General features: G+C 45.4%; 1 protein-coding gene and 1 non-coding gene across 2 annotated transcripts; both read right to left on the minus strand.

Moving 5' to 3' along the window:
* Nucleotides 1-1145: 1145 nt before the first annotated feature.
* On the minus strand, nt 1146-1283 carry LOC114813471. The gene has a single exon (XR_003761189.1). It is a non-coding gene; the product is annotated as a small nucleolar RNA SNORA7 (small nucleolar RNA).
* Nucleotides 1284-8560: 7277 nt separating this feature from the next.
* On the minus strand, nt 8561-57876 carry CD28 (CD28 molecule). The gene is made up of 4 exons (XM_029068984.2): nt 57741-57876; nt 32339-32695; nt 24256-24377; nt 8561-10571 (listed from the first exon to the last, which is right to left on the minus strand). Exons 1-4 carry the CDS (start codon nt 57793-57795, stop codon nt 10443-10445), a joined length of 663 nt encoding a protein of 220 aa, XP_028924817.1. The 5' UTR covers nt 57796-57876; the 3' UTR covers nt 8561-10442.
* Nucleotides 57877-72089: the final 14213 nt, after the last annotated feature.

Consider the following 72089-nt stretch of genomic DNA (forward strand, 5'->3'; position numbering starts at 1 on the left):
AATGACTGTGGTAGGTGGAGGAACAGGATTGGACTTCGATGAACATTCCTGTTTCTGGGTCCGTTGGAATCTGATCCAAAACTATTTGTAGGTTAAGACAGAAATCACATCAGCGAAAAGAGTTGTTCAGCATCAGAAAGAGGTTGGCACTGACAGAAGCCACTATTTCCGAAGGTTCAATTTAAAGAAAAGTTAAAAGTAACTGATTTTGCGTAACTGTTAATGGGGGAATTTGTGACTGAAAGTGAATTTAGTTTGATCATTTGAAATCCTCTCTGGCCAGATTATGTCAAACTGTTTGTCGCCTTTACCCATGATAAAGTGGATTTGGGATTGTGTTGATGAAAAAGTATTAATCAGTCAATGGCATTTATTGAGCATCTGTTGTGTACACTGCAGTGTACTGAGCAGCATGGCCTAGTGGAAAGAACATGGGCCTGGGAGTCAGAGGACTTGGGTTCTAATCCCAGCTCTGCTATTTGTCTGCTGTGCAACCTTGGGAAAGTCACTTAAATCCTCTGAGCCTCCATTTCCTCATTCGTAAAATGGACATTAAATCCAACCTAAACTTCAAACCCCATGTGGGACAGGGACTGTGTCCAACCTGATTATCTTGCATCTACCTCAGAGCTAAGTACAGTGATTGACAGATAGTAAGGACTTCATGAACACTCTAATAATAATATATTATTAATAAAAATAGTGAGTTCTGGGGAGTTTGAAATGAAAGTGAAAAACACAGTTTCCATCCTAAAGGAGCTTATTATCTAATAGGGGATAGTAACCTTAGGCTGGGCAATATAATGATCATGTTAATATCATTTGGGCATTATGGTCTGGATTTGCATTGGAGAGCTACCTATGAGGAGAATTTGTTTGACAATTAAAGATTCCTAACTGGGGCTAAACTCATCTTGGGTCTCGTCTTATGCCGTCGAGTCATCTCCGACCCATAGTGACACCATAGACACTTCTCTCCCAGAAGGCCCCACTCTCCACCCGCAATCATTCCGGTGGTGTGTCCATAGAGTTTTCTTGGTAAAAATACAGAAGTGGTTTACCATGGCCTCGTTCCGTGCAGTAAACCCGAGTCTCCGCCCTCGACTCTCTCCCGTGCCGCCGCTGTCCAGCACAGGTGAGTTTTGACTTGTAGCAGATTGCCTGCCACTCGATACCCACTGCCCAAGCTAGGAATGGAATGGGTGGGCCTCTGCTTGACTTTCCCTCCCATAGTCGAGACTGGTAGAGTACTGGAAACTCTCCAGTTGCGATCCTGAGAAGGACCATCTTGGGTAGGAAAGCCTAATCGTATGCATTTGCTTGGAGAAAGTTGAGGTAGGGGTCATTCACCCTCTATGCAAGAGTGGAGCACCCTGGGATGGCTGCTCTGTTATCCACAAAACCCCTCCACCATTCCTCTGACTCCTCCAAGAAAAACCATAAGATTGGTGTTTGCAGTAGATGAGCCTTGCTGCTGTGTGTTGAAGAGACTGGAACGAGGAGAGGTTATAGTCTGGGAGAAAAGCAAGGAATCCGTTCATACCAGTGGCCTCAACTATTGTTGCATTTTTTGTAAATTTGAAATCTTCTGCTAGATGTTCTTTCATGTTCTATACCCTGGTCCTTGCATTTTTGATCTTTTAGGATGTTTGTGAGCTTATGCTTGGATTATGTTCTCCATCAGATTGTAACATTTTGAGGACACCAACCACGGCTTATTCTTCCTTTGGTCTCCCTCCATGAATAATGCCCAGCCACCGCTGAATACCCAGGACACCTTATACATCAATAAACGGTGGTATGAGGACCGAAGGAGGTCTCCTCTGTGTTCTCTGAGACGATGCAAAGGCCACCAAGACTAGTGGACTGACCAAAATATCAACAAAATAAAGTACTGGTAGCTATGGGAATCATGCATAAATGAGGCATTTCATGAACATCAACTTCCTTTTTGCATGGTAAACAAAATTCTCTGAAACATACATCCTGATTGATTCTCCTAAGGATGACTTCTGCAGCTTTATTTTCTGGTCTTCGGTGTAATAGAAAGAAAAGGAAAAGACCGGTGTTCTCAAAGTACATAAGAGATCCCATGTGTGTTTCATCAGACCTTTCTGAATGAAGATAGACTTTCTGAAGCTCCGCGTCAGGGGCTTGGGGAATGTAGGGGAAGGAGGCATAAATGTGAGAAGGGAAGGAGAGGCTCATATCCTTCTTGCTATCATTAAAATGTGGCCCTCTTCTCCCATGAATCTTGCATTGTTGGGGACTGGGAGGGGGAGGAGGAGAAGGGGCACCTAAAATATGGGAGGGAGATGAATGCGCCCGAGTAGGAGAGCAAACAGGCTTTCTCCTGTGTGCATGTGCAAGACCTCTGTATTGTGTTCTCACTTCCCAGCTGGGTTTCAGAAAAAAACCCAGTCTCACAAACAAACCAGAAAAACAAAAAAAAAGAAGGTCCCAGGAGTAGCACAGAAGTCAACCCACTTAGAACAGGTCCTAGTGCAGTTCTTTACCCTGAGTGCTAACTCAGTATATTCTGTTGACCGACAAACTGATTGACTAATTCTCTGACTGAGCGACGGGCAGATCAAGTCTTCAAAGGACAATCTAACGTTTGAAGAAAAGAAAATTTCTGAACCCACAGGTTATTTTCATGACATAAACGTTCTCTATCTGAGTTTCAATCAAAACAAATGGGCATTCACCAATAGCCCTAATTTTGCTACATCACCTAAAAGTCACTTAGTCCCATCAGACAGGGCTTTCTCGGTCAATCGATTCCGTGCTCTGGCACTGCTCGGCTTAGAGATTAGTATGATTGACAGCTGCTGCCCAGGAGTGCAGCGGTGAGAAGGAAGCTCAAAACTTCCCTTACCCCCACCTACGAGCTCGACTGGACTTTGGAAAGTGAGGTGTGGCTTCCTAGACTAACAGAGGACTAGCTTGGTTAGTGATGGCCCGCCAGCAAGATGGACCTGAGAAACACATGCCGCTTCATGCCTTACGCATTCAGGCAGATGGATGTGATGGTGTCACGAGGACTCCATTTGGCTGGAGGCTGCTCCATTAGAGCCGATGTGCGGTATCTTGAGTCGGTTCATTCTGCTCTTGGGTTCGTGTGACCTCGGACGTCGTAACTGAGCTACGGAACTCGGAGGCAGTGGTCACAGCAAAGGGAGGTTGCGTGTTGGAAATCTAAATAATGGACACTGAAGTGTCTGTTTTCCCGATGGGAGGTAGGCTAGCTAAAAACCGAACCGCCCCTTATAAAACTGGAAGAATGGCACCTGGCACCCCTAGTGGAAAGTCAAGATTGGGGTTGGAAAAATCCAAACACCATGTTGGGAAAAGCAGAGTTGCTAACTGGGTAGAGCACAGGCCTGGGACCTAGAAGGACCTGGGTTCTAGTCCTGGCTCCTCCACTTGTCTGCTTGTGACCTTGGGCAAATCACTTAACTTCTCTGTGCTCAGTTACCTCATTTGTAAAAAATGGGGATTAAGACTGTGACCCCCACGTGGAACAGGGCCTATATCCAACCTGATTAGTAATTCACTCCCGTACCACTTTCTTCACCAATTGTTCCAGACACTTAACTCCCTTATTAGACTTTCTCTCCCCCCACAATCTCTTTCCTCTAATGACCTGCCTAACCACCTCATCAATAAAATTGAAACCACCACATATGGTCTCCCTAAAATCTTCCCTGCTCCTCGCTAATTTCTACCCCCACCCCCTTCAACTTTCCCAATGGTCCCTGCTGTAACTCATGATGAAATCTCTCACCTCCTCTCTAAATCCAGCCCCTCCAAATGTGCTTCTGAGCCCAACCCTTCATACCATTTCAAACATTCCCTCCTTCCCTTCTTAGAGAAGCAGCATGGTGTAGTGGATAGAGTTCAGGCCTGGGAATCACAAGTTCAGGGCTTCTAATCCCAGCTCCACCACTTGTCTGCTGTGTGACCTTGGGCAAATCACTTAACTTTTCTGGGCCTCAGTTACCTCATCTGTAAAAAATGGGGATTAAGACTGTGAGCCCCATGTGGGACATGGACTGTTTCCAACCAGATTAACTCATATCTACACCAGCTCTTAGAACAGTGCTTGACACATAGTAAGCGCTTAACAAGTACTGAGATTATTATTATTTCATTTATTCATTCAATCGTATTTATTGAGCACTTACTATGTGCAGAGCACTGTACTAAGCGCTTGGAATGTACAATTCGGCAACAGATGGAGACAATCCCTGCCCAACAACGGGCTCAATCAACTGCCACCTTCACTTGTTCATTTTCTAATGGCTTCCTCCCCACTGCTTTCAAACACACCTATGTATCACCTATCCTAAAAAAAAACCCTCCCTTGATCCCATGGCTCCCTCCAGTTATCGCCCCGTCTCCCACCTATCATTTCTCTCCAAATTTCTTGAGAGTGGTGTTCACATGCGTTGTCTCCACTTCCTATCCTCCAATTCTCTCCCAGATCCCCTCTAATCTGATTTCCACCCCCTTCACTTCACAGAAACAGCCCTAAAGTAATCAGTGACCTTCTTGCCAAATCAGACAGCCTCCACTCCATCCTAATCCTCCTCTCAGCCACCTCTGACACTGTAGAACATGCGCTTCTCCTTGAAATGTTTTCCAACCTTGGATTCACTGACACTGTCTTTTCTGGGTTCTTCTCCTATCTCTCTGACCGCTCCTTCTCAGTCTTTTTTGCTAGGTCCTCCTCTGCCTCCCACCCTCTGGCAGTGGGGGTCCCAAGGCTCAGTTCTCAGTCCCCTTCTGTCCTCCCTCTACACCCATTCCCTTGGAGAACTCATTTGCTCCCTTGGCTTCAATTACCATCTCTATGCAGTTGATTGCCAAATCTACATCTCCAGCCCTGATCTCTCTCCTTCCCTGCAATCTCACATTTCCTCCTGCCTTCAAGATACTTTGATGTCCCACCGACACCTCAAACATGTTCCAAACGCAACTCCTTATTTTCCCACTCTAACCCTGTCATCCAGGCTGTCTTTCACCATAGGTAGACAACACCACTATCATCTCCACCTCATAAATCTTTGACTACCGCACCTGCCCCCTCGCTGACCTCCCAGCCTTCCGTCTCTTCCCACTCCAATCCACACCTCACTCTGCTGCACAAATCGCTTATCAACAAAACGTTCAGTTCATGTCTCCTCACTCCTCAAGAACCTCCAATAGCTGTCCATCCACCTCTACGTCAAATAGAAAGTCCTTGGCTTTAAAGCACTCAATCAGCTCCCCCGGCCTTACCTCGCCTCCCCAGTCTCCTACTGCAGCCCAACCGGCACACTCTGCTCCTCTAAGGCCAGCTTACTCACTCTGGCCCGATTTCGTCCACCTCGCCGCTGACTCCTTTCCCACATCCTCCCGGTAGCCTGAAACTCCCTCCCCCTCCATATACCACAGACCATTCATTCAATAGTATTTATTGAGCGCTTACTATGTGCAGAGCACTGTACTAAGCGCTTGGAATGTACAAGTCGGCAACAGACTGAGAAGGACCACTAATCTCTCCACCTTCTAAGGTCACAACTCCCCCAAGAGGCCTTCCCCAGTTTAGCCCTCTTTTCCCCAGCTCACTCTCCCTTCTGTGTCATCTGTGTATTCAATTTTTCACCTCTGGACACTTGATATTCTCCCCTCCCCCGGCACTTATGTACACGTGTCCAACCTGATTAACTTGAATCTACCACAGCACTAAGAACAATGCTTGGAACATAGAGCTTAAGTACTATAATAATAATCTTTAAATTATATATTGTAAATTACTTATTTAGTCATATTAATGTCTGTCTCCCCCACCTCCGCCAGCTCATTATGGGTAGGAAACATATCTGCTCATTTTATTATACTGTACCCTCCTAACTGCTTAGTATAGTGCTATGTGTGCATAGTAAGTGCTCAATAAATATGATCGATTATCTTGGATCTACTCCAGCACTTAGAACTGTGCCTGGCACATAGTAAGCACTTAACAGATATCATTTAAAAAAAACAATACATCAGTAAGGCAGGCATCCAATATCCTGGTCCCCTGGAAGGGCTGTGGGAAGGTAAGTACCTGGAGGCCAATGAGTATTTTTTTAATAATAATAATAATGTTGGTATTTGTTAAGCGCTTACTACGTGCCGAGCACTGTTCTAAGCGCTGGGGTAGACATAGGGGAATCAGGTTGTCCCACGTGGGGCTCACAGTCTTAATCCCCATTTTACAGATGAGGGAACTGAGGCACAGAGAAGTTAAGTGACTTGCCCACAGTCACACAGCCGACAAGTGGCAGAGCTGGGATTCGAACTCATGAGCCCTGACTCCAAAGCCCGTGCTCTTTCCACTGAGCCACGCTGCTTCTCTTTTTCTGCTGTCCAACATTCTCTTAGTAGCAGAGAAGCAGTATGACTTAGTGGAAAGAGCACAGGCTTGGGAGTCGAAGGAAGTGAGTTCTAATCCTGGCTCAGCCACTTGTCAGCTGTGTGACTTTGGGTAAACCCCTTAACTTCTCTGTGCCTCAGTTACCTCAACTGTAAAATGGGGATTAAGACTATGAGCCCCACGTTAGGACAACCTGATTACCTTGCATCTCTCCCAGTGTTGAGAACAGTACTTGGCACATAGTAAGCGCTTAACAAATACCACCATTACTATTATTTATTATTATTAAATGCTTTTTTTAAAAAAATGGCATACGTTCAAGCGCTTACTATGTGCCAGGAACTGTTCTAAGCTCTGGGGTAGATACAAGCTGATCAGGTTGGACATAGTCCCCATCCCACATAGGGCTCACAGTCTTCATCCTCATTTTACAGATGAGGCAACTGAGACCTAGAGAAGTTAAGTGATTGTCTAAGGTAACGCAGCAGACAAGTGGAGAAGCTGGGATTAAAACCCAGGTCCTCTGACTCCCAGGCCTGTGCTCTTTCTTCTAAGCCATGTTGCTTGTCTTTAGGCAACAAATGTGAGCTATTTCTAATGCATAGTCCATCAGAAATCTAATTTTCCTCAAGAAAAAAAGTTGGGGGAAACTTTCTCACTCCCAAAAGGGAGGCCCGAGGGAGCGAGGCCTGCCCAGGGAATGTGGCAGTTTCCTCAGCCTCCCATCCTGTCAGTCCTGGAGCCTGTGGCCTAGAAGTGGGAGATTCCTGCCCAGAGGTCACAACAGGTACCTAGTTACATCAGGTACCTGGTTCCTGTTGTGAGCTGTACTCATATCACCTGCCCAGAGGAGGGGTTTGGCAGGTCAGGCAGCTTCCCGAAGTTTCAGTCTTTCAGTAGGGATGCCAGGGATGAGGGTTGGTGGGTGGCCATTCCCCCATTAGAGCGGCCCAGTCCGTGGAAATTTGCAGGCCAAAATGATGCAGTAGATAGAAACCTATCATCAGGATCAGTTGGCACCTATTGAAGAGTTCCATGAGGAAATTACAGACTTCCTGGCAAAACAGCCGAGCCTATTGTTACAGATGGTCACCGCCCTGAGGCCCGGGAGTGTTAATTTATGAAGAGGCCAGTGTAATTTGCTTCTATAAGGAGGGTTTTACCTGAGATCTTGGGAAATAGAGAAGCAGCATGGCCCAGTGGAAAGAGGATAGCCCCGAAGGCAGAGGAACCTGGGCTCTAATTCCAGCTCTGCCATTCATCTACTGTGTGACCTTGGGCAAGCCACTTCACTTCTCTGAGCCTCAGTTATCTCATCTGTAAAATGGGGATTAAGAATGCGAGTCCCCTATGGGGCAGGGACTGTCTCCAACCTAGTTTGTATCTACTACAGTGCTTAGTACAGTGGCTGACACATAATAAGCCCTTAAAAAATGCCATTTTAAAAAATCAAAAAATAAAATCCCTTGCCCAGATTTCACTTGCCTACTCACTGGTGTTTGGCAATCGGCTGGATTCCTGTGAGAAACAGCCTTATGAACTAAACAGGTCAGGGGAATGTATTTGGCATTCTCTTTGAGAAGTTATAAATAAAAACTGCCAGGCTATGAGGAAATATAATCAATTTGCAATCAAACGATCAGCTATCGGTGCTTTTTCCATCAGGGGAGCACTTATTCGCTCATTTCAATGCTTTGAAGTGTTTCCCAAACACCCTTTATGCAGGCTAATATTGACTTCCTCCTAAAACTGTTCTAATGTGTTCCTGGTTACAGTGAGTAAGGAAATCTCAAGTGTGATTCATCTTTAATGAACCTTTTCCAGTCAAGCTAAAGTGGAAAGAGCTGATCTTTGGCAATGAACAAATTTATTTTTCTATCGCTGCCCTTTCTAAAAATCCTCACCCAGCTCTCAGTGACAAAAAGCATCTGGTGGACTGAGAAGAAAAATCCAAGCTGCCAAAGGACTGGCAGTTGGACGTGTTTGCCAACAAAAATTCAGTTTTCCTTCCAAGTTCAAGTGCCTAGGCTGTATGTATTTTGGGTCAACTGAATCAATGAGATGGAGTCATATTAAAAATTAAATTAAAAGAGATTATTTCCTTTCTGTCATCCTAAATGTGCTCCCCTCCCACCAAATATCATTCCACATTAATGATTTCCCTGTATTAAAAAATAAAAAAATACCCTGCATTTTATTAGTACAGTAATACACTCCAGGAAAGGGGACATGGTGAAATGCCAGAACTTCTTAGATACTGAAAATGTCTGTAAACATCTTTCCTTTCGTGGATGATTCTGGCTCTTTCTCGCCTCACTTTGGGGCTGTGCTGCATTACCCTATTTAGCGTCCGGGTTGTTTTCCAGTTCATTCTCGGTATGCATAATTTCCCCAGATCGTGCTAGATGATTAGCAGTTCATACAGTCAGCGGGGAGTGGATCTGTCTGACTGTAAAAAGAGATGAGGCCGTAGAATCACCCATCTGGAGACAGAGCAACCTTCAGGGCCACTCTTGAGTGATTCCACGCTGGGGGAATCGTAAGTGTCTAGTCAGCTAATCGAAGAGGACGGAAGTCTGAATTCTTCATCCTTCAAACAGACTGGTGGGCCTCTGAAATAGGTTGTGTCCCCGGCTCTTGATGAATCTCTTGAGGTTCCGTCAAGTCGTCTTTCTGCTCCAGCATTTTTCCGGTTGGGTACCAGTGCAGGACTCCAAACAAGACTCACCATTTCCTAAATCATTCCCTGATGTCCTCCTTCTCCTCCTCCTCCTCCTCCTCCTCCAGAATGACCTCTTCCTTCTCGCTTTTCACATTTTCCCAGTTTAAGCGTTTCTCCTCGATGGTTTTCCCAAATCCCTCACCAGTCAGATCCCCTTACTGATTCTACTACATTCTGCAAAATTGAAGTAAAAGAAAAATAACCCTGTGGTTCGATTCAGAACAGCTAGACGACTCTCACTCCTATACCTCTAACGTAAAAGGTCCTCAGGGTCTGGAACAGGTCTTTTCAGGGAAATGGAAAATTCTGAAATGCAGTGTGAGCTTTTCAATGGATACCCCTCTCTCTGGATTGCACAAAACAAATCAATCACCTGGAACTAGGGCCTGGGAGTCACATTTCCTGGGTCTAGTCTCAGCTCTGCCACCAGCCTGCCGTATGACCTTGGCAGGTCACTTCATCTCTGTGTACCTCAGCTTCCTCACTTGTAAAAATTGGGGAATAATACTGCCTGATGCTGAGAGGATAAACCGAGACAGTTGATAGGAAAGCGCTTTGGAAAAATAAAAGCACTCGACAAATTCAAGGTATTAATAGTAGTATTTTTCTATTTATAATGTCCTTCTAAACTAATGAGAAAAAGGTGTGCCCCTCAAGGGCAAAGTCCATTTCTTCTACTTCGATTATATGCGATCCAAGTTTCTAGTATAGTGCTCTGCACACAGTAGGTGCTCAATAAATACTGATGGTGATGAAGAAGGTGATCGAATGGAAACCTTCATCAGAGTAAGGACTTCACTAAAAAAAATTCAAAAATTACAGTCTTCTTTGTCCTGAAGAAAACACTTGAAAGCCTAGCCTTTTTCCTTAAATACACTTATAAAAGTCAACGGCTACGACATACTGCTTGACTTAGAGAGGAGGTTTGAAGAAAAGTGGGGAAGGTTGTGTGGGAGGTGAAAGTGGAAAACCTGGGCCGAACCAGCAGTTGCCTGGGTGAATTGAGGGCTACTGGTGAAATCAGTAGGGAGTCTAGATTCTTTTTTTCTATTCCCCCACTGAAGTCCAATCATGTCTTTAACTTGAGAACAGTACTTGCTGTCATCAAAAAAATAAAAAAAAGAAAAAACCCAACGTTTTCATGCCAAAATGTCCTGTGAGTTTGGGTCTATCAACACGAGGAAAGAGCTATTGGGCTCTGCAGGAGATCAGGCGGAATCAGCTAATGTGAATTGAAAGTTGTCCTTCTCGTTTGGGTGAGCAGTGCTAGGTTGTAGGAGGGATGTTGGCTGCTTTGTATCTGTTTAGGGGTCTGTGTCAGGAGCGATAGGCCGCGAAGTCTCGGGACGGAGCATAGGGCTGGTACTGCTTTTTGGTCGGTCCAGGCCGGCGGGGAGTCATGTTCATATAGTCGCTCTGAAGGATCCTATTCTTCTTGGTCCTCAGCTAGAGAAAAAGAGCAGAGTGCAAACATTCACTCGAGACTTTTTTTTCCTCACCTGCTGAAATAACAAGTAAACAAAGGCTTTAGGAGAATTATTAAGAGCCTGCGAGGAGCCTGCATATTGATCATCACACCTAGAGTGGATCTTACTTCCCTAGTTAATTATTCAGATCACATTTTCTCATCACTCAGTCAATCAATGGTATTTATTGAGTGCTCACTGTGTGCAGACCACTGTACTAAGCACTCGGGAGAGCACAGTACCACATATGTGTTGTAAGCTGAAAGCTCATTGTGGGCAGGGATCGTGTCCATCAACTCTGTTGTATAGTACTCTCCCAATACATATAGTAAGCACTCAATAAATACCGTTTGAAATAAATAAAAATAAATGATGGTATTTGTTAAGTGCTTACTATGTGCAAAGCACTGTTCTAAGCACTGGGGGATACAAGGTGATCAGGTTGTCCCACGTGGGGCTCACAGTTTTAATCCCCATTTTACAGATGCGGGAACTGAGGCACAGAGAAGTTAAGTGACTTGCCCATAGTCACACAGCTAAGTGGCAGAGCCAGGATTCGAACCCATGACTTCTGACTCCCAAGCCCGGGTTCTTTCCACGGAGCCACGCTGCTTCTCTATTGTAAATGTGTTGCTTGTTTCCTACACCCAACCACTCATATTACCTCAGGCCCATTCCTTTCTAGTCTTAAACCTTCTACTGACATTTTAGTAGTTCCCTTTCCAGAATGGTTAAGGTTAATGCTAGATTGTACTCAGGGAACGGTTTGGGGAGGGGAGGTTAAATATACAATTTTGATGACAATTATTGGGTTTTAGCCTTTAAATTGTGATCTTTTCGAGGACATTGACAAAATATCTTGCACTTGGATCTTTGACCTCCGGACATTTGATAGTCACCCTATTCCCAACCCCACAGCACCTATATACAGAAATATTATATTATTATTTAAATTCTTTATTATAAATTATTCATTCATATTAAGGTCTTGCTCCCTCTCTAGACCGTAAGCTCGTTACGGGCACGGACTGTGTCTGCTAATTTCTCTTCTATTGTACTCTCCCAAGTGCTTAGAAAAGTGCTCTGCACATAGTAAGTGCTCAGTAAATACCATTGATTGATTGATTTTTTATTTCTAGATTATATTCCCAAAATCAGCGAACAAAAAGTGTTGAGTGCTTATTATTAAGTGCCGTTGAGTTATTTCAGATTCACGGCGACTCCATGGATATACTTTCTGCAGAACGTCTTGTCCTCTGCCATAATCCACATAGCTGTCTAACAGTTCCTTGTTAGGGTCTCTATTCATCTACCTGCTGGTCTGCCTCATCCTCATTTTCCCTGGACTTTTCCTAGCATTAGTATTGAGTGCTTACTCTGTGCAAAACACTGCACTAAGAGTTTAGGAGAGTTCAGTAGAGTTAGTAGACATGATCTCTAGCCTCAAAGTGGCTTACATTCTAACAGGAGAAATAGATACTAAAATAAATTACAAGCAGGGAAAAGCAACCGAGTTTAAAGAAGGAGTGTGGGCTAGTGGAAAGAGCGCAAGTCTGGAAGCCAGAGGACTTGGGTTCTAATCTCAGATGGACCTCTTGACCTGGAGCTCTAATCCCAGCTCCAGCTGTGTGGCCTTAGGCAAGTCCACTTAACTCATCCATGCCTCAGTTACCTCATCTTTAAACTGGGGACTAAATACTCCTCCTTCCTATTCAGACTGTGAGTCCCATGTTCATTCATTCATTCAATAGTATTTATTGAGCACTTACTACGTGCAGAGCACTGTACTAAGCACTTGAAATACACGATTCGGCAACAGAGACGATCCCTGCCCAATAACAGGCTCACAGTCTAAATGGGGGAAACAGATAGCAAAGCAAAACAGAACAAAACAAAACAAGATAGCATCATCAAGATAAATAGGATCATGGAAATATAGACCTCATTAACAAAATAGATAGGATAATTAATAATATACGCAAATAGGCACAGTGCTAAGGGGAGGGGAAGAGCAGAGGGTGGGAGGGAGAGGAGGGGAGGAGGAGCAGAGGGAAAGGGAGGGCTCAGTCTGGGAAGTCCTCCTGGAGGAGGTGAGCTCTCAGTAGGGTTTTGAAGAGGGGAAGAGAGTTAGTTTGGCAGATGAGAGGAGGGAGAGCATTCCGGGACAGAGGTAGGACGTGGGCCAGGGGCCGACGGCGGGGTAGCCGTGAACGGGGGACAGTGAGGAGGTGAGCGGCAGAGGAGCGGAGTGTACGGGGTGGACAGTAGAAAGAGAGAAGGGAGGTGAGGTAGGAGGGGGCAAGGTGATGGAGAGTTTTGAAGCCAAGAGTGAGGAGTTTTTGTTTCGTGCGAAGGTAGATCGGCAACCACTGGAGGTTTCTGAGGAGTGGAGTGACATGCCCAGAGAGTTTCTGTAGGAAGATGGTCTGGGCAGCGGAATGAAGAATAGACTGGAGTGGGGACAAGGACTCTGTCCAACCTAATTATCTTGCATTTACACCAGCTCTCATTACTTCAGTGCCTGGCACATGGTAAGCACTTCACAAGTACCATAACAAAAAAGTGCTACCAGCTGAGGAGGGATCAGAGAGTGAGTACCCGAATCCTTAGGAGATGAAGTGCCGAAGTGAGGGGGGAAATAGGGTGGGGAGGTGAGGTATTAATCAGGGAAGGCTTCCTAGAGGAGAAGGCCCAGGACTGTGTCTGATCTGCATATACTGTATCTAACCCAGTGCTCAGTAGAGTTCTTGGCACATAGTAAGTGCTTGACAAATCCCACAATCATTAAAATGGCTTTGCAAATGGGAGAGCAGTGCTCTGCCAGTTTCGAAAGGAGAAGGGGTTCCAGGCAGGAAGGTGAGCATGAGAAAGAAGTAGGCGGAGAGAGAGATGAGAATGAGGCGTAGTATGTTGTTTGGCTGTAAGAGGAACGAAGCCTATGAGCTGGGTTGTATGTGAGAAAGGAATGAGAATAAGTTGGGAAGAGAGTTGACTGTCTTGAAGCCAGTTGTCAGCAGGTTCTACTCGATGTGGAGAAGGATGGACAATCACTGGAAGCTTTGGGGGAGTGGGAAAACGTGGGCAAATTGATGTTCTAGAAAAAGGATCTTTAAATCGGTGTAAAGTGAGGACTGCACAGGGGAGAAACTGGAGACACGGAGTCTGATGGAAAGAGTCTGATGCAGTAGTTGAATTGGGATACAGTAAGTGCTTTGACCAACATCGTGGCAGTTTGGATGGAAATGAAAGAGCAGATTTTGGAGATGCTATGAAGAAAGAACCAGTAGGATTGGTGACTGTTGGAATAAGAGGGATGAGAGAGAAAGAGATGAAGGTAATGCCAGAGCTGAGGTTTGAGAGACAGGGAGGATGGTGGTGGTGTAAAAGTTAAGAGGAGAGGATTTAGGAGAGATGAGGAGTTTATTTAGGAAGTAAAAGTGGTTTAGGGTGACGTTCTAAAACTCCACATCGTAGTTACGCGCTGCCACGAACAGAAAATGGATTTTGGTGAGATTTGGGTTTAGGCTATATGGGTGGATCTGTGGGGATTGTCAGTCAGTCAATCGTTTTTATTAAGCACTAATGTGTGCAGAGCACTGTACTAAGCACTTGGGAGAGTATAACACTATAACAGACACAACCCGTGCCCACATTGAGTTTACAGTCTAGAGGTGGATATATAATATAAATAAAGACATTACAGATAAGTGCATAAGTGCTGTGGAGCTGGGAGGGAGGAATGAATAAAGGGGGCAAGTCAGGGTGACACAAAAGGGACTGGGAGAAGAGAAAAGGAAGGCTTAGTCAGGGAAGAACTCTATGTCTAACATATACGCAACAATAGAATGATATTTGTTTATAAAGCAGCATTTTTCCAAAGTGTTAAGAATTGTTTTAAAATATAAACCACTAGAAACGCATTAAAAGATGGAAATGAGTTTTATGTAGTTTTGACTATGCTGTTGACCTTGGGCACGTCACTTAACTTCTCTGTGTCTCAGTAAACTCATCTGTAAATTGGAGTTAAGAGCGTGAGCCCCATGTGGGACAGAGGGTCACTCAGTCATTCAGTAGTATTTATTGAGCTCTTACTATGTGCAAAGCATTGTACTAAGCACTTGGGAGAATACAATATAACAATAAACAGACACATTCTCTGCCTACAAGGAACTGTGTCTAACCTGATGAACTTGTATCTACCCAGTGCTTAGAACAGTGCTTGGCACACCCTAAGTGCTTATATGGGAAGCAGCATGGCTTAGTGGATAAAGCATGGGCGTGGGAGTCAGAAAGTCATGAATTCTAATCCCAGCTCTGCCACTGGTCTGTTTTGTGGCCTCGGGAAAGTCATTTTGCTTCTCTGTGCCTCACTTACCTCATCCGTAAAATGGGGATTGAGACTGTGAGCCCCATCTGGGGCAGGGACTGTGTCCTACCCAATTTTCTTCTATCCATCCCAGCAGTTAGGTACAGTGCCTGGCACATAGTAAGCACTTAACAGAAACCACAATTCTTATTACTATTAATAACCGGTATCATAATTATAATTATAATTATAATTATAATAATGGCGTTTGTTAAGCGTTACTATGTGCAAAGCACTGATCTAAGCACTGGAGAGGGTATGAGGTGATCAGGTGGCCCCAGATGGGGCTCACAGTCTTCATCCCCATTTTACAGATAATAATAATAATGTTGGTATTTATTAAGTGCTTACTATGTGCAGAGCACTGTTCTAAGCGCTGGGGGAGATACAGGGTAATCAGGTCATCCCACGTGAGGCTCACAGTTAATCCCCATTTTACAGATAAGGTAACTGAGGCACAGAGAAGTGAAGTGACGCCCACAGTCACACAGCTGACAAGTGGCAGAGCCGGGAGTCAAACCCATGACCTCTGACTCCGAAGCCCAGGCTATTTCCACTGAGCCACGCGGCTGCCAAGCGGCTGAGCCGGGATTTGAACCCACGACCTCTGACTCCCAAGCCCGTGCTCTTATTATCCCACATAGACGGTGGATGCAGTTTTACCTCAAAGTCGGTGAAACTACTCTACTGTGGATTCCCTCCCAAGCCCGGTCCGCTCCCAGACTTCTCCATCACCGTGGATGGCACGACCATCCTTCCCGTCCCGCAGGCCCGCAATCTCGGTGTCATCCTTGACCCGTCCCTCTCGTTCACCCCACACATCCTATCCGTTACCAAGACCTGCCGGTTTCACCTCTACAATATCGCCAAGATCCGCCCTTTCCTCTCCACCCAAACGGCTACCTTACTATTACGGGCTCTCGTTATATCCCGGCTAGACTACTGTGTCAGCCTTCTCTCTGACCTCCCTTCCTCCTCTCTCGCCCCGCTCCAGTCTATTCTTCACTCCGCTGCCCGGCTCATCTTCCTGCAGAAACAATCTGGGCGTGTCACTCCCCTTCTTAAACAACTCCAGTGGTTGCCTGTCGACCTCCGCTCCAAACAAAAACTCCTCACTCTAGGCTTCGAGGCTCTCCATCACCTTGCCCCTTCCTACCTCTCCTCCCTTCTCTCTTTCTACCGCCCACCCCGCACGCTCCGCTCCTCCGCCGCCCACCTCCTCGCCGTCCCTCGGTCTCGCCTATCCCGCCGTCGACCCCCGGGTCACGTCCTCCCGCGGTCCCGGAACGCCCTCCCTCCTCGCCTCCGCCAAACTGATTCTCTTTCCCTCTTCAAAACCTTACTTAAAAATCACCTCCTCCAAGAGGCGTTCCCAGACTGAGCTCCTCTTCCCCCTCTACTCCCTCTGCCATCCCCCCTTTACCTCTCCGCAGCTAAAGCCTCATTTTCCCCTTTTCCCTCTGCTCCTCCACCTCTCCCTTCCCATCCCCACAGCACCGTACTCGTCCGCTCAACTGTATATATTTTCGTTACCCTATTTATTTTGTTAATGAATTGTACATCGCCTCGATTCTATTTAGTCGCCATTGTTTTTACGAGATGTTCTTCCCCTCGACGCTGTTTAGTGCCATTGTTCTTGTCTGTCCGTCTCCCCCGATTAGACTGTAAGCCCGTCAAACGGCAGGGACTGTCTCTATCTGTTGCCGACTTGTTCATCCCAAGCGCTTAGTACAGTGCTCTGCACATAGTAAGCGCTCAATAAATACTATTGAATGAATGAATGAATGAATTCCTAAATGTAGGTCACGGGCCCGAAGAGGAGCACTCTAAGACTGCTCTAAAGCAGTTGCAGCAGTAGCTAAACCCGTAGGTGTACAGGGTGCGGAAGGGAGCCCGGCTCTTTTCAGCCTCAACGTCTCCCAAGAATAGGGTCTCGTTGCCGGGAGAGCCGTCTCTATGAAGCGTGACTCGACGAAGGATGCAAACAGACAGACACAAGTGTGTGTTCATGCCGGTTTCAGAAACGTTGGAAATGAGCTCATCAGTGTCCAGATGCTGTTTTGGTTCCCAGCTGCTTTCTTCTGGCCACTGCCCAGTGGCCGGTCACTGATATCAAGGGCTGTATTATGTACATGGCAGGAACGTGAAAATGCGCCGAGCCCCCGCGAACACTTGGGTACGGCAGGGTCTGGGAGCCCCGAGTCCTGTGCTTGTGAAAGTGGAGCCCTGTGGCATAAAAGAGCCTTGCTCTGACTCATTTTGTTTTCCCCGAGTCACACCCTCCCACCTACCACCTCAGGATTTATGTCTGCTGTCATAAATATCCATTTACATACCCTACTATTTAAGCACTTATTCACTGACCTCTCCAACTTTCCATTCTCTTTTCCTTCCTAATTTGTTCCTATCTTCCCCATTGGATTGTAACCTCCTGGAGGCCAAGAATGAGCACAGTAAGGGCTCCATAAAAGCCACTGATTAAGCTTCAAACAAAAGACCAAGAATGTCCATTTCTAGGGATCACCTGGTTAGACCCTCCTCTACTAGAGTGGGATTATAATAATCAGTGTGGCATTTGTTAAATGCTTTCTACGTGCCAAGCACTGCTCTAAGTCCTGGAATTGCTCCTAGAATCCTCCCCCACACCTTGGAGAGTCTCATTCACTCCCCAGAGTTCCTACAGGGGTGCACCATAATAATAATAATAATAATAATGGCATTTGTTAAGCACTTACTATGTGCCAAGCACTGTTCTAAGTGCTGGGGTAGGTACAAGGTAATCAGTTTGTCCCGCATGGGGCTCACAGGGGAAACGGCGTGGCTCAGTAGAAAGAGCCTGGGCTTCGGAGTCAGAGGTCATGGGTTCTAATTCCAGCTCCGCCGCTTATCAGCTGTGTGACTGTGGGCAAGTCACTTCACTTCTCTGTGCCTCAGTTACCTCATCTGTAAAATGGGGATTAACTGTGAGCCTCAAGTGGGACGACCTGATTACTCTGTATCACCCCCAGCGCTTAGGACAGTGCTCTGCACATAGTAAGCGCTTAACAAATACCAACATTATTAATCCCCATTTTACAGATGAGGTAACTGAGGCACAGAGAAGTGAAGTGACTTGCCTAGGCTCACTCAGCAGAAATGTGGCAGAGCCAGGATTAGAACCCACATCCTCTGACTCCCAAGCTCGTGCTCTTGCCACTAGGCCATGCTGCAGTAATAGTTGTAGTAGAAATGAGACTTATTAAATACTTACTTTGTACAGAGCACTGTAATAAGCACTGAGAAAAAATACACAGGAGAAAATTAGGCCCAGTCTCTAGGGTTAATAATAATAATAATAACAATGTTGGTATTTGTTAAGCGCTTACTATGTGCCGAGCACTGTTCTAAGCACTGGGGTAGACACAGGGGAATCAGGATGTCCCACGTGGGGCTCACAGTCTTAATCCCTATTTTACAGATGAGGTAACTGAGTCGCAGAGAAGTTAAGTGACTTGCCCATAGTCACACAGCTGACAAATGGCAGAGCTGGGATTCAAACTCATGACCTCTGACTCCAAAGCCCATGCTCTTTCCACTAAGCCACGCTGCCCCTGGGTTCACAATCTAAAAGTGTGCTTCTAAATGGAGAAAGAGTGTATTTTCTAGGGGATTGAGGACGGGCCTAGGTTCTAATTCTAAATCAGCCACTTACTTGCTCTGTGACCTTGGGCAAGCCACTTAACTTCTCTGTGCTTCAGTTTCCTCATTAGTAAATTGGGAATTCAATACCGTTCTTTCTCGTACTCGGACTGTGAGCGCTCGTGGGACAGGAACTATGTGTCTGAATTGATTATCTCATATGCCAGAAGCAGCGTGGTTCAGTGGAAAGAGCACGGGCTTTGGAGTCAGAGGTCATGAGTTCAAATCCCAGCTCTGCCACTTGTCAGCTGTGTGACTGTGGGCAAGTCACTTAACTTCTCTGTGCCTCAGTTCCCTCATCTGTAAAATGGGGATGAAGACTGTGAGCCCCACGTGGGACAACCTGATTCCCCTGTGTCTACCCCAGTGCTTAGAACAGTGCTCTGCACATAGTAAGCGCTTAACAAATACCAACATTATTATTATTGTACTACAGGGCTTGGCACAGAGTAAGCATTAGCCCTATGGGCGACAGGGACCGTGTCCCTCCAGATTATCTTGTATCTACCCCAGTACGGTGTCTGGCACATAGTAAGCGCTCAAGAAAAACACAGTCCTTGTCCCACATGGGGCTCACAGCCTTCATCCCCGTTTTACAGATGAGGTAATGAAGTCACAGAGAAGTTAAATGACTTGCCTAAGGTCACGCAGCAGAGAAGGGGTGGAGCTAGGATGAGAACATAGGTCCTTCTGACTCACAGGCTCATCCTCTATCCACTACCGGCACCTCAGTAGGTAGACAGCCCCCAGCAAATTCCAGGTGCGGCTTGGCACGCCCTTCTCTGCGTCTACATTTCTTTTTGTACTTTCAGGTCTCTGGTAGGTAAGCCTCTTCTCTAGGGATGAGAAGACAGACTTGAGGAGCACGGCTGAGTAAGTGACAGTCACAGGTGCAGGCCCGCTGCACTGTGGCAGGGAAAAATCCTCTATTCACGGAAAGGTCGGGAGCGGGCCGAGAGCTCCGAATGAATACGCAGCTGTGGCCTGCTGACAAGCCATCACATCACAGATGCTCAGTAGATATCAGACGCCGGCTACTTCCTATGGGGTAACATTCCCTCTGATCACGAGCTTTCACCCACAGAGGCCTCCTCTGTAGTGGACAGCAGGCCAAGGGATTAGAAAACAGCTGCAGTAGAGGCAGCAGGCCTGTCTGACTCGGTCCGCTGTGCCTTTCCTGCCCCTTACACTACTGAGGTTTACCGTTGGTCAAAAAAGAAAACTTTCTCCTGAAAGCAAAGCCCAGAAACAGAACCTTGTACTGCTATTCCGAGATTCCTTGGCCAGGGACTGTGCTTAATGCTTCTGTCGTGCCTTCCTAAACTCTTAGGATAGGGCATAGATTTATTAGACCGGGAGCTCACTGTGGGCAGGGGACATGGGTCAATCATATTTATTGAGCACTTACTGTGTGCGGAGCACTGTACTAAGCACTTGGGAGAGTATAATATAACCTAAATAGACGCATTCCCTGCCCACAAGGACTCCACCAACTCCGTTTTATTGTGCTCTCCCAAGTGCTTAATACAGTGCTCTGCAAGTGCTCAGTAATTACCACTGATTGATTAGACACTAGATTAAAAACCACGAATACTACTACAGTGGTTGAGGAATTGATGTATTTTTACATTTATGATCATTTGTATAGCAATGCGGAATTGTTCATTCTGCATTACGGTCCTGATATATCTGTGGTATTTTCTGATATATTCCTTCTCCTTCCTGCTTTCATTATCTGAAATATAAATTTGTCTGTCTCCCATATGATTGTGAACTCCTTGAAGACAGGGAATCTGTGCCTTGCTTCAGTCTGAAGCTTGTCTGATGTGTGACCTTGAGCAAGTCACTTCACTTCTCTGTGTCTCGTTTACTTCATCTGTAAAATGGGGATTGAGTCCGTGAGCCCCACATGGGGCAGGGACTGTGCCCAACCTGACTGGCTTGTATCCAAGTGCCTGGCACATAATAAGCACTTAATAAATACTATAATTATAATTATTGTTATGTTAAACTCTCCCAAAGGCTGAGCAAGGTGCTTAGCACTCTGTAGATGCACAATAATTCATTGCAAATGAGGCAGAATGGGTTTGGGGGGGGGGGGCTAGATCTGTCATCATTTCAAAGAAATGGTGATCTTTTGGGTTTCCCAGGATATAGTACAGTCCTAGGGTACAGTTGAACAACAGAGACCTATAAGGACTTTAGATTTTTTCAGGGCAGAGTTTTTTTTTTCCAGTCAGTCAATTAATCAATCGATGAAATTCATTTATTTAGCACTTGCTGTGTGCAGAGCACTGTACTAAGATCTTAAGAGTATAATGCCATGGACTTGGTTAGATATGCTCTGCCCTCAAGCAGTTTTCAGTAAGGGGGGGAGACAGATATGAAAATATATCACAGGATAAGGGAAATGGCAGTTTAAAACGATGCTTACGTAAGTGCTGTGAGGCTTGGGGTGGGGTGAGTATCAAAGTGTTTAAGGGGTGCAGTCCCAAGTTCATAGGTGATGGGGAAAGGAGGGAGAATAAGAAGGGGAAATAAGAAGTTAGTCAGGGAAGGCTTCTTGATTTTAGAATAGTGTTGAAGTTGAGGAGCGTGGTGGTCGACAGATATGAAGGGTGAGAGAGTTCCAGGCCAGGGGGAGGATATGAGCAAGGGGTAGGTGTCGAGAGAGATGAGCTTGAGGTATTGTAAATAGGTTAGCATTAGAGAAACGAAGTGTGTGGGTTTAGGGGTAGTGGGAAATGAGAGAGCAGGAGCATCACTGTGCTAGGCTTTTCCAGGCCCTAAGCTACTCCTCATTACTACCCTATTTATTTTGTTCACGAGGTGTCCATCCCCTTGATTCTATTTATCGTGATTATGTCGTCTTGATTTGTCATTTGTCCGTCTGTCTCCCCCGATTAGACTGCGAGCCCGTCATTGGGCAGGGATTGTCTCTATCTGTTGCCGAATTGTATATTCCAAGTGCTTAGTACAGTGCTCTGCACATAGTAAGCGCTCAATAAATACTACTGAATGAAGGAATGAATTAGTGGCGAAAACGTTGGCTGGCTGAACAGCCTTTCTCTGGGCGGCCAGGAACCTTTCTCCCCTGGAATCCCTCTTTCAATCTAGAACTCATATAGTATCCCAGGATAGATCGTTCCTCTAGGATTCCAATTCTCTCAGTGTTTGAGCCAGAGGTTCATTCATTCATTCCTTCAATCATATTTATTGAGCGCTTACTGTGTGCAAAGCACTGTACTAAGAGCTTGGGAGAGTACAATATAGACATGAACGGACACATTCCTGCCCACAGTGAGCTCATAGTTTAGGAGGGGAGACAGACTTTAATATAAATAAATAGATAAATTAATAAATAAATTACAGATATATATATATTAGCACTTGCTGTGTGCAGAGCACTGTACTAAGATCTTAAGAGTATAATGCCATGGACTTGGTTAGATATGCTCTGCCCTCAAGCAGTTTTCAGTAAGGGGGGGGAGACAGATATGAAAATGTATCACAGGATAAGGGAAATGGCAGTTTAAAACGATGCTTACGTAAGTGCTGTGAGGCTGGGGGTGGGGTGCAAGGGAAGCAGCGTGGCTCAGTGGAAAAGAGCTTGGGCTTCGGAGTCAGAGGTCATGAGTTCGACTCCCGGCTCTGCCACTTGTCAGCTGTGTGACTGTGGGCAAGTCACTTAACTTCTCTGTGCCTCAGTTCCCTCATCTGTAAAATGGGGATTAACTGTGAGCCTCACGTGGGATGACCTGATCACCCCGTATCTATCCCGGCGCTTAGAACAGTGCTCTGCACATAGTAAGCGCTTAACAAATACCAACATTATTATTATTATATATTGGGGAAGCAGCGTGGCTCAGTGGAAAGAGCCTGGGCTTTGGAGTCAGAGGTCATGAGTTCGACTCCCGGCTCTGCCACTTGTCAGCCGTGTGACTGTGGGCAAGTCACTTCACTTCTCTGTGCCTCAGTTACCTCATCTGTAAAATGGGGATTAACTGTGAGCCTCACGTGGGACGACCTGATCACCCCGTATCTATCCCGGTGCTTAGAACAGTGCTCTGCACATAGTAAGCGCTTAACAAATACCAACATTATTATTATTATATATATATATTATAGATATGTGCTGTGGGGATGGGAGTTCCCTCATAACCTAAACAGACCCATTCCCTGCCCACAGCGAGCTATACTGAATGAAAAAGCAAGAGTGGTGCGGAAAGGAGTGGGAGAAGAGGAGAGGAGGGCTTAGTCAGGGAAGGCTTTTTAGAGGAGGTGAGCCTTTGATGAGGTTACGAAGTGGGATAAGGTTTTGAAGTGGTTGGCAGCCCCTCAGCCACAAACCACAGGATAACAGGGAATCAGCATGGCTTAGCGGATAGAGCAAGGGCTTGGGAGTCAGAGGACCTGGATAATATTATTATTATGTTATTTGTTAAGCACTTACTATGTGTCAAGGGCTGTTTTAAGCGCTGGGGTAGAGACTAGCTAATCAGGTTGGACACCGTTCCTTTCCCACATGGGACTCGCATTCTTAAGCCCCATTTTGCTAATCTTGGTTCTGCCAGTTCCTGCTGTCTGAATTTGGGGAAGTCATTTGACTTTTCTGTGCCTCAGTTTCCTCAACTGTAAAATGGGGACTGAATCCTTGTCCGTCCTACTTGGACTGTGAGCCCCATGTGGGACAGGGACTGTGTCCAACCTGAAAAATTTGCATCTACCCCCGTGCTTAGAAAAGTGCTTGACAACATAGTACGCACGACGGGTATCTTTAAAAAAAGGTAATGTCACCCTTAGAAGGTTGCACCCCCCGCCTTGTCGATCAATCAGTAGTATTTACTGAGTGCCTACCGTGTGCAGGGCACTGTACCAACCTCTTGAGGGAGGATGAAAGAAACTAGTTCCTTGCCAGCGAGAAACTTCCTATTAATAACGTCTCACCAAACCAGACATAGACTCTTTTTCCCCACCTCTATCAGACCGTGAGCCCGTCACTGGGCGGGGATTGTCTCTATCTGTTGCCGAATTGTACAATCCAAGCGCTTAGTACAGTGCTCTGCACATAGTAGGCGCTCAATAAATACTATTGAATGAATGATTGAACCTCTGTGCCCTCTCTTCCTGCTGCCTCACACCCCAACCTTTGAAGGAAGCTGGGCAGGGCCAAGCAGAATCCACTCTAGTTGAATAAACCCAAACCATGTGAAGATCTAATCGTGTGAGGATCTAATCCCGGCTCCGCCACTTGTCAGTTGTGTGACTTTGGGCAGGTCACTTAACTTCTCTGTGCCTCAGTTCCCTCATCTGTAAAGTGGGGATTAAGACTGTGAGCCCCACGGGGGGGCCACCTGATCACCTTGTATTGCCCCCTCCGGCGCTTAGAACGGTGTTTTGTTTTGCTCATAGTAAGTGCTTACCAAATACCATCGTCACTATTTTTATTATTATCATCTTGTCAGTTCTCATAACTATTAAGATCCCAAGCCAGTGAAATAGCCCTGAAAGAGACGATCAATAAGGTAGGATTGCACGTTGTTGGGGGAGGGAAGTTGCTGTGAGGATATTAGGAGGGTTTGTCTCGAGGGTCAAGTAGGAAAAGTCCTCAGTTCCTTACCCAGCAGTTGCAAAAGGCCACTGTAATTAACATACTGTAAAAAGCAAGGGCTCCAACAACGGCTACTATAGCCCAGAAGGGTTTGGGGGGTTGATGGTTCATATCTGGGCATTTCAGCTTTTCTGAAAGAGAAAAAAAAGAAAAAAGAAAACACGCAGTGAGGCAAACCCCCAATCATCATCATCAGTCAATCATATTTTTTGAGGGAAGGGGTCTGTTAATTCTGTTGTACTCTCCCAAGTGCTTAGCACAGTGTTCTGCACATAGTAAGCGCTCAGTAAACGTGATCGATTGAGTGCTTACTTTATGCAGAGCACTGTACTAAGCAGTTGGGAGAGTATGCTATAATAATATAGCAGAGTTGGTAGATAGATTTCCTGCCTACAGTGAGCTTCCGGTCATCAGCATCAGTGGTATTTATTGCGTGCTTACTATGTGCAGAGCACTGTACTGAGTGCTTGGGAGAGTACAGTACAATAATTTGGCAGAAGCAGCGTGGCTCAGTGGAAGGAGCACGGGCTTTGGAGTCAGGGCTCATGAGTTCGAATCCCAGCTCTGCCACTTGTCGGCTGTGTGACTGTGGGCAAGTCACTTAACTTCTCTGTGCCTCAGTTCCCTCATCTGTAAAATGGGGATTAAGACTGTGAGCCCCACGTGGGACAACACGATTCACCTATGTCTACCCCAGCGCTTAGAACAGTGCTCGGCACATAGTAAGCGCTTAACAAATACCAACATTATTATTATTATTATCCTCTGCCCACAATGAGAATCAAAATAAATGGTGGTATTTGTTAAGCACTTACTAGGCGCAAAGCGCTGTTCTAAGCGCTGGGGGGTACAAGGTGATCAGGTTGTCGCACGTGGGGCTCACAGTCTTAATCCCCATTTTACAGATGAGGCAACTGAGGCACAGAGAAGTTAAGTGACTCGCCCAAAGTCACACAGCTGGCAAGCGGCAGAGCCGGGATTAGAACCCACGACCTCTGACTCCCAAGCCTGGGCTCTTTCCACTGAGCCACGCTGCTTCTAAGTGTAGTGCTTCTAAGTAGTGCTTCTAAGTGCTTCTAAGAAGCAGTGTAGCCTAGTGGATAGAGCAAGGGCTGGGTGACAGAAAGACCTGGGTTCTAATTCCAGCTCCTCCACTTGTCTGCCGTGTGACCTTGAGCAAGTTTCTTAACTTTTCTGTGCCTCAGTTACCTCATCTGTAAAATGGGGATTGAGACTATGAGCCCCATGTGGGACAGGTGCCTCAAGCCTCATTATTTTGTATCTATTCGAGCCCTTATAACGGTGTCTGGTACATAGCAAGTACTTAACAAATACCATAAGAAAATCTGACCTTAAAGTTTAGAGGGGGAGACAGACATTAATAATAATAATGTTAGTATTTGTTAAGTGCTTACTATGTGCAGAGCACTGTTCTAAGCGCTGGGGTAGATACAGGGTCATCAGGTTGTCCCACATGAGGCTCACAGTCTTAATCCCCATTTTACAGATGAGGTCACCGAGGCGCAGAGAAGTGAAGTGACTTGCCCACAGTCACACAGCTAAGTGGCAGAGTCGGAATTCGAACCCGTGACCTCTGAAACTCAAGCCCGTGCTCTTTCCACTGAGCCACGCTGCTTCTTCTGCTAATATAAAGAAGCAGCATGGCTCAATGGAAAGAGCCCGGGCTTGGTAGTCAGAGGTCATGGGTTCTAATGCCGACTCCGCCACCTGTCAGCTGTGTGACTTTGGGTAAGTCACTTCACTCCTCTGGGCCTCAGTTCCCTCATCTGGAAAATGGGCATTAAGACTGTGAGCCCCACATGGGACAACCTGATCCCCTTGTATTCCCCCCACCAGCACTTAGAACAGTGTTTTGCACATAGTAAGCGCTTAACAAATACCATCATGATTATTATTATGATTATAAATATAAGTATGAATACAAATTTGCAATGGCACTCAGATTCCATGGGCTTTCCATGGAACGTGAGCTCCATGCGGGACATGAACTGAGTCCAACCTCATTCGTTTGTATCTACCTCAGGGCTTAGTACAGTGCCTGGCACATGGTAAGTGCTTAACAAATACCATTTTTTAGAAAAAGAATGTGGAAGAGGTTGGAGAAGGTGTGAAAATCTACAGAAAATCAGCTTGACGAGTTGGCCTTCCTCTTTTGCATCAGCTCCTGGGCCCTGCTGAATCACAGGAGAGAAAATCAGTAACAGTTATAGAGTCAGGCAGATTTCCCTGGCTGCTAAACTCAGAATCAGTTAGATTTCCTTCAGAATCGAGTTGTTTTTCACATCACTCAGGATATTAGGTCTTAGGGCACTAGGTTGTCGAACTATGAAGTTAATTTTTCAGTAGAAAAATCTGACTGGGCCTGAATCTGCTCAGTGCTGGTTTCAGATGACCAGGAGTCTGGCTTTACGTGGTGCTGCCCAAATTTAGAGGCCCAGGTCAGCCAGCCTGTAGCACCACTTAAGCCCCAATCAAATAATCGATGGTATTTATTGGGTGCTTATTTTGTGCAAAGCACCATAGTGAGTGCTTGGGAGAGTAGGATACAATAGAAGCAGTGTGACCTAGTGGAATAGAATGGGAGTCAGAGGACCCGGGTTCCAGTCCCCCTCTGCTGCTTGTCAACTGCGTGACCTTGGTCAAGTCACTTCACTTCTCGGGGTCTCAGTTACCTCGTCTGTAAAATGGGCATTAAGACTGTCAGCCTCACGTGGGACAACCTGATTCCCCTGTATCTACCCCAGCGCTTAGAACGGTGCTCGGCACATAGGGAGCGCTTAACAAATACCAACGTTATGATGATTATTATTATTCTCTGGGCCTCAGTTATCTGTAAAATTAGATTGTCAGCCCCATGTGGGACTCGGACTGGGTCCACCTTGATTATTTTGTGTTTACCACAGTGCTCAGTATGGAGCCTGGCACATAGTAAGCACTTAACAAATGCCATTAAAAGAGAATAGGAAACCAGATTCCTGCCCACAAGAAGCTTAAAGACGAGAACCCGTCAGATCTCCGCTGCTGCTTTCCCTGCCTAAGCGCGTTTCGTGCTCGTCGACCTTCCCATCCCCTCCTCCCCACCCTTCTGTCATCCTCAGTTGTCTCAGAGTCCTCAGGGAGGGGAAAGTGACAGAGAGGAGAGAGCCCAGAGCTGTCAACAACCCCAGGAAGCAGCTGTCAACTGGCAGACCCCCAAGCCAACCAGGGGGCAGGGCGAAGACGCACTCACCCCGCAAAAACATGCTGCCTCCAGGATCACCAGCTGTCACTTTTGAACCCTCACTGAGTGAATCCCAACAGAGCACCAAATGTACTGTGTGTAAATCACCTTCTTGTTAGCCAGGTGACAAGCTAGATACTGTCAGCCCCATAAAGACGTGGTGAGCCCTCTTGACATTTTTTGTGGCCTGTAGAAGTAGTTTGGCCTAATGGGTAGAGCACGGGCTTGGGAGTCAGAAGGACCTGCGTTCTAATCCCGGCTCTGGCACTTCTCTGCTGTGTGACCTTGGATAAGCCCGTCAAACGGCAGGGACCGTCTCTATCTGTTGCCGACTCGTTCATTCCAAGCGCTTAGTACAGTGCTCTGCACATAGTAAGCGCTCAATAAATACTACTGAATGAAGTCAGTTGACTTCTCTGGGCCTCAGTTACCTCATCTGTAAAATGCGGATTAAGTCTGGGAGCCACATGTGGGACATGGACTGTGTCCATCCTGATTACTTTGCATCTCCCCCAGCACTTAGAACAGTGCTCGACACATAGTAAGCACTTAACAAATACCATCATTATTATTATTATTATTACTATTAGACGTGGCCAGTGAGTTCCCGGCTGACAATAATAATAATAATGTTGGTATTTGTTAAGCGCTTACTATATGCAGAGCACTGTTCTAAGCGCTGGGGGAGATACAGGGTAATGAGGTTGTCCCACGTGAGGCTCACAGTCTTAATCCCCATTTTACAGATGAGGGAACCGAGGCACAGAGAAGTGAAGTGACCTGCCCACAGTCACACCGCTGACAGGTGGCAGAGCCGGGATTCAAACCCATGACCTCTGACTCCCAAGCCCGGGCTCTTTCCACTGAGCCACGCTGCTTGTCTTAGGACAACCAAGGTGACGTAGGTTCTAGGGGACTGGGGTCATTCAGCTCAATTCTCCTTCTTGTGTACCCAAATACAGGGAGAGGGAAGAAAAATGGCTTGCCTCCTTTAAGTGGTCACCCCACTACACCTGATGAAGGTGAAATCTGCAGTCTTTTTAGGTGATGTTGTTCGGAAGAGCGGGGAAGACCAATTGCAATATGGTGCCATGATTCTCCTGTTGGGAAGGTAGGTTGTCGATGGCTTCTTTAAAGATAAAAGCTCTAGGTAGATTTAAAAGAAATGTCAACTTCCCCCTGAGAGATTTTCAACTTGCTTCTCCCTTTTGTCACGAGAGAAGCTCTTTGTGGGCAGGGAACATTTCTGCCAATTCTGTTATATTTTACCCTCCCAAGCGTTCGGTAAAGTGCTCTGCACCCAGTAGATGCTCAATAAATACCACCAAATGATGATTTTATTGAGAAAAAGCTAGTCATTCTCCCTCTCACGTATCCTGGGGGATGAGCTACTTGTGCCTTCTCCTCACGATAGTCTGAATCAATGAATGATATCTAATGAGTGCTGACCATGTGCAGAGCACTGTACTAAGCACTTGGGAGCGTACAGTAAAACGGAATTAGCCGGCATAATGAGTTCACATTCTCCCCTTCAGGCAGGCCTGCCCGGAGAGGAGAATACTGAACCACTCATTCACTGCTTCCTCCCAGGTCCTCAAAGGATTAGAGCTGGCATCTCTTAGATCTAAAGGGCGGAGATATGCTGAATAGCTCCTCCTGAATTTGTTGATTTATTGTATTCACTCCACCTGCTCTGGGGATTAAATAAAGGTTAAGTTCTTGCCAAGGCTGGCAATCTGTGCAATTTTAGAAATTTTTCACTACGCATCTTTAAATTATATATTATAAATTACTTATTTTTTTCTATCAAAGTCTATCTCCCTCTCTAGACTATAAGCTTGTAATGGGTTACTAATAATGGTGGTATTTGGTATTTGTTAAGCGCTTACTATGTGCCGAGCACTGTTCTAAGCGCTGGAGTAGACACAAGGGAATCAGGTTGTCCCACGTGGGGCTCACAGTTTTAATCCCCAGTTTACAGATGGGGTAACTGAGGCACCGAGAAGTTAAGTGACTTGCCCAAAGTCACACAGCTGACAAGTGGCCGAGCCGGGATTTGAACCCATGACCTCTGACTCCAAAGCCCGTGCTCTTTCCACTAAGCCACGCTGCTTCTCTAATATGGAGGTATTGTACTCTTCTGAGAATTTAGTATGTATCTTTAAATTATATATTATAAATTACTTATTTTTTAATATCAAAGTCTAGCTCCCTCTCTAGACTGTAAACTTGTAATGGCTTACTAATTCTGAGGTATTGCACTCTTCTGAGAACTTAGAACGGTGTTCTGCATATAGTAAACACTTAATAAATGCCACTGATTGATTGACTGAATGATTTCTTTCCTGATTTTGATCTGCCTCAGATCTATAAGGCAGGCATTACATTCCTGATAAACCCCACATTAAAGAAAACTCCCACTGTAGAATATGGACCATTAGCAGTCACCACTCTCTTTCCCAGAGCCATGTTTTTCAGTAGCCCAGTGCCTTGAACATAGTAAGCTCTGAACAAATACCGTAATTATTGCAGTGGGTTCCAGGCAGATCGACCTGGTGTTGCCGTAAAAAGGCTCCTAATTTCCCATCAGCATTTTAGCCGACACACAGATTGAAAATGCTTGTTATGGAAAAACTGGGTGTAATTTATCTCGGGCTATTTTTAGGTTCAGCTTCTAAAAATTTCCATGTCAACGAGTCACTGGTCTTTATTGAGTGCTTACATCCTAACAATTCATGCTGCAAACAGATGATGGAATTTGGTAAGCTTTCTGTGGGCAGGGAACATGACTACCGACTCTGGGGTTTTTTTGTTTCGTTTTTTTTCATGGTATTTGTTCGTTCATTCATTCATTCAATTATATGTATCGAGCACTTACTGTGTGCAGAGCACTATACTAGGCGCTTGGAAAGTACAATTCGGCAATAAAATTAAAATTGTTAAGCACTTACAAGGTGCCATGCACTGTTCTAAGCACTTGGTAGACACAAGGTAATCAGGTTGAACACAGTCCAAATAATAATAATGGCATTTGTGAAGCACTTACTATGTGCAAAGCACTATTCTAAGCGCTGGGGGGGGGGGAATCAAGGTGAACAGCTGGTCCCAGGTGGGGCTCACAGTCTTAATCCCCATTTTACAGATGAGGGAACTGAGGCCCAGAGACGTTAAGTGACTTGCCCAAAGTGACACATCTGACAAACGGCGGACCGGGGATTAGAACCCATGACCTCTGACTCCCAAGCCCCGGCTCCTTCCACTGAGCCACGCTGCTTCCCTAATCCCAAATGGGACTCACAGTCATTTTACAGATGAGGTAACTGAGACACAGAGAAGTTGAGTAACTTGCCCAAGGTCACACAGCAGACAGATGGCAGAACCGGGACTGGAGTCAGGTCCTTCTGACTCCCAGGCCAGTGCTCTATCCACTAGGTTACACCGCTCCTCTTTGCTCTATGCTGTTGTATTGCAGTCTCCCAAGCATTTAGTACAAGACACATCCACACGGTAAGTGTTCAATAAGTCTGATTGATAGATGGATTGAATGATCTGGCTCACTACCACTTATAACATTCCGCATTGGCAACCTAATCGAGGAAGATTTGATAAACAAATCATTCATAAATTACGGGTTTCTCTTCTAGACTGGAAGCTTCTTGTGGGCAGTGATTAGAGGGGCAGTGCGGCTCGGTGGAAAGAGTATGGGCTTGGGAGTCAGAGGTCATGGGTTCTAATCCCGGCTCCGCCGCTTGTCAGATGTGTGACTTTGGGCAAGTCACTTCACTTCTCTGTGCCTCAGTTACCTCATCTGTAAAATGGGGATTAAGACTGTGAGCCCCACGTGGGACAATCTGATCACCTTGTATCCCCCCAGCACTTAGAACAGTGCTTGACACATAGTAAGCGCTTAACAAATGCCATTATTATCATTATTAATAATGTTGGTATCTGCTAAGCGCTTACTATGTGCAGAGCACCGTTCTAAGCGCTGGGGTAGAGACAGGGGAATGAGGTTGTCCCACGTGGGGCTCACAGTCTTCATCCCCATTTTACAGATGAGGTAACTGAGGCACAGAGAAGTTATTATCAGGTCTGCCAACTCTATTGTACTGACTCTCCCAAGCACTTATCTCAGTACTCTGCACACAGTGAGTGCTAAATAAATACCAGTGATTAATTGATTCCCTCACCTTCTTTTCTCAGAACATTGACATTTCCACACCAGATCAAGTTAAGGAGTTCCTTTTGTGTCCAGTCCTAAGCAGTAGCTTACATCTATCTGATGCTTAAAATAATCACCATGAAGATTATGGGAAGAAGTTTATATAGTATAAACTCCTTGTGGGGAGGGATAGTGTGTTTTGCTTCTATTGTACTTTTCCAAACGCTTACACTCAGACAGAGCTCAATAAATACCATTGATTTATACGATGAAATATGAAAATGTGGAACAAATTGTTTGGCACCCTGGAAAATGTATGACAAATTCACACTTTTATTTAAACAGCTAAGTGTTGGTAGAAACTCCCCCTCTAAACTTTGTCCCTTTCCCAGAAATTGAGCTCTTTGAGTATTACTCTTCATCGATAATGATGAAAAATATTTATCTGACAAAGGGTGCTGGAGTTTATAGGATGAATAGATTTATTCTAACTAATACCGGGAAAATCTCTGAGAGCCGGGTAGGTATTTATACTGACGGAGAAGCAGGGGCATCAGGCGGCTAACGGTTGCCCTTGAAAAGAGGATCCGAGTGTCCGGAATTCCACTGGGTGTTTTCTCTCCAGGAGAGAGGGGAAGGGGGTCTATCCTAAATGGACTCCAATGAACGCTTCCGGTATAGAGTTTTACCTTTCACGTGAATGATGGTTCCATTGCTCTTGTCGTTGTGATAGTAGGGAGGAGGGTACATGACCTCAATTTTGCAGAAGTAAATATCTGTTTGGTTAACAAGCAGGTCCCAGAGATGAAATGTCATTGTTGTTTCATTGAATATGCCGTGGCAGTTGAATTCTTTATTTGACGGAGAATTTTCCTGGTGGGAAACATTCCCATACAGCGAGCAGGTCTCCACTGCACTGTCTACTCCTTTCTGGAGGGAGGCTCGGAATTCTGTCCGGGATCCGTTGTAGATGTAGTTGCAAACGAGATTTACTTCATTATTGGTTGCTACAAGCAAGGGAGGTTGTTTCACCAAAATCTTGACTTCTGAGAGGAGGAAAGGTCAAGTGTTAGAAAGTTTATGGCAGTCGGAACCCGTAGAGTTACTTTCCAGTTCTGAATCGGACACTGATTTGTTTCCAACTCCAAACTAAGGACTTTCCTCCTCTCGGCTAATATATTGGGTCAGGGAGGCTGTGTGTGCTAAGATTGTGGAGTCTGAATGGAATTCCTAATAATGATAATATAATGGTTATTATATATAATCATTATCATTATTAGGAATTCCATTCAGACCCAAAAATCTGAACATAAGCTAATTATTACCATTTTTATGATTATTATCGTTTAATTTCTTAAAAGCCCTTACAAGGGATTCAAATCACATAAGCCCTGGGATAATAATGCTGGTATTTGTTAAGCGCTTACTATGTGCAGAGCACTGTTCTAAGCGCTGGGGTAGATACAGGGTAATCAGGTTGTCCCACGTGAGACTCACAGTTAATCCCCATTTTACAGATGAGGGAACTGAGGCACAGAGAAGTTAAGTGACTTGCCCACAGTCACACAGCTGACAACTGGCAGAGGCGGGATAGATTGCTCTACTCCTCTCTCCCGGCCCACAGCGCTTGTGTATATATGTGCATATCTCTAATTCTATTTACTTATTTTGATGTGTTTTCTTGTTTTGATGTCTGTCCCCCCCACCCCCCCTTCTAGACTGTAAGCCCTTGTTGGGGCAGGGAATATCTCTCTTTACTGCTGAATTCTACTTTCCAAGCGCTTAGTAGTGTCTGCACCTAGTAAGAGCTTCAATAAATACGCCGGAATGAAGGAATACAAGTTGATCAGATCAGACTCAGTCCTCATCCCACCTGACGTTCAAAATCTAAGAGGAAGGGAGACAGGCATATCCCCATTTTTGAGAAAACTGAGGCTCAGAGAGAGGTTAAATGACCTGCCCAAGATCACCCATCAGGTCGGTGGCAAGAGCTGGGGTTAGAATGTTTTTCTTAGGTTGGAGCGTTACCTGACTGACTCACTTTTTAAAATTTCCTTTGACTCTAGCTTTAAAGGGTGCCATAGATACGAGAATAGATCTGGCTTTACAGGCTGCCAAAATTACATGACTAGATCTGTGGTATCCTGGTTGGCGGCTGAAGTTCAACTCTACTATTCTAAAATATGTTGGCCTCATATGCATCAGTTGTGGGCGGGGGTGTTTATGATATTCATTAAGTGCTTACTCTGTGCCAGGCATTGCATTAAGCGCTGGGAGAGATACAAGCTAATCAGGCTGGACACATTCCACGTCCCACCCCGGGGCTTGCGGTTTTAATCGAAATAGCTCTGGGTTCACTCCAGGAAAACTCAGGTAAGTGCCCAGGTTCACACAATAGAAGCAGGTATCAGAGTGAAGCTTAGTACGGTGCTCTGCACATAGTAAGCGCTCAATAAATACTCCTGAATGAATGAATGAACTTCCAGCTAGATCGTAAGAGAAGATTGTAGAGAAGACTGTAGGTTGTCGAGAGGCAGGGTAACTTAGTGGAAAGAGCGCCGGTTTGGGAGTCAAGGGTCGTGAGTTCTACCGGCTCCGCCGCTTGTCAGCGGTCTGACGTTGGGCAAGTCACTTCACCTCTCTGGGCCTCAGTTACCTCATCTGTAAAATGGAGATTAAGACTGGGAGCTCCATGGGGGACAACCTGATCACCTTGTATCTACCCCAGTGCTTATAAGAGTGCTTGGAACATAGTAAGCATTTAACAAATGCCACTACTATTATTATTATTAGTATTAATAAGGTCTTTGATCATCTCTACAAGTTCTATTATATTCTCCCAAGCTCTTAGTAGAGTGTTCTGCACACAGTAAGGGCTCAGTGAAGAAGCAGCTTGGCCTACTGGAAAGAATATAAACCTGGGAAGACAGAGGGCCTGCATTCTCATCCTGACTCTGCCACTTGCCTACTGGGTGACCTTGGGCAAGTTGCTTAACTTCTCTATGCCTCAGTTTCCTTCCTCTATTAAATAGGGCTTCAATACCTGTTCTTCCTCTCCTCTCGACTGTGAGCCCCAAGTATAGTTTTGAGCTGATAGATTTGTATCCGCTCCCCAGAATTCAGTACAGTGCCTGGCACATAGTATGTGCTTAACAAATATCATAATGATCAATTATTAGTAAATATGATTGATTGCCAAGGCACACTTAGGATGTCATAAAGACTGTGGCCCCTCAATGGAATGTGGCTGGGAAATATTAATATAAATGATAATGATAATGCTATTAAGTGCTTTCTATATGCGAAACACCTGGAAAAATATGAGATCGTCAAATAAGACCTTGTCTCTGACTCACATGGGCCTCACGGTATAAGAGAGAGGAAGAGCGAGTATTTTATCCTCATTTCACAGACGAGGAAAGTGAGGCCCAGAGAATTTAAGAGAGTTGCCCAAGGCCACCCAGCAAACAAATGGCAGAGTTGGGACTATAAATTGGATCTCCTGACTTGGCTAATCCATCTCCTTGCTTCCAAACATGACACGTAGTAAGCACTTAACAAATCATCATCAACGTGGCCTAAACTGTCCCCCAGAAACCAAGGTCTAACCAAGTGTAAGGCTTTCAGGGAGAAAGAGCTCTCATTTGATGAGCAATTCTGGTCACCTCCTCTTAGGAAGGATATGGTAGTCAGAGAAAATAAAAAAAAGATCCACCACCATGATAGGAGGGATGGAAAGAGGAAATCCTAGAGGGATAAGAGTGAGGGATAAACTCCTCACTCTAGGCTTCAAGGCTCTCCATCACCTTGCCCCTTCCTACCTCTCCTCCCTTCTCTCTTTCTACCACCCACCCCGCACGCTCCGCTCCTCCGTCGCCCACCTCCTCGCCGTCCCTCGGTCTCGCCTGTCCCGCCGTCGACCCCCGGGTCACGTCCTCCCGCGGTCCCGGAACGCCCTCCCTCCTCACCTCCGCCAAACTGATTCTCTTTCCCTCTTCGAAACCCTACTTAAAACTCACCTCCTCCAAGAGGTGTTCCCAGACTGAGCTCCTCTTCTCCCTCTACTCCCTCTGCCATCCCCCCTTTACCTCTCCGCAGCTAAACCCTCATTTTCCCCTTTTCCCTCTGCTCCTCCACCTCTCCCTTCCCATCCCCACAGCACTGTACTCATCCGCTCAACTGTATATATTTTCATTACCCTATTTATTTTGTTAATGAATTGTACATCGCCTCGATTCTATTTAGTCGCCATTGTTTTTACGAGATGTTCTTCCCCTCGACTCTATTTATCGCCATCGTTCTCGTCTGTTCGTCTCCCCCGATTAGACCGTAAGCCCGTCAAACGGCAGGGACTGTCTCTATCTGTTGCCGACTTGTTCATCCCAAGCGCTTAGTACAGTGCTCTGCACATAGTAAGCGCTCAATAAATACTATTGAATGAATGAATGAATAAGAGGAGCAGCATGGCTAAGTGGCAAGAGCACAGGCTTGGGAATCAGAAGTCTAATCCCGGTCTCCCACTTGTCTGCTGTGTGACTTGGGCAAGTCACTTCACTTCTCTGTGCCTCAGTTACTTCATCTGTAAAATGGGCATTGAGACTGTGAGCCCTACGTGGGACAATCTGATTACCTTGTATTTACCCCAGCGCTTAGAACAGTGCTTGGTACATAGTAAGCGCTTAACAAATACCATCATTATTATTATTGAAGTTTACGAACTCATGACGGCACCTTGGCTTAGGGGACAGAGCACAGGACTGGGAGTTAAGAGACTTTGATTCTAATTCTGGTTCTGTCACTTTCCTGCTGTGTGACCGTGGACATGTCCTTAACTCCTATGTGCCCCAGTTTCCTCCTCTGCAAAATAATAATAATAATAATAATGTTGGCATTTGTTAAGCGCTTACTATGTGCAGAGCACTGTTCTAAGGGCTGGGCTAGATACAGGGTCATCAGGTTGTCCCACGTGAGGCTCACAGTCTTAATTCCCCATTTAACAGATGAGGGAACTGAGGCCCAGAGAAGTGAAGTGACTTGCCCACAGTCACACAGCTGACAAGTGGCAGAGTTAGGACTCGAACCAATGACCTCTGACTCCCAAGCCCGGGCTCTTTCCACTTAGCCACGCTGTAGACATTAAATATTTGTTCTCCCTCCACCTTAGACTTTAATCCCCATATGGCACAAGGACTGGGTCTCATCTGATTGTCTTGTATCTGCTTGGCCCATGGCAGCGTGGCTCAGTGGAAAGAGCCTGGGCTTCGGAGTCAGAGGTCATGGGTTCGACTCCCGGCTCTGCCACTTGTCAGCTGTGTGACTGTGGGCAAGTCACTTCACTTCTCTGTGTCTCAGTTACCTCATCTGTAAAATGGGGGTGAAGACCGTGAGCCTCACGTGGGACAACCTGATTACCCTGTATCTACCCCAGCCCTTAGAACAGTGCTCTGCATATAGTAACCGCTTAACAAATACCAACATTAACATTAAATACTTAACAGATATCAATGAAGGATGCAGGAAGGGGAAAAACAGAGTTGCTGTTCACCACAGTTCACATTAGGAAAAGGAGACACCCACTGAGGCTTGAAGGTGTTAGGTTGGAAAAAAACAAAAGCGGGAGTACACCCAAGAAATTTGTAAAAACAGGAAGCTGTACAGTCTAGAAATGTCCACAACTTCTAAATTGTTTCTAAAATGGCCTAGTAGGGAATCTAGGGACTAAAAGAGGGATAGATAGTGATGTGGAAGGAAGCGATAGGGATGTTAGATGATACGTCCATGATCATTAAGATAAAGTCAATAAGACAACCATCATCCTGGTCCCACAAGCACCTCTTGTTCCTGTTGAAGATAGAATATTGGACCACTGATCTGACCTAGGGAAGACACTTCTTTTGTTCATAAATTCTCATTTTCTCTGATACGGTGGTCTGGTATTTAGCCCTCACCTTCACAAAAATATTTAAGGTGACCCGGAAGCCATTAGATTTGTATTTCTGGTGTCTTTTGAAGGAGGAACTATTTGTATAAAAAGCTTTAACATTTATAAATCAATTCAGAAATCATATTTATTGAGTGCTTACTGTGTACAGAACTCTGTACTTAAGCACTTGGAAGAGTACAAGATAACAGAATCGGTAGACATATTCCCTGCCCTCAAGGAATTTACAGACTTTCTCACTGCACTTCATTCCTCTGATGCTAAGCTTTTCACTGTACCTCCATCCTGTCTCTCTCACTGCCGACCTCTGGCCCTCATTCTGCCTCTGGCCTGGAGCATCCTCCCTCCTCGTAGCAGATGGCTAATTGCTCTCCCCCACTTCAAAGCCGTATTGAAGGCACACCTCCTCCAAGAAGACTTCTCTATCTAAGCCTTCCTCTCCTCTTCTCCCACTCTCTTCTGTGTCACCCTGACTTGCTCCCTTCATTCACCCTCCCTCTCAACCCCACAGTACATATGTATATATCTGTAATTTATTCATTTATTTATGAAAACTAATGTCGGTATCCCTCCCTAGACTGTGAGCTCGTTGTGGGCCGGGAATGTGTCTGTTCTTGTATTGTACTATCCCGAGAGCTTAGTACAGTATTACTCAGTACAGTAAATATGATTGAATGAATGAGCAACTGGAGGTAACTGGTGGGTAATGGCAGGGATTTAATCAAGCAATTAAAAAAGCTTATTCTTACCAGAGGAACTAGCTCTCCTAAATGAGACACACTCTGGGATGTCAGGAAAAACCCATGTTGATTCTATTAGAATCTGAGTCCCCACAAGGGATAGAGACTGTGTCTAATTGCCACCTTTATAGTCTTTCCCAGAGCTCTGTACACAAAAAACAATAAATACTAGTACTATTAAGCAACCTGCACAAGCCTTCCGTATTTCTGGAAAAGAGTCCACATATCTCTTTGAAATTCATTATTTCATAGTTTTGCAGAAACAACAGATCAATCTGTGGTCTTGTTCAAATTGGAGCAGGAAGGATTTGTAGTTGTTTTGGCCTGAGGGAAAAGTTTGTCTCCTAGAATTAGAATGATTTCTCTCTATGTCCTCTTCTTTCCCAACCCCTACACTCCCTCATTCCCTCATTGAAAATCTAAAGCTCTAGACTTTGTTTAAAAAAAAAACACACATACACACAACCATGAAGCATAAGTAATAAAATGAATCTTGGGTCCTTTTGTTCCCTGGCCTATGGATGTCTGTCTTTAGTCAGGGTATCTACCTTCTGAAGATGTTCGGCCTTGGCTCTCCAAAAAAAGGTGAGTCTTTGAGGAATTTTCATAATACAAATAACTCTCAGATTGTATATCCGGCTTGCTTCTTATCTCATTACTTTTTCTCCTCCTTCCTGCTGTCTGACTTTGGACTGTTTCATTGCCTACTAATATATATTTCATGTGAAATGCTAAGTAATATATTCTTCAATTCATTAAGCAGCTAGTAAAGAGAAAACAGGGAAGAGCAAAAATGGAAAATTTGGGACCATGGTTGTTTCTTCAGTTTTCACATTAGTCCAAGTAATTGTAAATTAGCTACATTTTGTCAGTAAATCAATCAATCAATCATAGGGCACCATACTAAGCTCTTGGGAGAGTACAATATAACAGAGCTGTTAGACACATTCTCTGCCCACAGTGAACTCACAGTCTAGAAGGGGAGACAGACATTAATATAAATAAATCAATTATGGATATATATACATGTGCTGTGGGATTGAGAAGGCGGGTGGATAAAGGGAGTGAATGAGATGCAGAGAGAGTGGGAAAAAGGGAAAATGAGGGCTTAGTCAGAGAAGGCCTCTTGGAGAAGATGTGCCTTCAGTAAGGCTTTGAAGGTAGAGAGAGTAATTGTCTGTAGGATATAAAAAGAGAGGGCGTTCCAGGTCAGAGGCCGGACATGGGTAAGAGTCTGAGTGATAATCTCATGAGTGCAAGATTAGAGCAGAGAAGTGTAAGCGTGGCTCCTTGTCATTGCATTTACCCTCTGGGGCTTCCTGCACATATCCTGGCTGGCTTGTTGGGACCAATAATTAAGCTCTCAGAGATGATAATGTTAATAATGTTGGTATTTGTTAAGCGCTTACTATGTGCAAAGCACTGTTCTAAGCGCTGGGGGGATACAAGGTGATCAGCTTGTCCCTCATGGGGCTCACGGTCTTCATCCCCAATTTACAGATGAGGTAACTGAGGCCCAGAGAAGTGAAGTGACTTGCCCAAAGTCACACAGCTGACAAGTGGCTGTCAAGATGATCAAATCATGGTTTGAGTTTGCTAGACCCAAGGAGAGGAGCATGGCGGTGGGGGAATGGGGCCGCAGTGGTTGGGGCTGGAAGGTAGCAAAGGGGAGACGGAGAAGAAGGGAGCAGCAAAAGAATGGAAAGTAGAAAGAGAAATGGAAGAAAAAAGGCAAATGGGGAAGTAGAGGGGGAAAAAAGAGAAAATTAAGGAGAGAATAAAGAAAAAACGGCAAAGGGAAGAGGGTGCCAGGAAAGGTGAGGGGAGAGGGGGAAAATAAAATAGGAAAAGGGGGAAAGGCAGGAGAGGGGGTAATTTCCCTTCACTGGTTGGCCTGGAATTTCAACCCCTGCTTTCTTCCTAGAGGCAACATTGGCATTCATTCAATAGTATTTATCGAGCGCTTACTATGTGCAGAGCACTGTACTAAGCGCTTGGGATGAACATGTCGGCAACAGATACAGTCCCCGCCGTCTGACGGGCTCACGGTCTAATCGGGGGAGACGGACAGACGAGAACGATGGCGATGAATAGAGTCGAGGGGAAGAACATCTCGTGAAAACAACGGCGACTAAATAGAATCGAGGCGATGCACATCTCATTAACAAAATAAATAGGGTAATGAAAATATATACAGTCGAGCGGACGAGTACGGTGCCGAGGGAACGGGAAGGGAGAGGAGGAGGAGCGGAGGGAAATGGGGGGAAAAGAGGGTTAAGCTGCGGAGAGGTGAACGGGGGGTGGTAGAGGGAGTAGAGCAGAGAACAGCCAGCTGCCTCTGATGAAATGGCTCATCCAAGGCAGTTATCCTGAGGGCTTCCATAATAATAATGATAATGGTACTTGTTAAGGGCTTACTATGTGCCAAGCACTGTTCTAAGCACTAGGGTCGATACAAGTTATTCAGGTTGGACAGAGTCCCTGTCCCACATAGGGCTCACACCCTTAATCCCCATTTTACAGATGAGGTAACTGAGGCCCAGAGAACTAAAGTGATTGCCCGGGTCACACAGGAGACAAGCGGTGGAGCCGGGATTAGGTCTTCTGACTCCCAGGCCTGTGCTCTATCCACTAAGCCACGCTGCTTACTTGTCTGCTGTGTGACCTTGGGCAAGTCACTTAACTTCTCTGCGACTCAGTTACCTCATCTGTAAAATGGGGATTGAGACTATGAGTCCCACATGGGACAACCCGATTACCTTGTATCTACCCCAGTGCTTAGAACAGTGCTCGGCACATAGAAAGTGCTCAACAAATGCCGTCATCATTATTATCCCGTCACCTAAGCTGTCCTGTCCTGGGTTGAGCAACAAGGGGGCCTGGGTCAAACCAGTTTAGCCAGTGCTACCTCCTGCAGTAGCCCCTCCCGCCATCACCACCCTAGATGAGCTGGTCCATCACGGGATCGTGGCGGGGAATTTCCAGCGGAGCAGATCCATTCATCTGCGATGGCACTGGCTGCTCCTGCCACTGAAGAGAAAAAAGGAAAGGGAGAGGCTGGGAAGCCTCCATGTCCTCACTCTTCCCTTTCTCCTCACCATCATCATCAACATCACTTAATGAGTGCCCGCCTCCGGCGGAGAGCCATACTAAGCCATACTAGGGGAATACAAAAAGAAGAAAAAGACACAGCCCCTGCCCTTGAGGAGCTTCCAATCTAATGGAACAATAATAATAATAATGGTGGTACTTGTCAAGCATATATTATGTGCCAAACATTGTTCTAATAATAATGTTGGTATTTGTTAAGCGCTTACTATGTGCAGAGCACTGTTCTAAGCGCTGGGGTAGATACAGGGTCATCAGGTTGTCCCACGTGGGACTCTCAGTTTTAATCCCCATTTTACAGATGAGGTAACTGAGGCCCAGAGAAGTGAAGTGACTTGCCCACAGTCACACAGCTGAAAGGGGCAGAGTTGGGATTCGAACCCATGACCTCTGACTCCCAAGCCCGGGCTCTTTCCACTGACCCACGCTGCTTCTCAATGGACAGTACATTGGATACAAGTTAATCCAGTTGGACGTAGACCCTGTCCCACATGGGGCTCACACCCTTAATTCCCATTTTACAGTTGAGGAAATGAGGCCCAGAAAAGTTAAGTGACTTGCCCAATGTCACACCGCAGACATGTGGCAGAGTCAGGATTAGAACCAGGTCCTTCTGACTCACAGGCCCATGTTCTATTCACTAAGCCACGCACCTTCTCAAAGGGGACTCCCTTCCTGCTGCCATCAATTAATCATTCAATTAATGATATTTTTTGAGCACCTACTGGGTACAGAGCACTTCACTAGGCACTTAAGAGGTTACGAAGATGTAATAGACCTGATCCTTCCCGCGCAGAGCTTAAAAATCTAGACATGATGACTTACAGATAGGAGGGAAAAGAGTGCTTTAAAATTAGGAGGAGGAAAAAGAAAAGGAGGAGGAGGAAGAGAAAGAAAAGGAGGGAAAGAGGGTAGAGATGGAGGGGCAAGAGGAGGAGGAATAGCATCTATTGAGTACCATTGGTTGTAATGCACTATACTAAGCATTTGGAAACAAGTGTTACATTCCCTGCCCACAAGGACCTCAGACTCTAACAATGGGGAAGACAAGCATAAAAATATTTACCAAATAATTAAAATTGAATGTACAAGTGAATAACCACATATACATAAATGTTGAGGTTGAGCAGAAATAAATTCATTAGTGCTAGACAGAGCTAATAGGTTCGTAGAACTTGGGGTACTGGGCTACTTAAACAGCAGAGAGTGTGCAAAAATACAGGTCAAAAGTAGGGTTTGTTGAATAGGAAGAATTACCACCTTCATGACTCTCCCATCTAATGAGAAACGGCATGGCCGAGTGAAAAGAGCATGGGTCTGGAAGTCAGAAGACCTGAGTTCTAATCCGGCTCTGCCACTTGTCTGCTGTATGACCTTGGGTAAGTCATTTCCCTTCCTCTGTGTCTTAGTTTCCTTATCTGTAAAATGTGTGTTCAATAGCCGTTGCCCTTTCTTCTGAGACGGTGAGCCCCATCCGGACAAGGACTGTGCCCACCCCGATTATCTTGTGTCTACCCCGGAGCTCACTAAAGTGCTTGGCACACAGTAAACATTTAATGCCACCATTTAATGTGGGACATCTGATCACTGAACTCTGGCTAGCAGTGAGGGAAGAACGAAGCCGTTCTTGAAGCCCTGCAGAACATTTCAGGCGGTCGTGATTTTCCCACCCATGAAATAATTGTGTTCTTGTGGTACAGTCTATTACAGTAATGTTTATTTTCAAACCAAGATAATCATCAAAAGCATTCTAAATGCTTTGATGAAAGGAAGTTAAACAATAAAGAAGAGTTTGTTATTTTGTTTTTTTTTATATAAGCTCTCCATTTCCCTTATTAGAAAAATAGAAAGGCAACCACAATGCCCCGCTGCAGCTTCTGTTTACAGCCCCTTATCATCGGAGGTTGTGCTTTCAAGCCAGGCCTTAAACACAAAAACACCACCTGGGTGCATCCAATTGCCTCTAAGGTGGTTTAATAAATTCAAGGAGATGGTATTGATTCCGTTTTCCAAGAAATTCTGAGTTCATCAATTTGGGGATAATTTCCCCCAACTTTTTTTTTTCCATACAAGTCCTCCAGATAGAGTTGTTCTTGATTTGAGGGTCTAATGAAGAAAATTCAATTTGTATTACAGACCCATAAGGACTAGATGGTGATGTTCTTTCTTCTAGTTCTTCACCTCCCCCACTAACCCCTCTTTTCCCTGACTCCCTCTCCCTTCTGCATCACCCATGCACTTAAATCTGTACCCTTTGGGCATTTGGTATTTACTCCCCCAAACTCAGCCCCACAGCACTGAAGCAGCGTGGCTCAGTGGAAAGAGCTCGGGCTTTGGGGTCAGAGGTCATGAGTTCGAATCTCAGCTCTGCCACTTGTCAGCTGTGTGACTGTGGGCCAGTCACTTAACTTCTCTGTGCCTCAGTTCCCGCATCTGGAAAATGGGGATTAAGACTATGAACCCCACGTGGGACAACCTGATTCCCCTGTGTCTACCCCAGCGCTTAGAACAGTGCTCTGCACATAGTAAGTGCTTAACAAATACCAACATTATTAAATACATACTTGTAAATCATTTATAGTAATGCCTGTCTCCCCCTTTAGGCTGTAAGCTCGTTGTAAGCAAGGAACATGTCTACCAACTGTTATGTTGCACTCTCCCAAGCTCTTAGTACAGTTCTCTGCCCCCATTAAGTGCTCAATAAATACCATTGATTAATTGACTGATTGCCCTGAGCAGACGGTATGGACTGAATGCTTAAATCAGCATTCGTAGATATAGCTTTATGTGGTTATTTATTTTGACCCCTCCGGTTGTAAATATTTTTTATTCTTGTCTCCATCACTGAAATGTAAACTCTCTCTAGACAGAGATCATGTCAATTCCTTATTTTGAACTTCTCAAGTGTTTAATACAGTGCGCTGCACCAAGGCAGGCACTGAGAAATACTATCAATCAACAATCGTATTCACTGAGTGCTTATTGTGTGCAGAGAACTGTACTAAGCGCTTGGGAGAGTACAACCCAGCAATATAACAGATGTGGTTCCTGTCCATCCCACTACTACTTTAATAATAATAATATTAACGTTGGTATTTGTTAAGCGCTTACTATGTGACGAGCACTGTTCTAAGCGCTGGGGTAGATACAGGGTAATCAGGTTGTCCCACGTGAGGCTCACAGTCTTAATCCCCATTTTACAGATGAGGGAACTGAGGCACCGAGAAGTGAAGTGACTTTCCCGAGGTCACACAGCAGACGAACGGTGGAGCCGGGATTAGAACCCATGACCTCTGCCTCCTTAACCCGTGCTCTTTCCACTGAGCCACGCTGCTTCTCTATTTCTACTACTGTTGGTCACCTCTATGAGGTTACTGCATTTTTTCCTTTGGGTCCATCTTGAACCTCACCCGTGCTGAAGTGAGCCTTGTTTCTTCTTAATGTCAGGACCCAGGAAGATGAAAAGAGAATAGACCCCCGCAAAATATAATGGTAATTTATGGATTTGTTTTTGCTTCCTTGGGAATTGAAGACCAGAGCAGAATATTCAAATTCTTATCACCTATATAAAATTAAATGCTAAGATAGGTCTCATCTTGCCATAGAAGTCACTGTGACCCCGGATGCTGATTGGCTTGGATCTTGTGGTTGCCTTGCAAGTCACGGTCTCCCTGAGTGCTTAGTGGTCGGTAAGTCACAGGATATCCTGTTTTCACTTGTTGATTTTCAGTAGTGGCGATGGATTGCACTGACCCATTCACGCTCCCTCATCCGATCCCCCCAGCAGCAAACACTATAAGGTGGATGGATGTAGCCATGCAGTAAAGGCGATTGTCAGCGGGTCCTTTCGGCAGAAGACCCCGGTGTGTTCTCGGGCAGCTTCTGAAGCATTGTTGAGTGGGGTAGGAGCCAAGAAGTATGGGAACACAGGGACCAAAAGAGAGGTAATTAAACTGAGGGATGGTAAAAGTTGAAAGATTGGAGGACCCATAGAAATATTGGTGAATTTACTGAAGAGGAGGGAGTAGTCAGGTGAGAATTACAGAGGGAGAGGAAACAAATACAGGCAGGGAGAGAGTAGAGGAAAAGTAAGGCAGCTAATTCTACCCACCATGCCAATGGGGCCGGAGAAGACCATGACTAAAGCCACCCATTTTCTTACCTACTCCAGAGAGGGAAAAATAAAGAAAGCAGAATCACATAATTGTGCTAGTAGAAGTCTTGACTGAAAGCTGCCTTGAAGGCTGTATTACATTGAAAAATACAGATTATTTCTTAAAACTTGCACAGTAAGATATTCATATTAGTTAACATAGATTTTTTCTGAATTTCACCAGGACTTGAAATAGAGTAAAATATTTTGTTAAGGGTCGTGTGTCCCCTAGAGAAATTATGTCTGTAGATCTTTGCACACTTTACAGCGCAGCAATGGAGAACAGTGGGCTTTATCAATAAAAATAAACAAATCACATTCCACTATACCAACTCTACCCTACTCTCCCAAGAGCTTAGAACAACGCTCTTCCTACAGTAAACGCTCAATAAATCCCACTGACTGATTAACTGCTATGCTGGAACGTTAAAGAAAAGTTTCCTCCAAGCCCTAAGACTGAGACTGAAAAACAAGTCCCAGCACAGAAAGAAGTCTTTAATAAGGTGGAAGTGTTTTTAATCATTGGTGAGCCAGAAGAGAGAGAGAGGTGGCCTCCCCTCCTCATAGCATGAGGATCACTACTCATATAGAGATAGTTTTGAGTCACTGAAGATATCACCACTATGGTGCCGTGAACCTAAACCTCTGTCTCAATTCCCAGCAAATTAAGGTCACGTTAAATTGGACCTAAAGCCCCGACAAAGACTTTACAGGCCTTCCCCGACTAAGCCCTTATTTCCTCTCCTCCCACTCCCTTCGGTATCACCCTGGAACTTTGTTTTACACCCTTTATTCACCCCTCCCTCAGCCCCACAGCATTTATGTATATAGCTATACTTGAATCAATGTCTTTCTCCCCCTTTAGACTGTAAGACATAGCTTCTAAGTCTGTCGTACTGCACTCTCCCAAAAGCTTAGAACAGTGCTCTGCACCTGGTGAGTCAGCCAGTCAATTTTATTTATCGAGTGCTTAGTGTTGGCAGAACACTGTACTAAGCGATTGAGAGAGTACAGAGTAACAATAGAACAGACACATTCCCTGCCCACAACAAGCTTACAGTCTAAAGGGGGAGACAGACATTAATATAAATTAATAAAATTACAGCTATGTACATAAGCGCTGTGGGGCTGCGAGGGGGAATGAGTGAAGAGAGCAGATCAAGGCAATACAGAAGAGAGTGGGAGAAGAGGAAAGGAGAGCTTCGGGAAGGCCCCTTGCAAGAGATGTGCCTTCAGTAAGCACTCAAAAATATGTTTGAATGATTGATCGATAGAGTGGAGAACAAATTTCTCCAAGTGCAAGTTGAAGCGGGTCCAGAGACTGCACTGGGATGGTTGGCAAGCACGCGCCTTCCCAAAGTGGACATGGACGTAAATTGGATTTGTCCCCAAGAGTTGAGTGAATTCAGGCTCTTCCCCTCCACTCTCTCTCCCCAGTTCCCCTACACTGCATTCTGGGAATTGGCTTCCGGGCCAGATTTTCTTTTAGACCTTGATTGGGGGAAGGTGAGGAGGAGCTTTGAGGGGGGTGGAGTGTCAAAGGGATGTGGCATCCCAAGAGTGTGGCTTCTTGGGAAAGTGGCTTCCCCGGGGCAGACGCTCTGTTCCACATTTGGCCTCCATATAATACTAGCTGGTCCATCTGAGCCCAGAGGAAGTGAGAGGACGCTTTGGCTCAACCCAGAGCTTCCGCTAGGCTCTGGGTCTGGGTTGTGGGGAGAGCCCAGCTGAGATGAGAGAAGCCCCAAATTCCCGTCCACTCCCCATAAAGTCCCGACCAGGTTCATACAATTCAATCATTCATTCAATCGTATTTATCGAGCACTTACTGTTTGCGAAACACTGTACTAAGTTCTTGGGAGAGTACAATATAACAGTAACCAGACACATTCCCAGCCTACAATGAGCTTACAGTCTAGAATATTATTGTTGTTATTATCATTAATAATAATATAATAAAAACAATAGTGATAGTATTTGTTAAGCACTTACTATGTGCAGAGCACTGTTCTAAGCGCTGGGGTAGATACAGAGTAATCAGGTCATCCCACTTGAGGCTCACAGTTAATCCCCATTTTACAGATGAGGTAACTGAGGCACAGAGAAGTGAAGTGACTTGCCCACAGTCACACGGCTGACAAGTGGCAGAGCCGGGAGTCAAACCCATGACCTCTGACTCCGAAGCCCAGGCTCTTTCCACTGAGCCACGCTGCTTCCACACAGCATTTAGTTCCCACTGTACTAAATGCTGGAGTAGATGCCAGCAAATGGAGGTGGACACAGTCCTTGTCCCATGTGAGACTGACACTCTTAATCCCCATTTTACAGATGAGGTAACTGAGGCACAGAGAAGTGAAGTAACTTGCCCAAGGTCCCCTAGCAGACAAGTGGTGGAACTAGGATTAGAACCCATGACCTTCTGACTCCCAGGCCCGTGCTCTAGCCACTATGCCATGCTGTTCCCTGGCACAGTGTTGTCCAGTTGGGTATCCCTGCTCACCCGTAGAGTCCTCAGAATCCAACAAGGGTCATCCCACTGGTTCTGAGTCCAGACAGAGAGCCAAAGCCTGTCAGGAAGGAGCCAGAAAGGAAGCCACAATCTTAGCTCTCATCTGGCCCCAAGAGACTGGGTGGATTAGCTAGTCATTTGTATTTACTGAGCACTTACTGTGTGCAGAGCACTGTACTGACTGCTTGGGAGAGAACAGTAGAACAATAAACAGACACATCCCCTGCTCACGGCAAGCTCACGGTCTAGAGGGGGAAACTGCTCTGAGGGCAATCCCAACCAGCCAGTAGCCTTCCTGTCTTCTCCCTCATTTCCCCATGGAGCTGGTGCCGCTTTCTGAAAAACTCAAGAAGATTTCTAAGGCTTAGAAGTCGCACCCAATGCATCGTACAGGATTCTCTTGGCCCTCTGGGCTGCTCTGCCCGCTCTAATTGGTACCCGTCTGGGAGATAGCACGATCCTGGCTTGGGTTCTTAATCCTGGCTCCCCCACCTGTCTGTTATGTGACTTTGGGCAAGTCATTTCACTTCTCTGTACCTCAGTTACCTCATCTGTAAAATGGGGATGAAGACTGTGAATCCCGTATGGGACACAGGCTGTGCCAAACCGGATTAGCTTGTGTTTATCCCCGCGCTTAGTACAGTGGCTGGCCCAGAGTAAGTCTTTAACAGATCCCATTAAAAAGTGAAAGAAGCTAAGATTTGTTCTCATCCCCTGCTGCCCTTCTGAATTACGCTGCTGACACCGCATTCTTGAGGGCCAAACCTCAGAGATGTCATTCCATCTATCACCTAACCGGGGGTATTACTGAGCACTCACTACATGGAGAGGAGTGTACTAAACACTTGGGATGATACAGTAGAGTAAGTAGACGTGATCCCTGCCCTCGAGAGAGCTTACAGTCCAAGTCAGTGCATCATATTCTTCAAGATTTTCTGTGCGGCAAGGCCCAGAAGATACAGACATTTTTGCTCTTTCTCACCAGCCAAACCACAGAACGGAAAGCACCGTCACTGGAGGGTGCCCTGTTTATTTCCAGTGTCGGAGGATGGGCCCTTCATAAGCAATTTGCCAAAGACCAGAAGAAGCATATCGGTCCCTCCCATCCTCTCTAACACAGGGGATTCTAGTCTGAAGTGGAGAGCCATGATTTTGTGAGCTCGAAGAGTACATATCTTTGCCCCAGAAAATGCATAGTGCTGAGTTTCTTACATTCTGGTTCTACAAAGGGCTCTGAATCGAAGAGGAGGTCCATACCAGCTGTGGAGATTTAAACTGGGTACCTCGTCCTCCGAATTGTGTATTTCTGGGGAATACAGACAAATGTCTAAAAGAAGCACCCATTTAAATTCCCAAATTTCCCCACATTACTTTAACAAAAGGCCGCCAGACTTTTGCTCACGAAGGCCCGAAATCATTACCCTTCCCAGTTCTACTGCTTGCTGGCAGCTGAATCTGCTCTCAGGAACCCACTGCAACTGTAATTTGGCAGCAAAAAAAGATGGGTTCAGTCAGATCGCTTGAACTCTTTCAACCTTGTGAAACATCTCAACTGTTACTGCCTATTTTCATTTTGGTTACTGCTTTCTAGTGCTCTTGCATTTTGTGCTTGCGTTCAGTCCCAAAAGCTATTTCCTTTTCAAATCTGATCTGAAAGCAGTTTTCTGAGCATCCATAATAGTGTAGACGAAGAAGAAGAAATGCAAATTTCTAGTTTGAGCCTTAAAGTTCTCACTTCACCAAAGCTCCTTGTAGGTAGGGATCGTGTCTGCCAACTCCATCGTACTGAACTTTCCCAAGCACTTAGAACCGTGCTCTGCCCGCAGTGAGCGCTCACTGAATACCATGGATCGATTCAACCGAGGCGGGCTTATCAAGGCGCAATTATCCTGACCGACAGGCCCTGTTGGTCGAAGACCAAAGACCACACCTTTCTGCATGAACAGTAGAAGTAAAAGCTACAGGCTCTTAGTTACTCTGGGCTCCATCTGGCCCTGGAGAAACTCCTGGTTGTCTAAGCCCAGCATCGATCTTCCGATGGAGTGCAAGCTCCTTGCAGAAAGGACCTGTGCTTCTGTTATATTTTCCCAAGAGCTCATGACGGCGCACGGCACCCGGTGGCTACTCAGTTAAAATCATGTTTACCGCCACTGCAGCAGCCCTTAGTTTACCCAGAGACAGCCCTAGAACGATGCCCAGCTGATAAGGACAACGTGGAGAGAAGGAAGAGCAGCCCAGGTAAACTCACTGGTCACCTTTCCTTCCTCCTCTTTCACACAGCTGTTCTGGAGCCCCCGGGGGCGGTCTCCACCTGGGCTCCCACCAGAGCCAAAGGCCCGTCTTTAGAGCGATATCTGGGTCCTGGTGCGGGAAACGGAATGGAAGGTCTGTCCAAGATAAACATTTTCCCTACCCATCCTCCCCTCTGTGTCTTCTACGCACTCAGGTCTGTACCCCTTAATAATAATAAAACTGGCAATAATAATAATATTTGTTAAGTGCTTACTATGTGTCAAGCACTGCGCCGGGGTAGATCCAAGCTAGTCAGGTTGGACACAGTCCCCGTCCCACATAGGACTCACAGTCTTAATCCCCATTTTACAGGTGAGGTAACTGAGGCACAGAGAAGTTAAGTGACTGACCCAAGGTCACACAGCAGACAAATGGTGGAACTGGGATGAGAACCCAGGTCTTTCTGACTTATAACACTCACCCAACCCTCAACCCTTATTTGCATATCTTTACACTCTACCATTTCCCTCATCTCACTGTGGCCAGGAAACGGGTATACCAACTCTGTTATACTGTAGTCTCCCAAGTGCTCAGTACAGTGCTCTTCACACAGTAAGCGCTCAATAAATATGACTTATTGATTGATTACAACATGAATTAGGAGGCCCGAGAGTATTGGTCTCTTGGTTTGTTGGGGTAGCAAGCGTTGTAACGATAATAATTGTGATATTTGTTAAGCACTTACAATTTGCCAAGCATTATACTGAGCACTGGGGTAGATTTGAGATAATGAGGTCAGACTCAGTCCCTGTCCCATGAGCGGGTTCACAGTAACCAAAATGTTCTGCCTTCCATCTACAACCTTCACGAGAAGAGCAAAGCGTGACTGACGGAACCAAATCAGAGTAATGGGATTTCAATGAACACTTTATTAATGAAAAAGGAGGACATAGAGAATATTCAGATCACTGCAGCTCTGTGTAGCAGAGAAGTTGCCCTGTGATCCTCTACTCAAGAGCCTTATTCCCAAAAGAATCAGGTCCTTACATAATGGTAGTTCTCAGCTGTAAACTCTTTGCGGGCAGGGAATGTGTCTGTTTATTTTTGTATCGTACTCTCCCAAGAGCTGAGGACAGTGCTCTGCACACAGTAAGTGCTCAGTAAGTACAATCGAATGAATGAAATCTAAAAGGGAGCATTTGCATTTCCACAGTATGGATAGACCTCAGTCTTTTTGGCTTCCACTGTTCGTGCAATTCGCATTTCACCATGGCAGCATCCTTTTCAAATATGAAGAATGAATAGGTAGAGATAAAGAGCAAAGTCAGTGTGAAAACTCTGTAGCAAGAGCTTGCCTATAGCAGAAAAGTCCTTTTGGATTAGATGCTCTGTAGCTGAAAGTTCTATTTTAGAAAGTGAGTTTCGAAGATTATGTCCATGAAGGTAGCCAACATCTCTTTGGGCTGTGGGAGCTGCTATCATCGGGCTATCTAATGAAAATGGTAGTCAACAAGGAGCTACTCAAAGCCCAGTAAGTTGCAACCCCCACTCCTTGATGCTCCTTGCTGCGGTCAAAAAGGTAGCACCTAAATCCCCATGCCACGGCCTGCAAATCAATTCAGGAACAACGCCTGAATGCCATTGCCCAGGAAATTCAGAATGATGCACCCCGCAGCCAATCAAAAGCAGATATTTCGTTAAGGGCCCACATTCCTGTGCAATTCTGTGGTAGAGTTCGGTGTCAAACCAACTCTGAGAAAAAAGAAGAGCTCATTGCAGCTCCTGAAAAGAGTTTTTATCTAGGATGTGTGAGCAAAAACGTTATCCTGACCACTGTCAATTCTCAACCTTCCTGCTACTTTCTCATTTTTATATCACACCCTGAGACAAAATAGTCATATGCTAACATGCAACACTTAATAAATGAATAAACATCTGCACCTCTACACAAACAGAATGAAGAAGTGGTATGATCAATCTTAAAGTGTATGAACTCTCCCTAAGTTATTTTCTCACTGAACAGAAAAATATGGGAGTCAATTAAGAATTGAGGCTTATGATCAAAATTATGTAAAATTCACTCTAACCTAGTTCATAAATGACCATCTGCTTCTCACGTGAGAAGCGGCACGGCCTAGTGGAAAGAGCCCCGGCCTGGGAGTCGGTCGACTTGGGTTCTAACCCCGGCTCTGCCACTTGTCTGCTGTGTGACTTGGGCAAGTCACTTAACTCCTCTGGCCTCAGTTTCTCATCAATCAGTGGTATTTATTTAATGCTTACCGTGTACAGAGCAGTGTACTCGGCATTTGGGAGAGTACAGTACAAGAAGGTTGGTAGACACTTGCCCTGCCCAAAACGACCTTACGGTCTCATCAGTAAAATGGAGATTAGATTCTCCTTCCTCTGATTTAGACTTGTATCTACACCGGTGCTTAATAAGGTGCTTGGCACATAGTAAGGGCTTAACGAGTACCATAATAAAAGGAAATCTTGAGGGCATATCTCAAGGGCAGGGATCATGAGGATGATACCCCAACCGACATCTCCAGCCCTGATCTCCCTCTCTCCCCTTGCATTTCCTCCTGCCTTCACGACATCACTACGTGGATGTCCTCCCATCACCTCAAGCTTTACGCGTCCAAAGCGGAACTCCTTATCTTCTCACCCAAACCCTGCCCTCCCTATGACTTTCCCAACACTGAAGATGGCACTACCATCCTTCCTGTCTCACAGCCCATAACCTTGGCATTATCCTAGACTCCTCTCTCTCATTCAACGCCCATATTCAACCTGTCACTAAATCCTGTCAGTTCTACCTTCGTGACTCCGCTAAAATCCTCCCTGTCTTCTCCATCCGAACTTCTACCCTGTTAATACAGTCACTTATCCTATCGCGCCTTCATTACTCTATCAGTTTCTCTGCTGACTTCCCAGCCTCCTGTCTCTCCCCATTCCAGTCCATACTTCACTCTGCTGTCCAGATCATTTTTCGGCAAAAGCGGTCAGAACATGTCTCTCCACTCCTTAAGCAACTCCGGTGGTTGCCCATCCATCTCCACATCAAACAAAACCGCCTCACCATTTGCTTTAAAGCACTAGAACACCTTGACCTCTCCTACCTCACCCCGCTACTCTCTTACTACCACCCAGCCGCACACTTCACTCCTCATCTATCTCACCACCGACCCCTCGCCCACATCCTGCCTCTGGCCTGGAACGACCTCCCTCCTCAAATCTGACTGAAAATTACTCTCTCCCGCTTCAAAGCCTTATTGAAAGCACATCTCCTCCAAGAGGCCTTCCCTTACTAAGGCCCTCCTCTCCTCTTCTCTTCTCCCTCTCCTCTCTGAGTCGCCCTGACTTGCTCCCTTTATTCTTCCCCCCACAGCATTCTCTTCCCCTCTTCAAAACCCTACTTAAAGCTCACCTCCTCCAAGAGACCTTCCCACACTGAGTTCCCCTTTTCCCTCTGCTCCCTCTACCCCCACCTTCACCTCTCCGCAGCTAAACCCTCTTCTCCCCCCTTTCCCTCTGCTCCTCCCCCTCTCCCGTCCCCTCCCCTCAGCACTGTGCTCGTCCGCTCAACTGTATATATCTTCATCACCCTATTTATTTTGTTTAATGAAATGTACATCACCCTGATTCTATTTGCTCTTGTTTTAATGAGATATTCTTCCCCTTGATTCTATTTATTGCCATTGTTCTTGTCTGTCCGTCTCCCCCGATTAGACCGTAAGCCCGTCAAAGGGCAGGGACTGTCTCTATCTGTTACCGATTTGTACATTCCAAGTGCTTAGTAGAGTGCTCTGCACATAGTAAGCGCTCAATAAATACTATTGAATTGAATGAATGAATGAATGAATGAATGAATGAACGTATCCATGTACATATCTTAATCTATTTATGTATATTAACGTCTGTCTCCCCATCTAGGCCGTGAGCTTGCTGTGAGCAGGGACTGTGTCCGTTTATTGTCGTACTCTACCAAGTGCTTAGTACAGTGCTCTGCGCACAGTAAGCACTCAAAAAATACAATTGAATGAATACCTTTGTTCTCCTCTGAACAAAGAACGCAATCAAATTATTGATTGACATTTGTTGATTAACCTACATTTGCCATTAGACAAGTTAAATGTTAGCGTAAGGTACGTAACTCAAAGAGTATAACTCGGAATATTCATTCGTTCATTCAGTAGTATTTATTGAGCGCTTACTATGTGCAGAGCACTGTACTAAGCGCTTGGAATGCACAATTCAGCAACAGATAGAGACAATCCCTGCCCAATGATGGGCTTACAGTCTAATCGAATACATTCAGTTCTACTCTAACGGAGGAGCTACATTCCTGACGAACCCCATGTTAAAGCAACTCAAACTCCAGTGCCCATGCCTTGACCAGCTCCATGCACGGGCACAGAACTCTCTGTCTCTCCCTTTTAGACTGTGAGCCCATTTCTGGGCAGGAATTGTCTCTATCTGTTGCCCAATTGTACACTCCAAGCGCTCAGTACAGTGCTCTGCACACAATAAGCGCTCAATAAATATGATCGAATGATTGAATGAATGAATAACCAATGTCACAATCACATTCTATCCAGAAAGGCACTGTGGGAAAAACATTCCTTAAAATTAATAGCACTCATTAAGCTTTCAATGTATGCAGAGCACTGTACTAAGGGCGGGGAGGTTAATGCACAGAGGGGAATTCGGCACAGTGCCTGTTCCTTCTGGGCTCCCAGCATTCTATCTAAGACACGAAGTAAAAACACAAGTTTTGAAAAAACTGGGTGAGTCAGTCATATTTATGGAGGGTTTACTCTGTGCAGAGCACTGTACCAAGCACTTGAGAGACTACAATAATAATAATAATAATGTTGGTATTTGTTAGGCGCTTATTATGTGCCGAGCACTGTTTTAAGCGCTGGGGTAAATACAGGGTCATCAGGTTGTCCCACGTGAGGCTCAAAGTTAATCCCCATTTTACAGATGAGGTCACTGAGGCACAGAGGAGTGAACTGACTTGCCCACAGTCACACAGCTGACAAGTGGCAGAGCCGGGATTCGAATCCATGACCTCTGACTCCCAAGCCCGGGCTCTGTCCACTGAGCCATGCCGCGTCTCGAGCCACGCTAACAGATACATTCCCTGCCCACAACAAGCTTAGGTCTACTGGGTGGATTTTATCACTGAGAAAAATATCAGATTAAAAAAATAATTCCATCTATAGATAGTCCAAGACCTATGGAGAAATGAAATATATTATGCATGTGGTTAATATCCAATTGGTTAATATCCAATTGTAGTAATATCCACTTACTGATTAAAAGTCAATACTTTTTAATAACTCTTACTATGTTCAGAGCACTGTGCAAATTGCTTAGAAGGATATAATAAAGTTAGCAGACACCATCTCTACCCTCGAGAAATTAGCTGGCCAAATTGGGTGACAAGTTTAGTTTACCCTGTATATATGTGAGAAGGGGAGTTAAAGTTAAATTTTTTCACCTATAGCTTACAACATTCATCGATGAATGATACTGAGATAAAAATTATTTCTAGTAGTCCTTGGGACAGAGGAGAAAGGCAGTCAGCTCAGAGAAAATTCATCAATAATCCGTAGAGGGTGACCTTGTACTTGAAGATGACGCTCCTGGATGAATTTTTACTCATGTGCGCAAGTGTGACTGAAAGGCCAATGAAGAATAAAACAACCGATGATTCATGGAAGACTTTGAACTACTGGAATTGAATGAATCCTTCCGACAGTCTTTGTTTTACTTATCATTGCAATTTTTTTCTCTTCGTCTTCATTGCAAAACCTGTTCTGATCTCTGATTCTTTTTTTGGTTATAGTACCCTTCTGTTTTAAAAACCCATTCAGGTCCTAAATTCCATCACAAAATTGTCATGTTTGGCTAGCTATTGAGAAGATCAGCATGACAGAAATTTGGTTTTGATTTTTTGAGAAAATGAATTATTAAACAATAAAGCATAACTTTTAGCTCTGAACTTCCGTAAACGCCTTGAAGGGAAGGATTGTGTTCACGAACTCTCTTGTACTCTCCCAAACATTTATTAAGTGCTTTGCACACAGTAAGTGCTCAATAAATGTCATTAGTTGATAAAAAAAAAGAATGGATAAGATTGAATAATGATTTGAGCATAAAAAGTCTTCTAAAATGTCTATTTCCCAGTTTCTCCAAAGCCACTTCTCAAGAATGCCATTTCAAGAAAGGAAAAAAAAAAATGCAAGTTCAGTGTCTCCAAATGTATTCACGTCAATGTGGGCATTCCTTTCCACCCTTGATTACCCTTTCTCTTCTGAAAAAAAAATCCTACAGAAATAGAGTTAATTTTGGACCCTCAACCCTGCAGTTGAAGACTAAGAGTTCTTGAAATTAGAAGAGTTCCACTACCCAGTCCATCAGTCAGTGATATTAACCGAGCGCTACTGTGAGAAGAGGACTCTACTAAGTTTTTGGGAGAGTACAGTACAATAGACTTGGCAGACACAATCCCTGCCCTCAAGGAGTTTACAATCTAGGCTCCAAAATCATTCTGTTGACCTAACCTCCAGGTTTTACCGCTGGCAACACCTCTTAATTACAGAAGATTTGCCTAAGGACCGCTAGCTTAACTTTTCTGGCACCCAAATTTGCACCTCTGCCCTTCGTACAATTAAATGAATTATTGCAATCGTGATCCACATGCAGGATGGAAAATTGCAACAAGTCCAAGCAAATTCTGAGTGAAGATGTGGCCCGCAAATCCCCATCAGAGAGGGCACGTGGAGGAAGAAAGCTGCTCAACGGAACTGGCCTTTTAATTTAAAGTAAAAATGAATGACCAATTAAATTCCATCTGAACTTCAGCAGAATTTCTAATGAGCGTGATCTAACCTACAGTAAAACAATACAAGCTTTTCATCACTGAAGGGTAATTTAGGAAGTTTTGTTTGAGGAAGTAGCTTTAAAAAAAGATGAAACCATAAACATTTTTACATGGACCATCTAATCTTTATCTTTCAAGAAGTTTTCAGAATTGCTTAAGCTTACACCAAATCAAATTTGGTAGCTGACCCAGACTGGCAAACTTCCGGGCTTTTCCTATAACTGTCTTTTTAGTTTCAAATTTCTGGTGTTCCCAACCACCCAGTTCTCCATATAAGCAGAAAAATTCCTTTGTCAAAGAGAAAATAAAAAAGGTAAAAGAACAAAATGGAAACGGCAATAACTGGGCGAACAAGGTTGAAAAATCGGTCGCATTCTAAATCGATTGCAGTCTTTAACCATCTGGTGGAAACGCGAATGCAGTCCGATTCCTAAATCCTTTATAAAAATGATTTGAGTCTGGTAGCAAAATCCTGCAAAAAGGAAGAGACAGAGAGAGAAAACCAAAATGATCTACCTGTTACTTCAACCAACGGGAAGAAGCCAAGTGTGAACAACACCTTGACAATCATTGTGGTGGTGGATTTGGACTCGGTCCTTCCTTCCCCAGAGAGATCTGAAGGCAGGACAGCAGGTTAGACTTTCGTGGCTCAGTCACTCACAGTCTAACTTATCCTCGTCAGAGCACACGTTATACAAAGCACTAAAACCGCACACGTCGTCTCGGCGATATTCAAACAGGAAGCTAGATGGTTTTGATGACTTCAGCTTTTTCTATTTTTTTAAAGGTGTCTTTTCTGGTTAGAAGGGTTCCATGACCATCTGGCATCTTTTACTTCTGACCTTGGGGGCACGTGATACGTAATGCTACCCTGTGGGCTGAGCCATTGCCCGCGTAAGCCATCCATCAATGGGTGGTATGACTTGAGCACCTTCTAAGGTCCAGGTGCCGCACTCCATGCCTGGAGGAGTATGACAATCACAAGACATGTGTCCCCTGCCCTCGAGGAGCTCACCGTCAAATCGGTGAGATGAAGAAATTTTGTTACAGAGAGTGAGAGGAGAAAAGATCAATCAGGAAGTGGACAAACCCAACGGGATGAAACAGCTGAAAAAATAATTACGTGAACAAATGAATATAAAAAGAATACATATATGGAAAAATACATATGTTGAGAATAGGATTAAAGTATACAATTGCTAAAGTTAGATTTGGGGTGATGCAATCCAAAGGTTGTGGAATAATCAAAAAAGACCTCCTGAAGGAGGTAGAATACTAAGAGGACTTCAAAGATTGGGCAAAAGACATTTTAGTGAATTTAGGGGGGAAGGTAATTCCAGGCTGTGGAACCAGCAGTTACCGGAATAACTCACCCATTCCCACCGCTGCCATTACCATCTCTACGCAGACGATTCCCAAAGCTACTTCTCCAGCCCTGATCTCTCTCCTTCCCTCAAGTCTCACATTTCCTCCTGCTTTCGGGATATCTCTGCTTGGATGTCCCACTGACACCTCAAACTTAACACGGTCAAAACAAGTCTCCTCCTCTTCCTACTCAAACCTTGTCATCCCCCGACTTTCCGATCACTGTAGCCAACATCACTATCCTTCCTTTCTCACAGGCCCATAATCTTGCTGTTCTCTTGGATTCATCTCTTATTCAGCCCTTATTCAGCCTCTCTTATTCTTATTCAACGTCAACAAATGATGTTGGTTTTACCTTCAAAAATATCACTAAAATCTGCCCTTTCCTCTCTATCCAAAATGTTCCTATTGCCGGTACAAGCATTTATCATATCCAACCTTGATTACTGCATCAACCTCCTAGCTTATCTCCCTGCCTCCTGCCCCTCTCTATTCCAGTCCATATTTCACTTTGCTAGCCAAATCATTTCAAACAAAAACATTCAGTCCACCTCTCCCCACTTTTCAAGAACCTCCAAGGGTTACCCATCCACCTCCACATCAACAGAAACTCCTTGCCACTGGTTTTGAAGCACTCAATCAGCTCACCCTTAGTAACTCAGCTGATTCTATTCTGTATGTGTCAGACACTTTTCTAAGCACCGGGCTCAGATATAAAATAATCTGATTGGACAAAATCCTGGTCCACATAGGGCTCACTATCTTAATCCCCAATTTACAGATGAGGTAACTGAGGCACAGATAATCAGTAATATTTATCGAGCGCTTTCTATGTGAAGAGCAATGTACTAAGCGCTTGGAAGAGTGAAATGCAATGGAATTAGCGGACACATTACCTGCTTTTAAAGAGCTTACTGTCTAGAGAAGTTAAGTGACTCGCCCAAGGTCACACAGAACACAAGTAGCGGAGCCAAGAATCTAACCATAAGTCCTCTGACTCCGAGGCCTAGGCTCTTTCCACTAGGCCATGCTCCTTCTCAAGCTGATTTCCTATGATAACCCAGCGCACACACATAACTCTTCTCACACCAACCTACTCACTGTACCTCGATGTCTTCTAGATCACAATCAATCCTTTGCCCACCTCTGATCTGGAACTCTGGCCAACTGCAGAGAGCCGAGACCGTGAGAAGCCAGAAATATCACTGGGCTTACAGTTCCCTATATGATCACAGTGATATGTGTATGCCCCCACTCAGCGTCGTCCCTGGAGAGTTTCCAGTACTCTACCAGTCTCGACTACAGAAGGGAGAGTCAAGCAGAGGCCTGGCCATCCCATTCCTAGCTTGGGCAGTGGCTAGCGAGTGGAAGGCAATCGGCTACAAGTCAAAACTCACCCTTGCTGGGCAGCAGCGCTATGAGAAAGAGTCGAGAAAAATACGGACTTCAGACATCATATTAATTGTCCCCCTCTAAACTGTAAGCTCATCGTGGGTGGGGAATGTGTCTGTTATTGCTATATTGTACTCTCCCAAGCTCTCAGTACAGTGCATGGCATCCAGTAAGCACTCAGTAAATATGATTGAGTAAATCATATTTACTCAAATATGTAAATCAATTACTCAAATAAGTAAATCCCAGCTCTGCCACTTGTCGGCTGTGTGACTGTGGGCAAGTCACTTAACTTCTCTGTGCCTCAGTTCCCTCATCTGTAAAATGGGGATTAAGACTGTGAGCCCCATGTGGGACAACCTGATTTCCCTATGTCTACCCCAGCGCTTAGAACAGTGCTCGGCACATAGTAAGCGCTTAACAAATACCAACATTATTATTATTATTATTAAATGAATGCATGAATGCGTATGTATTTAAGTGGTGTGGGGCTGAGGGTGTGATGAATGCCAGATCCAAGTGTGTAGATGATACAGAAAGGAGAGGGAGTTGAGGAAAAGAGGGCCTAATGTGGGAAGATTAAGGGAAGCAGCGTGGCTCAGTGGAAAGAGCCTGGGCTTCAGAGTCAGAGGTCATGGGTTCGACTCCCGGCTCTGCCACTTGTCAGCTGTGTGACTGTGGGCAAGTCACTTCATTTCTCTGTGCCTCAGTTCCCTCATCTGTAAAATGGGGATTAACTGTGAACCTCACGTGGGACAACCTGATTACCCTGTATCACCCTCAGCGCTTAGGACAGTGCTCTGCACATAGTAAGCGCTTAACAAATACCAACATTATTATTATTATTATTATTAAGATCTCTTGATGGGGAGGTGACCTTAATATTCATTCATTCAATAGTATTTATTGAGCGCTTACTATGTGCAGAGCACTGTACTAAGCATTTGGAATGAACAAGTCGGCAACAGATAGAGACAGTCCCTGCCGTTTGACGGGCTTACGGTCTAATCGGGGGAGACGGACAGATGAGGACGATGGTGATAAATAGAGTCGAGGGGAAGAACATCTCGTAAAAACAATGACAACTAAATAGAATCGAGGCGATGTACATTTCATTAACAAAATAAATAGGGTAACGAAAATATATACAGTCGAGCGGACGAGTACGGTGCCGAGGGGAGGGGAAGGGAGAGGGGGAGGAGCGGAGGGAAAGGGGGGAAAAGAGGGTTTAGCTGCGGAGAGGTGAAGGGGGGTGGTGGAGGGAGTAGAGGGAGAAGAGGAGCTCAGTCTGGGAAGGCCTCTTGGAGGAGGTGAGTTTTAAGTAGGGTTTTGAAGAGGGGAAGAGAATCGGTTTGGCAGAGGTGAGGAGGGAGGGCGTTCCGGGACCGCGGGAGGACGCGGCCCGGGGGTCGACGGCGGGACGGGCGAGACCGAGGGACGGCGAGGAGGTGGGCGGCGGAGGAGCGGAGCGTGCGGGGTGGGCGGTAGAAAGAGAGAAGGGAGGAGAGGTAGGAAGGGGCAAGGTGATGGAGAGCCTCGAAGCCTAGAGTGAGGAGTTTTTGTTTGAAGCGGAGGTCGACAGGCAACCACTGGAGTTGTTTAAGAAGGGGAGTGACAGGCCCAGATCGTTTCTGCGGGAAGATGAGCCGGGCGGCGGAGTGAAGAATAGACCGGAGCGGGGCGAGAGAGGAGGAAGGGAGGTCAGAGAGAAGGCCGACACGGTAGTCTAGCCGGGATATAACGAGAGCCCGTAGCGGTAAGGTAGCCATCTGGGTGGAGAGGAGAGGGCGGATCTCGGAGATATCGTAAAGGTGAAACCGGCAGGTCTCGGTAACGGATAGGACGCGTGGGGTGAACGAGAGAGACGAGTCAAGGATGACACCGAGATCACGGGCCCGAGAGACGGAAGGACGGTCGTGCCATCCACGGTGATAGAGAAGTCTGGGAGAGGACCGGGTTTGGGAGGGAAGATGAGGAGCTCGGTCTTGCTCGTGTTGAGTTTTAGGTGGCGGGCCGACATCCAGGTGGAGACGTCCCGGAGGCGGGAGGAGATGCGAGCCTGAAGGGAGGGGGAGAGGACAGGGATAATAAGGCTTTGAAGGTAGGGAGAGCGTTGATCTGTCATATATGGTGGGGAAGAAGTTCCAGGCCAGATGGAGGACATGGGAAAAGAATTGGAGACGAGATAGATGAGCTGGAAACATTATTAGAAGCAGCGTGGCTCAGTGGAAAGAGCACGGGCTTGGGAGTCAGACAGCAGGGGTTCGAATCCCGGCTCTGCCACTTGTCAGCTGTGTGACTGTGGGCAAGTCACTTCACTTCTCTGTGCCTCAGTTCCCTCATCTGTAAAATAGGGATTAAGACTGTGAACCTCACGTGGGACAACCTGATTACCCTGTATCTACCCCTGAATTTAGAACAGTGCTCTGCACATAGTAAGCGCTTAACAAATACCAACATTATTATTATTATTATTATAACCAAACTGGTGATGGAGGGGTAAAATGTGCAGGCTGGGCATGGTTTAGTGGCAATAGCACGGGTTTGGGAATCAGAGGATGTAGGTACTAATCCCAGCTCCACCACTTGTCTGCTGTGTGACCTTGGACAAGCCACTTAATAATAATAATTATGCTATTTATTAAGCACTTCATATGTGCCAGGCACTGTTCTAAGCGCTGGGGGGGGGGACACAATCTCAATCCCCATTTTACAGATGAGGTAACTGAGGCCCAGAGGAAGTGAAATGACTTGCTCAAGGTCACACCAGCAGACCAGTGGCAGAACCGGGATTAGAACGCATGACCTTCTGACTCCCAGGCCTGTGCTCTATCCACAAGGCCATGCTGCTTCTCACTTAACTTCTCTGTGCCTCAGTTCCCTCATTTGTAAAATGGGTCTGAGGACTGTGAGCCCCACATGAGACAACCTGATTACTTTGCATCTACTCCAGTGCTTAAAACATAGTAAGCACTTAACAAATACCATCATTAGTGATAGTAGTAGTAGGAATCTGCAGCCCAAATGGGAAGAAACGTTGAATGCTTTCCTGCCTCAGTGTGTCCAAATGTCCAAGAGCGGGACAGCTTAGAGTAGTGTACCGCTTCACTGTGTAGGACGGGGACTGTGTCGGTTTACATCATATCGCTGCGTAGGACAGGAACTGTGTCTCTTTATATTATATCTACCCCAGTGTTTAGAAATGTATCTGGTACAAAGTAAGCCCTTAACAAATGTAATAATAATAGTATTGTGTCTAGAAACACTGGAGTGCTCAATAATACCACTGATTGATTGATTGATTGATGGACAGTAGGAACTATGCAAAGGAATACATTTCTGAAAGAAGAGCAAGTAGAGACTGAGATGCAGTGGAATGACAAGTAGGAGTGAAAATAATAGAAGAGTGTCTTGAAATTAAAGCCAGAGATGAGTATCCGGGTTTGGTTCCAACCGACCGGATTGAGGACTATCCCTGTGTCCATTGTGGGGCAATGTGATGGATTAGCAAAGATCCTTCAGTTGAAATCCAGGCGTCCTGTGAGAATGATAGCCGCTCAGGGAGCGATGCTGGTCTGCAGCCCAACGTATATCACTGAGAGCAACATCAAGCTGACGCTGTGTTTCTGATGAGATGTTCTTCCCCTCGATTCTATTTATTGCCATTGTTCTTGTCTGTCCGTCTCCCCCGATTAGACTGTAAACCCGTCAAAGGGCAGGGACCGTCTCTTTCTGTTACCGATTTGTACATTCCAAGCTCTTAGTACAGTGCTCTGCACATAGTAAGCGCTCAATAAATATTATTGAATGAGTGAGGCCTGAATCCACATGCTTACCCAAGGGAACCTGCTGGAAATCTTGGTGTGTGACTGTGTCCTGCCTCAAGACCCTTCTGATGTCCTACAACCTGGAATGAGGAGACTCTTTCTTTATTTATGGTATTTCTTAAGCGCTTACTATTTGCCAGGCACTGTACTAAGCTCTGGGGTAGATGCAAGCTAATTGGGTTGGACAAAGGCCCTGTCTCACATGGAGCACACGGTCTTAATCCCCATTTTACAGACGAGGTAACTGAGATGCAGAAAGGTTAAGTGACTTGCCCAAGGATTAGAAACCAGGTCCTCTGACTCTCAGGCCTGGGTTCTTACCACTAAGCCACACTGCTTCTCAAGCAAGTTGAGCGGAGATCAACTTCTGTCAGACAATCGGTGGATCTGGCGGGATCCTCAGACCTTAAGATCTAAGATCTTAATGTGTTCCTGTCCAGGGACTGCTCCACCAGCAACTGAAATGAACAAAGACCATCATAAATCAATCAATCATATTTATTTAGCGCTTACTGTGTGCAGAGCACTATACTAATTATTTGAGAGAGTTCGACTTAAAGCTGGTAGACCCAATCCCTGCCCACAGTGAGCTTCTGTTTTAGAGGGGTGGTCCACATGTTCCCAGATGCTTCCTGCTGCTGCTGAGTTGAGGGGAAACCTACAGCACTGATAAAGTACCAGCAAATTCAGCACAGGCAAAACTAATTTTCCCAGGTATTTAAGCACTTAATAATCGTAACGATAATAATAACTGTGGTATTTGTTAGAGCTTACTATGTATCAGGCACTGTACTAAGCAATGGGGTGCATACAAGCAAATCAGGTTGGGCACAGTCCCTGTCCCACTTGGGGCTCACAGTCTCAATCCCCATTTTGTAGATGAGATAACTGAGGCCCAGAGAAGTGAAGTGACCTGCCCAAGGTCACACAGCAGACAAGTGGCAGGGTCGGGATTAGAACTCATGACCAGCTGCCTCCCGGGCCCAAGCTCTATTCACTACACCCCGTTCCTTCACTTATTCATCTACATTTCCATACTACCTTTCTCGTCTTCTGTCTGTAAATGATTGCATATCTGTCTCCTCTGCTAGAAATTAAGCTCCTTGAGAGCAGGGATCATGTCTTGCAACTCTACTGTACCCCCACAAGCACTTAGCACTGTGCTCCACCCAGAGTAGGTGCTCAGTCCATACAATTGATTTATTGGTAACCTTCTCACTGTACCTCCATCTCACCTTCCACCTCTCGCCCACCTCCTGCCTCTGGCCTGGAACGCCCTCTCTCCTCAACTCTGACAATTCCTCTCCCCGCTCTTCAAAGCTTGATTGAAGGCCCATCTCCTCCAAGATGCCTTCCCTGACTAAGCCCCCCTTTCCTCTTCTCCCACTCTCTTCTGCGTCACCCTGACTTGCTCCCTTCATTCTTCCCCCTTCCCAGCCCCACAGCACTTATGTACATAACTGTAATGTATTTTTTACATTAATGTCTATCCCCCTGCTCCCCCAGCCCCGCTCTAGACTGTAAGCTCATTATGGGTGGGGAATGTGTGTGTTTATTGTCGTACTGTACTCTCCCAAGTGCTTAATGCAGTGCTTTGCACACAATAAGCACTCCATAAATATGAGTGAATGAATGAATGAAAAAAGCTTGAAGGGTAAATTTTATTCAGAGGGTCTGTTGCAAATGGGAGGCAGTGTCATAAATCCCACCTATTTATAAAAATTGAAAGTTTTCCTTTCAAAACTTTCTCCTCCTGTCCAAACACCTCCTTTCTGCCATTTGCTGCCATCCCACACAGCCCCACCCTCCATCTAACCCCGGAATGTCTACTGACCATTTTGATCTGATTTTCTCATCGTTATTATGCTTTTGGTTTGTGGTTCTTTGGTTTCTGAGGCTAGAAGTTTATTCGGGTGTCCCGGCATGGAGCGTGTTACATTTTCCTGCCCTGGTGTGCCCTCTGCACACAGTAAGCGCTCAATAAATACGACTGATTGATTGGCGGCTTCTCTCTGTTCCAGGAAGAAGTTAAGGTGCTGCTTTTTGAAGGTCCTGGCAATGTAATCACTGGTTACCATGGAAGCCATCTCTCCCTCAGCCTTCCCTCAGCAGAGGAAAGGAAGGGGAGGGAGTCCTTTCTGGAAAGTCTTTTTTTCAGGCTCGGAGGATCAGCGAGTGAAGCCGCAACCCCGACCCTGGAGGCTGAGTTGTGGCTGGAGTCGGGGGTGAATTGGAAAGGGAAGCAGCCACCTTGCGTTCTGAGGTACGGTCTGCCTCACCCCATACCCCCTGCAGGCACTCGGGGCCTCTAGACGGTAAGCTCGTTGGGGGCAGGGAATGTGTCTATTTATTGTTATATTGTACTCTTCCAAGCACTGGACAGTGCTCTGCTCACAGTAAGTGCTCAATAAATACAACTGGATGAATGAATTAGGGTAGGGCACTTTCTGCGTGGAGCTCACTATGCTAGAATTCACTTCTTGACCTGGTTCAATTCAGCCAACAGGCTGAATTACCTGGTGTTCTACAGGCACCAGGTAAGCCAATATTTTAAAAGTTACCTTGGTGATGTTCCCTAATGGATGGTGGGGAATAACTTGGCCAGTGGCAGACATTCACTCTTTTCTTAAGGCTCATGTGAACATGACTGAAGTCCCAAGAAGTGAAATATTTTAATTGGAAAAAAAAAAAGAGGAAATGCATTCATGACTCACATTTATTGAATATCCTACACAGCAGAAATGAAATACCAAAAGTGTCAAGTAAAAAAAAAAAAGGATTTACTTCTGGGGACTCTAGAAACCATAATTTACTGTGCCGGATCATTTCTGTCCCTTTAAGGGGATATTTGAAAAGCCTCAAAGCCCAGCCCAGGAAACACAATGGAACATTTTCCTTGGGATGACCTCATTCCCAGTGACCCACAGAGGAAGTCATTATTTTGGTAGTCACCAGTAAACACTGAACACGCTTACTCGGAAAATAAGCCCTCTTTGACCTTGAAGACTGTGGCTTCCCAAGCCTCGTTGAACCTAATCTCTATCCAAGTATAACAGTTTGTACGCAAATGCCGCCCAGTTTTGGACAGTGGTGTTGCCCAGAGCCAGGCCACATTGTATAACTCTGCCAAAACACCAAGAAAAACAACAGTGTTATTTGTGTTTGTGCTACAATAATGAAGACTCCGAATATGAGAGGTTTCTCTTTGGGACCTAGAGGCTTAATGGGCCAGGGTTTGTCGGGGCTCAGCCCAGGTATCTGCACTGGAAACTGGTGATGACCATGTCTAAGAAACACTCTAGAATCCTTTGGGGGCTCTGGGAGCTGAGATGGGAGGCAGGGAGGGACTGACCAGGTTCTCTGTCACGGGGGATGAACTGCAGTCACTGAATCTATTAAAGAGTTATGTGAGAGGAGTCACTAGAACAGTTCCTCAAACTCTTCTCCTTCCAAATCTTCTTGCTGGGGAAGACTGATGCAGGATTGAGAGAAATATCTGGTTTTATCTTCCCTGTACCTTTTCCAGTACAAGTGAAGAGCACGTGTAGTCTAATGGAAAGAGCACGGGCCTGGTAGTCAGATTCTCTGATTCTGACTCTTCCCCCTTCCCTGCTGTGTGACTTTGGAAAAGTCATTTAACTTCTTTGAGCTTCAGTTTCCTCAACTATAAATTACCTATTCTCCTTTCTACTGAGATGGTCAACCTCGTACGGGACTGAGTCCAACGTGATTATCATGTATTTACCCAGCCTTTTAATAGGGTTTGGCATATGAGAAGCAGCATGGCATAGTGGGTAGAGCACGGGCCTGGGAGTCAGAAGGACATGGGTTCTAATCCTACTTCCATCTCTTGCCTGCTGTGTGTCCTTGGGCAAATCACTTCACTTTTCTGGGCCTCAGTTACCTCATCTGTAAAATAATAATGTTGGTATTATTATTATTTGTTAAGCGCTTACTATGTGCAGACCACTGTTCTAAGCACTGGGGTAGATACAAGGTAATCAGGTTGTCCCACATGAGGCTCACAGTCAATCCCCATTTTACAGATGAGGTAACTGAGGCACAGAGAAGTTAAGTGACTTGCCCACAGTCACACAGCTGACAAGTGGCAGAGCGGGGATTCGAACCCACGACCTCTGACTCCCAAGCCCGGGCTCTTTCCACTGAGCCACGCTGCTCTGTGAGCTCCCCCATAGGGCAGGGATTGTATCCAACTCGATTTGCTCGTATCCACCCCAGGGCTTAGTACAGTGCCTGGCACATAGTAAGAGCTTAACAGAGCATTTAAGTTTGGGGATTTCTTTGCTCTCGGGGACAATAAGGTCAAAGAGAGTGGTCTGGAACAGGCAGCGAGGGAGCAAGAAAGTTTCTGCTCCTCCTGCAAAGCCCAGGAGACCAGCAATCCCCCCTCATGGTGCCAAGAGCCAGACATGAGCGATAAAGCCCAACGTTTGCTTGGGGAAGAGGCTTAGGGGGCAGAGACGGTAGCTAAACCATCATGTCCATACTGGCATCATCAGGCTCAAAAGACAAGGGCGAACTCAAAAGACAAGGGCGAACTGCAGCTGCCTGCCATTCCCCAAACATCATGAGGACAAAGCTACTTCTTGAACCCTACAGTTCTGAGATCAGCGGATGAGATCCATCATATTGCCCCCCTAAATTAAGGCCTTCTTAAATTGCTGTGGGCAAAGCACTGTACTAATCTCTGGAAGCACAGTACTTCTTTCAGCGAATGAATTCTTTCATTCTACTTGGGCATTACCGGTTTGTTGATGACCACGCTGTGGTGATTTGTTAAATAGAACCTTTCTTTGAACATTTCTTGTCTTCCTACACTGCCTGGCCAGAGAAGGCCCGGGGATTCCTATGAGGGGGTTTCGGGTGGAGGAGTTCCCCAGCCTGCGGAGAAGGTGAAACCGTGGCAGCTGAGTTTCAATGAAGAAGTAAAAATCGTCTCGGGCTGCCAGAGGGAGAGGATGGTAGATTTACCTTTCCTGAAAAATACACTGGTCGAGAAAAGGAGCTGCTCCTAAAGTAAATTAGACAGGGGGTAGGGAGGGAAGTTTTATCTTGGTCTGATTCCTCATTAGTCCAGAACATCATTCACTCAGAACCCAGAAGGTTGACCGTTAATCAGTCAATGGTATTTATTGAGAGCTTATCACCTCCCCCATGACAGATTTCCCCAGTACTGCCTTCTCTAACATTTGCTTGAATCCACCCCAGGTTGTGATTCCTGGACTCTGGGCATTAGTTCATGACCCACCCCTGTGTTCACTAAGGCCTTTCAGAGCACGGATGATTAAGATTAAAACTAATGATGAAAAGAAACAGTGTTGCCTAATGCATAGAGCGCAGGCCTGCTCTAATCCCTACTCTACCACTTGTCTGCTGTGTGACCTTGGTCAAGTTACTTCACTGCTCTGTATCTCAGTTGTCTCATCTGTAAAATGGGGATCAAGATTGTGAATCCCATGTGGGACAGGTACTGTGTCCAACCTGGCTAACTTGCATCTCCCCCAGTGCTTAGTACCGTGACTGGCACATAGTAAGCACTTAATAAATACCATTAAAAAAATGATTGGTTAGCTTAGCACAGGAGACAAAATTTAGAAGATCTTGGCCACATAGTGATAATAATAATAATAATGTTGGTATTTGTTAAGCACTTACTATGTGCAGAGCACTGTTCTAAGCGCTGGGGGAGATACAGGGTCATCAGGTTGTCCCATGTGAGGCTCACAGTTAATCCCCATTTTACAGATGAGGTCACTGAGGCCCAGAGAAGTTAAGTGACTTGCCCACAGGCACACAGCTGACAAGTGGCAGAGCTGGGATTCGAACTCATGACCTCTGACTCCCAAGCCCGCGCTCTTTCCACTGAGCCATGCTGCTTCTCATAGTGATAGAAATTAAGCCTATGGGATAAAATGCTTCGTTGAGAATTTGCTTATCCTTTTGATGATAACACTGGAACTTCAGTCTCCTCACTACCAAATCAGTAAACCACATCTGATCCGTTAGAGCACACTCATTCCTCTTCCTTAATGTAAAAGTGTGCAATGTCTCTCTCTTCCCTCATCTCTCATTAATCTCAGCTACAGATCTTTACCGGAACATCTTTAGAACTTCTCGTTTGCTAATACTTTCTTGGGAACCATTTTGATTTCTTAGGAACATGATTCCTTTCCCAAGGACTAAAGTCTTAAATTGCTGGCCATCTTGAAATCCTGGTAAAAAGCCCTTATTCATTGATCTGTTTCAATCTAATTACTGATTCTCACAATACAGTAAAAAGCTTCTTTATTAGCATGTGGAGAAACGAAATGTGACCGTTATTCCAAAATTCCATTTCCCCCAAAGTCAGGCTGTCAATCAGTCAGTATTTATTGAGTACTTTCCTTGTACAGTGTGCTATACTAGAAGAAGTAATAACATAGTAAAGGTATTTATTGAATAGCTAATGGGTGCCATGCACTGAACTAAATGACACGGAAGGTATAACAGAGGCATGAAACATGTTATCTTCCCACAAGAAGCATGCATTGTATTGGGGGAAATGGATATTAACAAATAGGGTAATCAGAATAAATAAACCGACTGTAAAATTGAGTGTTTATATAGCCATAGGTTCTGACGGCGGATATAAGCTAATAAATATGTGTTAGAGGCGGCTGGTGGGTTTCTGTTACAGGTGGAGTTTGTGGCTTAATTGGAAGAGGCCTATTAGAGGAGGTGTAATTTTGTGAGGACTTTGAATGGGATGAGTTTGGGGTCAGTCATATTACTGTGGGGAGAAAATTCCAGTCTGGTGGAACAGCAAGGGCGAGGTTCCGGAGACAGGAGAGTCAAGCAGAAAGTAATTTAAGGCTTGGCTTAGGAGGAACAAAGAGAGTGAACTGGGGAGTGGCAGATGAAGAGGGCTGGTATTTAAAATGAGGAGAGTTGGTAGAGTTGGGGAGAGGTGAAATCGATCATGAGGATGTTTTGTTTGATGAAAAAAACAGGAAGCAATTGGAAGGTTTTGAGGAGAGGGAAGATGTGAGTTGAGCAGTGTTTCCAAAAAAAATGGTATTTGTTAAGCGGTCACTATGTGCCAAGCATTGTACTCAGCACAGGGGTGGATACTAACAAATCAGGTTGGACACAGTCCCTGTTCTGTGCGGGGCTCACAGTCTCAATCCCCATTTTGCAGATGAGGTAACTGAGGCACTGACAAATGAAGTGACTTGCCCAAGATTACACAGTGGGGGAGCCAGGATTAGAACTCATGGCCTTCTGACTCCCAGGCCCGTGCTCTTTCCACTAGGCCACACTGGCTCTTCAAGAAACCAGAGGGCTGAAGAGAGCCACAAAATGAGGAGAAAATCCCTTCAGTAGTTTGTTAATCTAACAGTGAACTGGAAGGAGCCAATATCAGTGGGGATGGGAAGAAGCAGTATGTTTACTTTAACCTTGGCTGTACTAAAGTTCAGGTGCATCCGGTTTTCCTATGAAACACGAGAGTTGCATATTTATACATCTCAACATCAAGGGACTATCCCCAACTTTCTTTTCCGACATCACTGAATGCTGTCCAAACAGATCATCATTTTCAAACGTATGTTCTCTAATCCCCTGATAACGTCATAGTGAAAGCACACGCTTTCTCAGGGCTGAATGGTAGAGATCCCATCTTTGGAATTCACATCCCACCTCCAGTCTCTGAAGTCGTTAGAGGAAGGATAATTTGCTGCTCAGATTAGTTGCTTTTCCAGTTCCACCTCTAATTGTAATAATAGCAATAGTTGTAGGAATGGCATTTTTTGAGCAGCTACTGAGTGCAATGTATTATAATGAGTGGATGGGAAAGTTCAGTAAAAGCTGAGGACACATTTCCTCCCCATGAGAATAAGGGGGATAAACAGAAAAATATTTACAAATAGTAGAATAATAATTGAAAAAATAATATTTATAGTACTTGTTATATGCTTGCTCTGTGCCAAGCACCGTTCTAAGCACTGGGGTAGATGCAAGTTAGCAGGTTGGACGCAGTCCCTGTCCCACATGGGGCTCACTCTCTTAATTCCCATTTTACAGATGAGGTAACGGAGCCACAGGGAAGTAAAATGACTTGCCAAGGTCACACGATAGACATGGGGAGGAGTTAGGGTTAGAACCCAGGTCCTTCTGTCCACCATATTGGGCTCTATCCACTAAGCCACACTGCTTCTCAATCATATTACTACCCAGCGAGGACTCAAACATCTCCTAATCACTGTACACATAAATTCCTCCT

The sequence above is a fragment of the Ornithorhynchus anatinus genome, chromosome 7 (genome assembly GCF_004115215.2).
Source record: "Ornithorhynchus anatinus isolate Pmale09 chromosome 7, mOrnAna1.pri.v4, whole genome shotgun sequence".
NCBI classification, from domain to species: domain Eukaryota; kingdom Metazoa; phylum Chordata; class Mammalia; order Monotremata; family Ornithorhynchidae; genus Ornithorhynchus; species Ornithorhynchus anatinus.

Excerpts from the sequence above, each read along its gene's own strand:
- CD28 (XM_029068984.2), bottom strand. The coding sequence starts at position 57,795 with ATGATTGTCAAGGTGTTGTTCACACTTGGCTTCTTCCCGTTGGTTGAA. Across the intron at positions 32,696-57,740 it reads CCCGTTGGTTGAAGTAACAG|AAGTCAAGATTTTGGTGAAA; the intron begins GTAGATCATTTT and ends TCCTCCTCTCAG. Across the intron at positions 24,378-32,338 it reads AACCATCATTCACGTGAAAG|AAAAGCTGAAATGCCCAGAT; the intron begins GTAAAACTCTAT and ends TTTCTCTTTCAG.